The sequence below is a fragment of the Octopus bimaculoides genome, chromosome 18 (genome assembly GCF_046866305.1).
Source record: "Octopus bimaculoides isolate indiv1 chromosome 18, ASM4686630v1, whole genome shotgun sequence".
Classification (NCBI taxonomy): Eukaryota; Metazoa; Mollusca; class Cephalopoda; order Octopoda; family Octopodidae; genus Octopus; species Octopus bimaculoides.
In genome coordinates, this window is record NC_142945.1 from 19,486,643 (window position 1) to 19,558,731 (window position 72,089).

General features: G+C 34.4%; 2 protein-coding genes and 1 non-coding gene across 6 annotated transcripts in view; all 3 read right to left on the bottom strand.

The window, feature by feature from the left end:
• Positions 1 to 8,971, bottom strand: part of LOC106876679 (protein KTI12 homolog) — a 54,489-nt gene extending 45,518 nt beyond the window's left edge. Inside the window, exon 1 of the mRNA XM_089365903.1 lies at positions 8,733 to 8,971. Within this exon, the coding sequence (XP_089222029.1) occupies positions 8,733 to 8,880 (148 nt within the window). The 5' untranslated portion in view covers positions 8,881 to 8,971. The remainder of the gene's footprint in view (positions 1 to 8,732) is intronic.
• Positions 8,972 to 11,339: 2,368 nt separating this feature from the next.
• On the bottom strand, positions 11,340 to 49,759 carry LOC106882784 (acidic leucine-rich nuclear phosphoprotein 32 family member A). Of its 4 annotated transcripts, none has more exons than XM_052974198.2 (8): positions 49,404 to 49,759; positions 15,982 to 16,125; positions 15,750 to 15,869; positions 15,478 to 15,631; positions 14,589 to 14,690; positions 14,383 to 14,471; positions 14,017 to 14,083; positions 11,340 to 13,887 (listed from the first exon to the last, which is right to left on the bottom strand). In XM_052974198.2, the coding sequence occupies exons 1-8, from the start codon at positions 49,404 to 49,406 to the stop codon at positions 13,796 to 13,798; spliced, it is 771 nt and encodes a 256-aa protein (XP_052830158.1). In that variant the 5' UTR covers positions 49,407 to 49,759; the 3' UTR covers positions 11,340 to 13,795. The 4 variants fall into 4 exon arrangements, with proteins under 4 accessions (XP_052830158.1, XP_089222030.1, XP_014789055.1 ...); XM_089365904.1 differs by having other exon boundaries at positions 14,419 to 14,471; positions 49,404 to 49,730; XM_014933569.3 differs by lacking the exon at positions 49,404 to 49,759 and adding an exon at positions 20,060 to 20,514 and having other exon boundaries at positions 14,419 to 14,471.
• A 16,184-nt stretch (positions 49,760 to 65,943) lies between these two features.
• Positions 65,944 to 66,015, bottom strand: Trnae-uuc (transfer RNA glutamic acid (anticodon UUC)). The gene has a single exon. It is a non-coding gene; the product is annotated as a tRNA-Glu (tRNA).
• Positions 66,016 to 72,089: the final 6,074 nt, after the last annotated feature.

Genomic DNA, 72,089 nt, shown 5'->3' on the forward strand with positions numbered 1-72,089 from the left:
AGAGAGGGAGACATTTGATAAGGTAAATTGTAAGAGGAGGGGGTGGGGCAGATATAGTGAATGGGGGAAGGTGATCAATGTAAAAAGTGGGTAAAGACAGTATTATAAATGACAGATAACAGTGAAATGCTAAAATGTGCAGTTCTGATAATATTTAATTACAGTAGCAGAATAGTGCAATTAAAGCAATGATGGTAGTGGGAATATCTTGAAGAGGAATTCAAGAGTAGAAGGAGAAACTTCTCTTAGACATATGTAACAACACATTTTCAGCTGTGAATGGCATCATTGGATTGTACAATGCATGTGTTTCTGTGTCTTTTTGCTTCACCAGCTACAAATTTTCTCTTGTACTATTTCCATAGCAGCAGGTCTTCTCAAGTCCAAATGCACTTGAATATGTTAAATATGATTTTACATGAACATATTCTACTCAATGCTGCTTCGTGAAGCATAATTTAATTCTAGCTTAACCAAGCTTTATGCACATCAACAAACTTATAGTGTGCTGTTTTAATAAGACTATTTTCCTTCTTATGGAGCTGTAACAGATTTGGTTTTTGTAGCTGACAAAGCAAACAGAAGCAGAAAGGTATGCATCCTACAAATCAGATGTTTTTACATATTATACATACATACACACACACATACATAGTCCCACCCATGCTAGCATGAAAGATGGAAACGATGATGATGATACACACACACACACACACATATGCAAACACACAGACATTTCCTTAAGCCATGTTTGAACTCAGAATCATTATTTTGAAATGCAGAATTCCAGCATTCTTAACCACAAACTTTATAGCTCTTCAATTGATTCAATAATGAGAACCAGGTGGCTTCAATGAGTGTTTTCTTTTTCTTTTTTTTTACATAAAATATTCCACAAAATAATCAACTTCTTCAATAATGAGAGTTGAGAGTGTCTAAGTAAAGAATACGACCCTGTGAATACTAAACCACGAACAAAAATATTATTCAAAGTATAATAAACACTGTAGACCTCCTCTCCTATGTCAATCATTAACAGGTACTTCCTCTCAAGAAGTTTGGAGAGAACAGTATTAAGCAAACTCTACACTCATGTCTGGTATACTAAATTTTTAGCACAACTGACTGCCTATGAGGGTCAATTCTTTTATCTTTTGGTTCATAGGCAGTTAGGTAGGCAACTGAAATTATCATCATCATTTTCGCATCCACTTTTCCATGCTTGCATCACTCAGATGGAATTTATAGGGGCAGATTTTCTAAGACCAGATGCCCTTCCAGTTGCCAAGCCTCACCTGTTTCCATTCAAGCTAATATTTTCCCATGTTCTCACAGAATACTGGAAACAAGTGACACAGCTTGTCTAACAATGACAATTATTTTAAAACTATCATGCAATGTCAAGACAAAGTGTCATGATCATGCACACATACAAGTGTGATCACCATTTAACGTCCATTTTCCATGCTAGCACAGGCTGCATGGTTTGATAGGAGCTGGCATGGCCAGGAGACATACCAGGTTCCATTGTCTGTTTCGGCATGGTTTCTACATGCTGGATGTACTTCTTAATGCCAACCACTTTACAGAGTATACTAGGTGTTTATGTGACACCACCATCAGTGCTTTTTATATGGCACCAGCACTAGTACTGACAGGGTCATCAGGTACCTTGCAAGACAAAATGCCTTGACTAGGAATGAGGATTAGTATTTAGTGGGTGTGGGTTTGTGCCAGGTGAGTTAAGGTATAGAGGGGGCAAATATAAGTGTCTTTCTGTGGAGTAGAAAGGAGAGTAAGATGCAGAGAGTGATGGTGAGAGAGATGATGGTGGAGATGTGTTGGGATATGCTCACAAGGGACATTGAGGTGGTGAGAATAGGTGAAGTTATAGAGAGGCTTGGGCTGGGTGAGTGAGCAGGATGAGGTAGCAAACGTTGGAGAGGTTCAGGGGTGGGGATTGCAGTAGATATGTGATGGCACCGAGGGTGATAGCAGGTAAGCAGAGAGTTGATGATAGAGTGCAGCACAGGGTGGAGAGAAAAGATGCAAAAAGGAAGTGATTGGTGGAGACAGTAGGTGGGGGAAGAAAGGTAACTAAGAAAGCAAGGGGGTGTAGTATGTACCTATTCTGCTCTCAGGTAATAAAGGAAGGGATGGGTGTTAGGGGAGGAAATGTGGGTGGGGGAAAAGTTGACAGGGCAGAGCCCTTCATGGACATGCATTATCAAGTAGGTTTTAGGATATCAATTATGCTGTAGTGGGCAGGTCTCCATGAGTATAGAAAGTTGCTCGATATCTCAGTCTTTTGTCATCTCTTTTGCAAGTATCAGTGTTTCGAGATCAGCCTTGATCCTATGTCTTCTTGGGTCTCCCTCTTCCACAAGTTCCATCCACTTTAAGTGATCAGCACTTCTTTATGTGTGCATGTATATACATATATATGTATGTATGTATACACATATATATATATTTTTTTATATTTATACAGTCACCTTCCTTGGTTGCACTTCCTCTCTCAGCTTGTAAGCTACACTACTCGACAACTCCACTGAGCTGGTGACACATAAAAAGCACCCAGTACATTCTGTAAAGTGGTTGACGTTAGGAAGGGCATGAAAAACAACCAATCGGAGGCCGGTACAGCTCTCCAGCTTTCCAGCTCCTGACAAACTATCCAACCCATGCCATAATGGAAAACAAACGTTACCTTTTTTTCCACCTCTTTAATTTTCTCTGTCGTTCATACTTTGTGTAATAACATTACACAGAGTATAAAATTATATATAATTATACATGTAAATTCGTCATCTGAAAGTTTCCACCTCTTGCTTTCTTTCATTTTGTATGTATACATATGTACATATTTTGTATTTGATGTATTTAATATATTTAATGTCTAATTTGTTTATCCCCATAATTGCTTTTATATATGTATACACACTGGTTCAATATCACTTCATTAATGTTAGTGAATTGGTTACTTAATCATTTTTTTGTGTAGGTTAAACAATCAATCGTTTTTTTTAACCAACACATTAGACAAATAATCAATTAGTTAAATGGCTAGATATTTAACCAATTGACTAACAATAAAAAAGTGATATTGAACCAGTATGTGATTATTATTGTTGGCATGACCCTACCAAGACAAAATTTGTTTCAATACATAATTTCACAAGAATCTTGCACACCAAATACAAAAATGAAATATGTGTGTGTGTGTGTGTGTGTGTGTATGTATGTATGTATGCTTTCAGTTTCCATCTACCAAATCCAATCATAAAGCTTTGGTCAGCCCAGGACTATAATGGGAGACACTTGATGATGATGCTATGCAGTAGGACTGAACCCAAAACCATGTGATTGGGAAACAAACTTAGTTCTGGGATGAGACCCACTGCATGAACCCAGAACCATGTTTGTTTCCTAATCACATAATTCTGGTTTCAGTCCCACTACACAACACCTATCCCTCTCCATCCCATACACAACCAAAAGCTCATCGCTCTAAATCATCCAAGAAGTTCACTCACCGTAACCTTGCTGTGGCAGTTAAAAGAGCTTGGTCAACAACACTTAGGGAAAAAAGTAATTTAACCCACTGCTGCTAACCTGGACAGCTTTTTCCGAGTACAACTCCCGCAAAACTATTATGTACAATGCAAAGGACACCTCAGTAAATCCACTAATTTTCCAAACTCCCTAACTACAGTTGACTCTTTAGGTCCCTTGTCAAGAGAATGTACTAATTTCACAGAATGCTCCTTCCCTTCACTTCTCCACAACAAAGGAGCATTCCCAAAAAGAAAGCTTTCTCATTTACTGCTTCCTTTGTACCCAACTTCATCCTGTAGACACTAGGTAAGTTCCCTATCCATTCTACCAACCTCACCCCAAGTACCTCTAGTCAGTTCAAACCAAGATCATCTTTTCAATCAACAGCTTTCCTAAAAGATAACATCATCATGGCATGTACTAGTTGTGCTCTCTCTGACTCACATGATATCAACTCTGGTGTGCCTTAAAGTCCAGTTTTGTCCCTAGACTTTTATATATCAACAACCTACTTGCTTCTCCACCTAGCAATGCCCAGTCTTACTCAAATGAAACCACTCTTCATTCCTCCTTAATCTTCCAAACCCAAACATTATCCAGATGCAACAGAGAAGACTCATGCCAACCTTATCCCCTCCAAAAGCAGATACAATCACTACACATCAGGGAAAAAATATCACCCCTGCCTTCCCCTAAACATGAATAACACACAACTAGAACCCACAAAATCTCTCTTGAAGACCACACATCCTCAACACCACAAAGGCCAGCCTTCTTTTCAGGATCAGAAAATACTTCAGTCTTTAATTACTTATCCTTTATAAAACTTAGGAGTATTGCTCCAAAATTGGAGATAGTGCTGCTGCTACACATGCAGACATCTTAGACTGTGTCACCATCATAATTTGACATCCACTTTTCCATTGGTCAGACAGAATTTGCTGAGACATATTTTCTATGGTCAGATGAAATTCCTGATGCCAATCCTTACCTGTTTCCCAGCAAGATAATATTTCTCCTTGGCTAGACATAATTTTCATTTACAATCATCACATGATGTTAAGACAAGGATATACATACACACACACACATATATATCTACAGTAGGCTTCTTTCAGTTTCCATCTACCAAATCCAAAAGTCACTCGAGACCAATTGCATAGGGTCATTCTCCAACATACACACCAACCTCTGCCACACAGACATGCTGTCTCCTCTTTCTACCTTTTGTATGAAAACTGAAGTAGACTCTGCTCCATAGAAATGGCTGATCTTATATGACTTTCATTGGAACACTCTCAACTCATCCTTTCTCTTCACTTTCGTTGTGTCCACCACATCCAATCAGTAACCTCCAGAATGTCAACTCTCTTAAATTCTTTCCCTGCAGCTATTGACTTGCAACTATTCAAGAGAAGAATTACTCACATTGATCTGTGAAAGCCATAGTCAAACAAAAAAATATTTTTTTAAATCATAAGAAGCTACAAATTATTACTTAAATCAAAGGCAAGAAATACTCCTTCACTTTTGTAACATACTAATTAAAACTTTTAATGATCTACTTGTAGAGTCATAAAATATATATAATTTAATCCACTTTCTCAGAATAAATTCCCTGAAATTAATGTCTTTCTATCCATTAATCTCCACACTGCACCTAAGCCTCTATTCTCAACATATTAAAACTCACCCTCAACATACGTCAGCAACTCACACACACACACACAAATTTATTATTCTGACTGGATTCTGAGTGGTTGGATACAGTTAGGATGTCTGATATTACTGATAAGTTCACAGCAAGAATGGCAGCCTCTACTGTAATTTCTCTAAATGAATTAGGGTCCCAAAATTGCATTCATTTTCTGACTACAATCACATTTAACCATATTAAATGTTTTCTAAGTGTTTGTGTTGATGGAAAGCACACTCAAGTCACACTTGTCATGCAACTGTAGTCTTCCAATTAATCCATTTTACATTTCTAGTTCACCATGCCATATTTTCCAGTATACAAGTCAAATTTTTCAGTGCAAAATTTACAGCCAGAAAAAACAGAGGTCAACCAAGACATTGGCAGACCAAAACAAAACTTCCATGCAAAATGCAACAGGATTTGGAAAAACAGTAACAATGTTTGAATGTTTATAATATATGTTTACACTATATAGCACAGTGCTGGAAAATACAATACCTCTCACATAGATTCAGGAATTTTTCAGGAGACACAAAGAATAACACTGCATGACACAGTAAAAAGCTATATAACGCAGACATAGTCTACCAAGTTGTGAAATGGGTGTTAAGTTAACACCCTACCGTATAAAAACATTTCTTGCAACGAAATCATCATCAAAATGCAAAATAAACAAGCCTGTCTTGAGCAAGGTAGACTTAGCTTGCTGCCCAGTTAATACCTGGCCCTTGGATACCTTTAGATGAAGTCCACTCAATTGAAAGCTTTCATGTCAAGTTTCCAGTTTCTTGATAAATTACTTCCTTCTCACCAGTCTTGGACATCCACAAGTGTCTTCCGGAAAAAAATACAGGATAGGACTTGGAATGAGATATAGAAAGTTGTAATTATGGAGATACTAGTGTTTCGTTGACATACTGTTACATCATGTTTTTTGAGGTTGTGATTATGTAGCTAAGATATTTGCTTTCCAACATGGTTCCAGGTTCAGTCCCACTGCATGGTACCTTGGGCAAGTGTTTTCTACTCCAGCCCTAAGCCAACCAAAGCCTTGCAAGTAGATTTGGTAAGCAGGAAACTAAAAGAAGCCTATCGTATATATATATATATACACATGTGTGTGTGTGTGTTTCTGTCTCCTTGTTTTGACATTTCGTGCTAGCTGTAAATGACTGTGACTGTCATTCATTTCCAATACTCTGATAAGGACGACGATGATGTGAAAATATGTTTGACTATGAAGAAATATTACTTAGCTTGGAAACAGGTGAGTATTGGCTACAGGAAGGGCATCCAGTCATAGAAAATTTGCCTCAATAGACTCCAACCAACCAAGGAAAGAGTGGATATTAAAATGATGATAATGATGAGCACTAAGATGTTGCAGAACTTTCTAAATGAGATCAGAAATCACTGCAGATCTTCAGCTGAATGACTAATTGCTGCATTATCTGCAAGAAATAGATCCTCAAAACACTTTGTGTAGATATCTTCCTTTATCTTGAAATTCAAGACATTGTAAAATTTTCATTTAACTTTGGATAGGCATACAATCCTACTTTAAGCTCCAACTAATGTCACAGTTTTCATGCAAAGGAATAATACACAAGGGTTCTGTTTATTTTCATGAAACACTGGGGAATTATGTAACCCTGCTTCATTTTCCTTGACAAATGTCAAAGGGTTTTCTTCAAGATTTCATGAAACATCTTTACTATACAGATCAGCATCCAATTTTGGTCACAATCTCAAAATAACTATCTCAAGTAATAAAATTACAGAGAATGGTTTTTGTCTATTTTTTTTCTCAAGGGACACTCTTATGGAACTACTAAGATCTACTGAGATTTAGAAAGATGAGTTAGAGCTATAAGCCAATTACACCATGATTATTACAAAATTGTTGAAAACCTAGATGTATATCATTTAACATCCATTTCCATGCTAGCATGGGCTGGATGGTTTTACAGGATCCAATGGGTCCAAGGACTGCATCATGCTCCAGTGTTTGCTTTGGCATGGTTCCTACAGTTGGATGCCCTTCTAAATGCTAACCACTTTCCAGCATGTACAGGATGGTTTTTTTTTTAGTGTTGAGGGAGGTCAGCTTTATGTTAGGAGACAAGGGATTAAAAGTACGAGAAAGATGAGGATGAAGCAGTTTCTTGAAGAGGATCTACCAAAAGTGCACAATATAGGCTCTAAACCGTCTCCCAAGACTCATGAGCTTCCTTCTAGTCAATCTAAGATATTTTACCAAACAGTAACGAAAAAATTCACACAATCAATCAAGAAGATATTCATGAGGTTTGCATGTCCTACGTTTTAAAGAAAAATATAACATTCCTGAACTTAATGTCAGCATAAAGAATAACCCAGAGAAATATTTTTGCTTAGATAGCTGTCTTACGTTTTATACTGTCAATAATAAGAAAGATAAATTGGAAATTAATTTTAAGAATTTCTTATGACCACGACTTGTTAATAACATTAGAAATCTCAACACTACAAATTAATAGCCAATATCCATTCATGAAAGCTACAGAGTCGTCCCTTCCCGGGTTTTTGATTGGGTTAAGCCTTTCAGCCGTAAAAACAAAACTTGCGCGTGAATAATTTAATCAACTATGGAAGCACAGAAGTAACAAAATGAGACCACTAAAGATAGTTTTACTGCATTTTAGTTTTTTAAATTTTTTAAAGATATGACTTTTTCAAAACAAAAAAAAAAATATTTCCGATAGACAAGTACACTGATCCATAAAACTACATCTCCACCCTATTTTCTCAGTTTAAATACGGATGGAACAATTTTCATTTGCTAACTATTGAACTATAAACTAAAAGTTTAAAATAATCATCTCTGTATAGTTTAATTAAAAAACAATCAAGGAAAAAAAGTGTAAACCTTTTTTTTTTAATGATTTAAGTTTTATCAAGTACGGGACACCATAAATACTTCGCCCACTAATACACGTCAGGTCGTGTCGAAAAAAAATTTACACAATGCTCTATTTTCGAACTCGTTGGTAATCACTAACATTGAAAATTCTTATTAACATCTACAATGAAAACATTAACAGCAATCACCAACATTAATAAAATGAAAACACGTTTAGAAAATGTTCACAAAAACAGAAATGGTTCAATTTCCTCGTATATACATGTATAATATATATACATCAGTAAAACAGAATCCGAAGAAACCCATGACGTTCTGCGTAGTATGTTATCCAACAGAAAATAGTACAAAGAGAAAAGTAGTTTATTCTTAAAACTTTTCATTAATTATCAAATTTTCCTAAGATAAATTAGCTGTTATCATACCTATTTAAGGAAACTAACGTTCTTTTTCATTAAATAAAGTGACTTTATCTAAAACACATTAAATGTAGCACGTTACATCAGCCGCCATGGTGGATGAATAAATAAATAAATAAATAAATAAGTTATGATGAGTATGTATTTTACTGACCAGCAAATAATGAATTCCTATCCAACCCAATGGAATGGATACTGATAATGTCCACATTCTTAGACTGTTCACGGAAGTATGAAGCCAGTGACTGGGAAACGGTCGATTTGCCCGAACAAGGCAAACCACATAGAATAACCAGCGGCATTTCAGACACTAAAATGGCCACCACTGTCAGAACGAGGCGACAACCGGTCTCTGCAGGTTTGAAAGCCGTGTGTTGAGCTTTTAATAAGCTGACTTAGGTATTTTAACTTGGCAATTACAAAAGTTGCCGAAATGCTCTGGTCACTGATGTTAAAAACAAATTATTAGAAAATTTTAAATAATTTCCAATCTTATACATTGCCAAATCTTTCGTTGAGGATTTCGAAAATTCCTACGAAGAATATTTTCAATCATTTAGATGCTTATTTTTTTTATTAAATCTCGATTAATATTTGTTTTAGATATGAAAACATTGATTTTCAAAATGACTTCTTCGAAACTTGCATGAAAAATAAATGTGTTATGTTTTATATAGCATCACATTCTAAACTGTTGCGTCCAATACCATTTTTATATTTTTCTTTCGGAAATGATGAACATGTGCCAGATATATCAATAATAATACTGGTAATTCTTATTACAACAACCGTCATTCCTCCATCTTTATGATTATCAAAACAAACCTTCAGAGATTAATTCATTCGCCATGTTCTGACAGTTAAGTCATGTTACATGCTTTTAATAATTTTTTTTTAATCATAAAACAAATTGGTATTAGTAAATTGGTTATTAATCAATTTTGACAATTATTCATTTGCTAAAAAAAAAATCTTTGATCTATTTTCTGCTAGAGAAAATAACTGATTGGCAGAAAGCATGGAGTAGCGGGGATCGATTTCACATCTCTGTAACTAAAAATGTTGTAACCAGTTAAATGTATTATATTACATAAAGCTTATTTTCTAAGCTATGAAGAAAATTATTTCGATCAAATCAATCAATCGTTGTCGTCCAGTGCTTGCTATATCTGCGCATACCTTTGTATGTCCATGCATAGAGAGTGGGGAAAGAGAGAGAACGAGAGAAAGTACGATAGAGAAATTAAAAAGTTGTTTTCATTTATCTTTCCATCTTCCTTCGAAGGAACTAAATATGTTTAGTAATTTCACTTTGAAAACTTATGGAAGGTAATATGCATTAGTAGAATTGAAATAAATCGGAAGGTTTTTATAATCAAATTTTCGAGTATTAAAACTGTTTCCCACCAAACCTATGTATGCAGGTATAATTTGGTCAGCTGAGAAGATAGATATCGACATCAGTTGACCTGCTATTGAAAAGATAACGGTTTTCGTCTTAATCTCTTATTCGCCTTAACGTATCTTTTTCTCTCTTTCAACTCGATTAAATTTTGCAATTTTTTTTTTTCCAGATAGAGATTTCGTCAATTATCTCAGACCCAATAATTTTATTGATACTTGGATGAATAAAACGAACTTTGTGAAGCCTACCTCACTGTGGTATTTATAACTGCTAGAGATAACAGCCAAATTTCACCCTACTGCCCTACATGTTATTTTACATTATCGGTGGCATTTCATGCCAGAAAAAAATACGGGGTGGTCATTAGCTGGAATGCTATTGATCATAGGGTAATTTTTCAGATTAACACCCGCACGATTTTCACTAGGGTGTTAGGGAATTCGTCCTTAACCCTGACCCTAAAACCTTAGTGAAGATCGTGCGGGTGTTAATCTGAAAAATTACCGATCATAGACCTAAACTAAAACAAAAAATATTCAGATTACGTCTCAAAATAAATTTTGACATCTAGTTGATAATGTGTAAATGAGTCGAGTTCACTTTTCAGGACCAATATTACTACAGGATGATAGAAACCTCATACTACTTTACTACTTGCTCAGGTCCGAGGCAAAAACCAGCCCATTGCTAGGTTTGCCCAGTAAAGATTCTATTTAGTCACAACATTATTAACTTGACAAGCAGCTGTCACTCAAAGGAAAAAAATGCAGTTTTAATTTTTCAGATTATAATCCTTGTCTTCCGGTATGGAAAACTATCTGATTACACATTTCATTTTGAACACCGTTCATCCCAAAGAGTCTTATTTTCTAATATAAAGTAGTCCACATGAATGACATTAACACTCTTAGTATAAAAACAAGGATTCAAAGTTCAAATTCAGCCTGGCACTATGTAAGCATCCACAATAGGACACCTAACAATAAGAGATCAATATCAAAACATCTATCATCTCATGATGCAATCAATTATCTGAAAAACTAACAAGAAACACATTCAAAGGACTTATTAGCCTTCAATAACTTACATCACATCATTCTTGTTTGATTGCTGATTATAATCTTTATCACAGCAGCCATAATCCAAAAACGGTTAAAAATGTTTATTTATAAATATCTTGTATAGAATGATGGAAAAAGACCTAACATCCATCAGCAAAACTAAAGTGTACTACTTATGGGCCTCTATATTTCAAATCTAAATTTACAAACAAATAATACTGAAAAGATGTAAGTTTTAATCTAAGACAAACATTTATCAACAATTATGTACAGCAACAAACAGAGAAACAAGAAATTTATATATAAAAATCTTTTTATTTGCAACAGAGAAAGAGAGAGCACAATGATTGAAGGGTCAGTTGATAGGTGGAGAATGTGCCTAAACTCCTGAGTAGTCTTCATGATGCTGGTTCAGAATTCAGCCTGTTGGAGTGGTGTGTGGCTGCCATGTATGAAAATGTCAAGTTTACAATGAAAATTAAAGAACGGAGGGGGTTAAAAAAAAAAAAAAAAAGACGAGTATTTGGGGGAGAAAATAGAGAGGAAGTGTGAAGGGATAGGGGATAATGTAATTGGTGTTATAGCTACTTATGAGGTATTTAATCCCACAAATACCAGCAACACCAACCCACATGATACAAAAATGGATCTCTTTACTGTACAAATTAGGAAGGAACAACCCTGGCCGCAAGGGCTGACCTGTAAGGGTTTGAAATCTTAGGCCATTCAACTAACCACGTGGAAAAGAAAATATTTTAATCTACAGAAGTCATTTTAATTTTCCCAACTATTATTATTACCTTGCTGGAGGCACCCAGAATCACAATCAGGAACCATATCAGGCACTGCAACAATGCACATGTGTTTATACTGCTGAGACAATATAATGTCACCAACACTAACTAAGCACTATATTCATTTATAAACAAGGCTGAAATCTGAACCAATACCTAAAGTATAAAATTATACAGCAACAAACATCCCTGTATATGTAAGAATCACGTTTGTTGGTGCCAACTGAAAGGCAGCCCAAGTACTACTAACATGTTGTTAAAACAAATTGATTGCTCCATGTCCATGAACTATGAAAGGTGTAGCTGGATTATAATGATGAAACTTTATTATACAGGCTGAACAGTAGATTAAATGGTTAACTTTATACAATGGGATAGGGGATATTTTACAATAGTCCTGGTTGCTTTAACAGTCATCAAAGTAGTACTTGCAGAAAGGAAAAATTCTGAATGACTTGAGAATTTGTGACATGAAAAAAGAAAAAAGTCCCTATATGCAAAAAGAGCCCTATGAAATGCATGCACACAAGTAAGAATATTACTCAAAACTAAGTCCTTTAAATGTAAACGTACCTAACTTTAAAGACTTAAAATTTGTAACATTGAATTTCAATTGAGTAGATTAGCCCCTGGCTGGTCTCTAGAAATACTGACCTACAGAGTTGGAAGAGCAACAAGATACCTGAGTTGCAAGAGGACTGGGAACAAGCAGAGTTGGGAGACCAGAAATTAATGCTGCTTGTAATGGAATGCTTAACATTAAAAGGGCTGAATCCTAACACTGGCCATGATTCAAATAGAGAGCAGATCTTTACTAACATTTTTGAGCCCCCAAACAAATCTCCAGTTAAATTAGGCACACACGGTAAATACATCTCCAGACACACCCAATAGCAAAGTATCATATCTAAAGAGAAGAAAAATTGTCCAGCAACAGTTGTTTTAAGGATTTCAGCAGAAGTTTTTTAAAAAATTCACATGGCAATATAGTGCTGCACAAAGCAGGGGTTTTTTTTTTTACAAGAAGGCACTGATCCAATCAATCCCCTACAGGCTATAAATGATGTTTAATTTTCAACTGCATACCATGCTCCTTCGAGCTGCTAGAAATAAAATCACTAATGTAAAATAATTTTATTTCAACTGCAACTATTGTTTAAATCTCATTGAGCCAGAAAACAATTTAGCTAAAACCCACATGTTAAAATTAATCCAATAAATTCAACTAACAATATAAAGTTATACATCTCACCAGGCCTTCTAACATGACCCTAAAAATTAACTAGGTGAAAAATATTCCTTAAACGTTTTTAAGTAGGCTTCTTTAAATTTAGCATCGGCAAACAGAATATACGAATTGATCAAGTTATTGGGTGGAGATTTGGCCTTGTTAGTCAAATGTTTGATCATACAAATTGGAGAAAATTTTGCAAGACAGCCTTTCAGAACTTATTATGCATAAACAGAAAATATATGCTGTAAATATACTACATAATAGTACTGCATATGACATTGGCTGCAGGGAGAAACACTAAGGAGAAGACAGCAGCAATATTCAAACCAAAGACAGCAGTGTGAGAATATAACCCTCAAACTAAGGAGAGTGGGTGGGTCAATAAAGCAATGAGCAGCAGCATAAAAAAAAAAACTTAAGTAGAATGAAACCCTGAAAGATAAAACCTTAAATAGGAAGGGTGTACCCGTGGTACCAGGATAAATTGGCTGGACTCAGGAGAAATGGACAGGGGGCAAATCTTGAAGAAATGCTGGCCACCACTATGTGTAGTTAGAATGACCTAAGTTGAAAGTTTATTTTGTGGTAGTACTATGGTATGCATCATCACACACGATATGCTGGTGGCAGACCTTGCCACCCACCTGGGGAGGCGAGGGCTTCCATCAACAATACTGTACACAGTCTTTGCACTTCGACCCAGAAGGGCTACAAGGTCTCCAATTATTCATCTTCCTCTTCCTCTTCTTCATGCTTTCTTTTCTTCCCTCGCTGGTCACATGCATCAGGATCTTCTTCGCCTTCTGACTCCTCTTCTGAAAAGAGTAAATATCAAACTCATCAAATCTTCAAAGAATTATTAGCACACCAAGTCATGACTAAGTGGTGAAGAAGAAAGGAAAAAAAAGTGAAATTTCACTAAAATGAAAAATTATTATACAAACCTTCTTCCTCTTCTTCATCATCCTCATCAGCATCAGCAGGTTTAAAATCTGCACCATCACTATCCTCCTAAAATGAGAAAGGAAATATTTAAGTATAAACTCTTTTTGTGAAATTTTCCTAAAGCATTTAATAGTTACCAATTAAAAAATGCAGTCCACACAGGTTGGAGGAACTGCAGATATATTAAATTCATGTAAGATTAAAACCTAAGATTAAGCCCTATTCTAGAGCCAGGCTAGCATTCAACAGGTCTTGCTGTTGACTCTGATTATCTTCACAGCAATGCAAAAGCTTCATCAGGAAACACCATTGAAATTCCAAGTGTTATGCCTGACTGTATAATATATTAGGTTTATCATACTAACGTCTAAGTCATCTCTTTCCAAATAATCTAGACGTACATCTTCTTCGTTTTCCTCCTCTTCTCCGTCTTGTACTTCGTCATACACTTCGTCTATAAGAAAAAAAATAAAATAAGCAAATAAGTAAAAACAGCTAGAAATTATGCAAAACATTTATTACGAGTGACAAAAATTTAACTAAGTCCATAAACTGTTACTGATAAACTCACCTTCAACATCTACTTCATCGTCTTCTTCCTCTTCATCTTCTTCTTCATCCTCCTCATCATCTTCTTCATCCTCTTCATCATCCATATCGTAGTCCACTTCAACTGAAAACCAAGTACTTGCAAAATTAGATTCGCTAAAATCATTATTTGTTTAATTAGCAGCCAAATTAATAACTTCAAATAATCAATCTTCTAACAGTAAGCATTAAGATAAAATGAAGACAGCTTCAACTTCAACGAGATAATTTCTCTAGCATTTAATTTCTAACAAGGCTATAGAAACTTAAAAAGGATATAAGCACAGCAAGGCATTTACTACAATGCTCTATTGATTCTGCTATAATAAACTCTCCGTATATTTAATAAAGCCATACAAATAAGAACATAGGCGCAGGAGTGGCTGTGTGGTAAGTAGCTTGCTTACAAACCACATGGTTCCGGGTTCATTCCCACTGTGTGGCACCTTGGGCAAGTGTCTTCTACTGTAGCCTCGGACCGACCAAAGCCTTGTGAGTGGATTTGGTAGACGGAAACTGACATAAGCCCATCGTATATATGTATATATATATACATATGTGTGTGTATATGTTTGTATGTCTGTGTTTGTCCCCCCCAACATTGCTTGACAACCGATGCTGGTGTGTTTATGTCCCCGTAACTTAGCGATTCGGCAAAAGAGACCGACAGAATAAGTACTTGGGTCGATTTGCTCGACTAAAGGCGGTGCTCCAGCATGGCCGCAGTCAAATGACTGAAACAAGTAAAAGAGAAAGAGATTTGTTAATAAAAAAAATAAAAAATCTTATTCTCATGGAAGGAATCAACCAGCATTGCAGATCAGTGAAATCAATGTCTAAAGAATAAGGGATTTCAAGCAATATAATGGTACCTTCTTCTTCATCTTCCTGTTCCCTGTTGTTCCGATCATAACCATCAAGGAACTGTAATTGTGGAATAAGTTTAAATAAAGTGTCTCTGTAGTTTTCAGGCTGTGTTACTTCACAGTTAAACAAATCCAAACTCCACAATTCCTTCAAGTTGGCCTGTAAGAAGAAAAGCAGTTATGAAACACCAAACTATTCGCAACTACTACATTTATATAAAGAGATTTTTTTGAGTAAACAAGATTATGTAATGGAAACAAAATTTGAAACAACTTACAAGAGGTTTAAGAGTATCAACATCTTTGATTTTATTTCCACTTAGGTTAAGATGTCGAAGTTTTGTACACTCCTGCAATTTTTCTAAACCACCAGATATGCGATTGTCACTGAGTTCAAGCTACAAATACACAAAAATGAATTAGTTTAACAGAGTTGATGGTACATTTGATTACAACTTGTGGAGAGATGAAGAATGGTAATTTTCAATGGAAAAAAAATAATAAACTAACCTTTTTAAGACTTTCCAGTTTGGGGAGACCCTTTAAGCATGTTAAACCAACGTTAATTAAACTAAGGAATTCCAAGTTTTCATATTCATCTGTGAGACCCTCTATTTCGTGAGCCCTGCAATTGTCCAAGGTCAGCTCTCTAACCTGAAAATAATAGCATTGTTTTCAAATAACCATATAAAAATAAAAATTGCAACAACTTAACGACCAGTAGTCGTCTCATGAAGGAGTTCTTTTTAGACTAAACGCAAGGAGATGCAATGCATAATGGCATACTTCTTTAAATTCTACCACCTCAGAAAGAATTTGAACCCAGAACCTAGAGGGACTTAACTCAATACCGAAGCTAGTTTAGTCCTGAGTGCCAACTCCTCAGACCAGGACGGTTGCATTTTTTTGTTTTGCTACTTTAAAATAACTGACAAGGAAATGAAAACTAGAGTATAAAATAATGTTGCCATTAAAAAATGTATATTTCATTGCTCTTAAATGCAATGACATTAAGAAAAGAAAATGTATCACTAAGACAAACATTCAACACATTGAGATTCTTAATGATCCCAATAACACTCTAATGACTAAATGAAGTATAAGCAAAAATTTAATAATATGATTTCTTTGGCAATCCTGCAATGCCTTGAAACCAAACAAAATACTAGGCCACGTTAATGTACCACCAAAAAGATAACGTGGTAAGCGAGCAGGATCGAAGATGTGCACAGGCAGCACAACCTCATTAACATAATCTAGTCAGAGTAGAGTAAGTCACATGACTAGTACAACCAACAAGCCGGAGCCCCGTTCATATAGTTATACGACCTTGATGGCGAGAGGCAGACAATTACACAGCACTAAGCAACAAACCAAAAATTCCTTGTATGGAAGGCCATCTCTAACTTGTAAAAAAAATTAATGATACTAACTAGTATATAGCTGATGCTTTTTGGTCGGTCTCTCCATCAATTGAACACGTACTGCTACGATATTAATAATAAAACGAACGATTACTACAGAAGAAAAATGTCGAGCGAGACACGTCTCCCACATATAGGCGGCGGCGGCGGGAGGTAATCTGGCAGCCAACAATGGCGGAATGACACAGAAAAGGCAAAAAAGAATTGGTCTCGTTACATTTTACAACAGTTTTAGGGGCTCCACTAAATACAACATTAAAGCTTTCTGGTAAGTCTGATTCTAAATCAAAATAAATTGAAAATAAAAAAAAAAAATATATTTGTTCAAATTTTGTGGACTGAAAAAAAAAAAATTTATATAGCTATTGGCTGTTTTTCTTTTTTTCTTAATCCTTTATATTTTATAAAGTTTTCTCATATTTGAGAATAATCTTATAATGATTAAGAATAGCGTGGAAGACGATGCCAAAATGGCGCCCAACCCACATAATTTGCTCCAATATGTAATGATGCCTTTACACAATGTTGCTGAGGCGCAAAAGAAAAAAAAAAACCCCAAACAAATCGTATTTTTTTACGTTAGTTAATTTTAGTAGAAAAAAAATATTTATCACAAATTATAAAAATTCAGATCTTATCTAATCAGCCAGAGGAACTATTTAAATAGCAAAAGATTTGTCTTTAAAAAAACCTTTTTTTTTTAAAATCATTACAATTTTATTATTACATATATTCAGCTAAGTTCAACATAAACTGGAATTGTTTCATCTAGTGTTATTGACGCAATGTAGGTCATCATGTGTTGCTATTACTACCACATACGGTTACGACTCTACGCGAATGTTCGACCTGCTAGAAATAGCAGACGGATCTTTCCCCTCACAGAGGACAATGTTAGTCCCCGATATACATAAGATGGGATGGTCACAGCTGGAATGTTATTTAATTATAAGTGCTCGATCGGGACTGACCTGGAAACTAAACCACCAACAACCACCACCACAATACGGTTACTAATAATTGCATTAAGAAATGGGGGATCCTCTACGCGGTCGATCAACATGCTATGCTTAGCAACCAAAAACCTACCATCAAACCATGTTTTTTTTTCTCTCATACAGGGATTGCACAACACATTTCCTATGTATACATGATTACTTTGTCAGCCCCATCCCAACATTAACTTTGATCTATTAAAGGTAAAACGGGAGTAATCGACAACAAAATGTCAAAAGGTATTTCAGTCGGTAAAAGACACTGAATAAAATAAATAACAAAAAAGTTGCAGTTGCTGCCCTTTCAACATGGCGCCGGGTGAGTTGCAGAGCGACCTTACAAGTCAACATCATCCCTCTTCCTCATCTTGTACAGGTGGGAGATACATACCCAGGTGTAGACCTTCTCTTCAGCATTTTTATTCATATAGATTATTGAAATATTCCAAAGGTTTTTTTAATTTTTATTTTACTTAATGTGGAAATAGTAAAATGGTTAACAAAAGGAAACCAATCTCCCAAATTTTTAAGTTTCTCTGCATGACAATTGTGAAATGACCATCCTTGCTGCCGCCAGTCAAATGATGTCGGGGAGAAATGAAATAAAATATAACATATATATATATATATATATATACACACACACACAAATGAAAACGTTTTTTTTTCTTATGGAATGGGAGATTTACCACAGATTTAGTAAGTCAATAACAACGAAAACAAAAAGTTCTTGACAGTTGAGGCGAAAAATTCAAACACCATACATTAGGGCAGGGTGGCTCTTTGTGAGTTGGCTCTCTTTATCTTTGCTTACTTACTGTAAACATGGCTTTATTGATGACATGACACTTACGCCGTCAGAATACACACAGCAATGATGGCGGCAGTCCGTTAGCAACAACTCATCACTACACAATTCCATCACAAGAAAAAAATTTCAAATTGTCGAAGATCACATTTAGTGTTTAGATTATAACCATGTAGAGGGAAGAACATTTACTCAAAGATACAGCCTCAGAATCCATCAAAACACGTACGAAAATTGAGGGGGGAGGAAAAAATATCAATGTGATGATAATCGCATTTACTGCTGAATTTGTAAGATTAAAAACCAAGTGCACCGAGAAGAGGCTGTCTTAGTTTTACAGCAGAACAGGCAAGATGGACAGTTAGAACGTGGTGGAATTGACGAGAAAAACATCCGACCATTCCACTCGGCGCAAAAAAAAAAATAATAATAATGCAATCTAATTTACCTCCCTCCCCCACTTCCCTAAACGTACGTTATAATAACACTAACATTCTTGTCAAAAACCAAAATTCCATGTATGATGGTCGGGGGGAAGAAAAAGTAAGGAAGAAAACAGTTAAGTCGTCTTCAGAAGTGAGGAGGGGGAAAAGCTAGAACAAGGAGCAGATAGACACCTTATCTAGTCCGTTACACCATGTCGGTTCTTGTAGAATTAAAAATTCAAGTTTGGTGAACATGCCAAAGAAAATATTCAAAACATACTTTCAAATCTATAAAGGAGACAGGTACCATTTATTCTACCTGACTGGCGTGAATCTATAGCTTTAATAACCTTTTAAGAGAAAGTGTAAGCTTGTAAAAAGATTGCAAAGCAATAAGTAAATGTTAAGTTTTTCAAGGCGCCATATTTAACCTTTTTTTTTTATTATTATACAATGCCGGCGTGTGGCGCCGAGGAAGAAGGCTACAATACCCTTGTAGGGAGTCGTAATTTGGAAATATGAGTGGATAAATAGTTTTTACTAACTACGATCTAAATGGATGCACATTTTAAAGAATTGTGGAATATGAAAGCACATGGAGAGAAAGTAAGGGCGACCATAATGAACCAGAAGGTGACCAACAAGCATTGCATCGATACGCAGAAAATGCGTGTTTATATAAAACTTACAAAAGTAATTGAATAACATTAAGAAATGACAAAACTGATTGCTCTGAAAGACGAAGAAATTAACCAAAACAAGTCCAGATTATCGGCATCTTTAATGATAGGTAGGAAACATCCACGCGGAACAAACAAGATGAAAATATGTAGAGTCAACGCGTTATTTCAACTTTAGTTGAATAAATGGATGTCTGAATGAGCGTGGACACTAAACAATCAAGAACAAATCGGGACAAAACTAAATAAACTTTACCTCTTTCGGCGATTGATTCCGCTTCTCCAGCTCAATCCTTTTTCGCATGTTCATTGTGCAGCCGTTGTGTTGGCTTTGAGCTGTTGATTTATTATCTATTGTAGCCACTTTTCGTCACTAACCCCTTTCGGGTTCTGTTTGGTCTCAATATTTTTCTATCGGCTAGTTGCTAGTTATGTTGTTTTTTCTTTATGGCGGTGAACTGCACAGCCACGGCCTGTCTAAACGTTTGTCGTTGACTGATTGGATGCTACCAATATATATATGTGTATGTACGCTGTGTGCTAGTACTGATGAGTGAGCAGCGCTTTTTAAACTATGGCCTGGCTGACGGTAGTAGTAGTAGTGCTAAGGCCTGCAACGTTTAACTGGGTAAGATATATATGTATGTATACATATGTGTGTGTATGCCTTTCGCAAGCGGTCCTTGCTTACTGGTAGCTTAATAGGCAAGTGAGCGCGCGGGTTGATCAATCAATGGTATATACAAGCCAAGTCTTATTGGTTAATATTTGATATTTCCAGCCGGGCTTGTAGTGTCATTAATATTCATGGTAACTCAGCCAATCAGCGCATTCAGTCGCTCGACCAGAGAAGCTTATTAACCAACCAATGAGAAGAAGCACGGATGACGGCATTTTTTTGTTCACTTTTTTCTTTCCTCAAAATATTATTTAAAAGTACGAAAATGTACTAATAGGAAAAATATATACACGCGTGTGTAAATAGACGTATTTATATATAGTTTTAAATGTCCACTGAGCACCATCTACTTCTGATGTATCGTTTTATTTCACTTTTACAATGCCAAACGTATCCATCACATCAGGGAGAAATGTTTATTTCATTGACATTTCTATAATACAACCAACGAGAAAAATATTTTTAATGAAAATTTACGGGAAAATGATAGAATGTTATTCTCCAGTATAATTGGAAATCAACCGCTAATTTGAAAATAAAATGAATATTACATGTTGTGCATATGTGAACTGTCAAATATTTAGTGTTGGTGTTTCTTAAATTACAAAATAGATTTTCATCGAAGTATATGTAAAAGTATTTAAATTAATGTTTTTCTTATTTGTTGTCACAAATTTTTAACATCTAATTTTAATATTTAGTGAATTTCTTTTACTGTGTTATAAAATATTAAACATAATATAATTTATGATTTACATATCTATAATTGTAAATGTGCTTCCTCTTGAAGTAGCAATCTAAAAGAAATAGTTCGAGATAACAGAAAAACGCTTTTTGTTTTCTTCTCCGGGGAAACTTTCAAATTTTCCTATTCTAGTTATAAACAGTTTTCAGTTATCCTTCATATGTTGAAAGCTACAAATTTTATGGAAGTCACTAATTGTATTTTTCATCATATGAAATTTGTAAGGTGTTAAATATTCTTATATTCATTTATTGATTTAAGATTCTAGTTCTCTTCAAAAGTTTTCTGGAAATAAAATGTGTATTTACATTGTATCTACAATGAAAAACATTGATATAACATTTGTTACAACCCACAAATGTTGAATTAAAATTTGCTTCTCAAAATTAAGGGATTAAGATCTTATTTCATTACATGGATTTTTTTTTTAAATTAACATCCAGAATAAGTTAGTTGATATTTTGGGTCATTATGTCCTAAATACTTCATGTCAGTTTATAGATGAATTATCATTTTAAATATATAAGACAAATATTTTGTATCTATAATTTTTCTTAGTGTGCCAGACTAACCATTGATCTTTTCTGTATATTTTGAAGATTAATGATGTAAACTTTTCCTAATGGAACTTAAAGGAATAAGAATAATTGCTTAACATGGCTGTTAAAATGATTACAAGTATCCTAAGCAAATTTTTATGATCTTTTATTATTGGCTTCACTTACCTGGTATTTGTTTTTTTTTTGGGGGGGGGTCTCATTTCACAAATAACATTGTACAAAGTCTAAACTTGATGTTTAACATATAAACATGTTGAAAGTTTGACTTCAGAAATTCTTTAAATCAAAACAAAGTTACAAATAAAAAGATATTGAAAAAAGGAAGGTTACCCTATTTGTTGCATTTCCAACTCAACAGCACCAATACCTTAACATTCATGCTAAACAGAAGATAATGAAAGGGCGCAAAGCATCATCAGCATGATGATTGATATTTTCCAAAACTGTCTCCTTTTCTTCTTTTACATCATTAGGTTGTAATGAAACTATATGATTTTGTCTCACTAAATCTAAAATCTATTACTGCCTGTTTTTCATTTTCTTCATGGACCTATAATATCTTGTATTTCTCCAAAGCAATAGCGAAAGTTCAATAGGAAAAACAATAAACTTTTGTTTTAATATTCATTGCTCATAGGTGGTGTATGTGAATTAGTTGCATTCCTTTTGTGATACTGACCCCTAAAAGATGAATTTGCAAATAATAGTTTCAAATTTGGCACAAGGCCAGTAATTTCGATTACAGTATTCAACTGGTATTTATTTTATCGATTCCGAAAGGATGAAAGGCAAGGTCGACCAATATGCTAATAATGAAAATTGTTTTAAGGGCAAAGTTTCAAAATAATAAAGGGGGAAAAACTCCTTACTGCTCCCCAATTCTCAGTAATCTATTATTTTACGGTTATGATGATAGTGATGTATTGCCATTTATGTATGTACAAATTGGAGCTTTTTATGGTATCATATTAAAGAATTTGAAAATATTTTAAAGTAACATTGTTGACGAAAGGATGAAAAAAATACAATAGATTTATGGAGCAGTAATTAGGTGCATTTTGCCAATAAAAATATTTTAGCATGCAGAATGCATTTTAAAACTTACAATACCATATCTTCGATAGAAATGTATTGCATTATTTCATTCAGAAGTTTAGAAGAAAGGTCAAACATCTGGTTTTTTTCCCCTTTCTTCAATAGATATGAATATTTATTTTCCTATGTTCTATTCTTTATTCAAAAGATATGATAACCGTTCTAATTTCTACTTATGCCTTTCGTGACAAAATTACAGGAATTATTTTTTAAAAAATACAACCTAAAACAACCAATTGAAAAATAAGAATAAAATATTTCTTAAAATAAAAAGAAAAGTTAATTTTCTATCAAATGTCTTCAGAATTTTTCATCATCAGTTCAAAAATTTCACAAAAGTACATTTCTCAACTTGGTAAAATATGACACCTGGGCCAGATAGCCCAAGGGATGAAAGTTATACAGGTTCAAGAAAGCTGGCCCTCAAGGCAGAAATCAAAATGAAGATTGATAGGGAAAAAATCTGTTTTCCAGATATGACACAAATACATCAGTGTGCAAAGAAATACATCCGAAACTGCTGAAGAATATAATGATTTACAAAGAGAATTTGAGATGCATTGGGTGCAGCATTAGATTCTTTTATTATGCAACAGATATTGCTGAATAAGAGTAGTTAACTCTGAAAAACTAATAATTATGAAACTATTTAAAAGTAAAACATATACATAAATGTATGTAAACAGATCTATATTAACATATAATTTTAAATATCCACTAAACAACAGTAGGTTGTTACAGAAATACTCAAAAAGTGAAAAGAATTGTTGAATGATAAATAATAAGTAAGCTGTGTGACAATTTGACCAACATTGACTACTGAAAACCTAGGTACTAACTGCTGATTAGATTGTGTCACTATATATGTAAACACAGAGTTGTGTACTTAAAATATGAGACGTCAATCATGCGTTGTTTAAAAAAAATCTGGAAGAGAAAAAGTGAGATACTGCTCCTTAAAGATTGTGTGTTTTTTTTTATCATGGACGATACTGAAGTGCTTGAAAATTTATGCAAATATCCAGATTTGCTAAACCAACAAACATGGAGTATTGAAAGATTTGAAGCAGAGAGACTTTTCATTTGTCTTTGTGGTGTTTTTTTTAAGCTTATATAATTTGGCTATGTGGTAAGAAGCTTGCTTCCCAACCACATGGTTCCGGGTTCAGTCCCACTGCATAGCACCTTGGGCAAGTGTCTTCTATAGCCTTGGGCCAACCAAAGTCTTGTGAGTGGATTTGGCTGATGGAAACTAAAAGAAGCCCGTCATATGTATGTATTTGTGTGTCTGTGTTTGTCCCCTCCACCATCACTTGACAACCGATGTTGATGTGTTTACATCCCTACAACATAACAGTTTGGCAAAAGAAACCAATAGAATAAGAACTAGGCTTACAAAGAATGAGTCCTGGGAGTCAACTTGTTCGAGTAAAGGCAGTGCTCCAGCATGGCTACAGTCAAAATGACTGAAACAAGTAAAAGAATAAAAGAACTATATACAACTTACTACTTCTGTATTATATCTATTTTCCAGCTAGTTAACCTAAAACAGATAGAGTTATGTGCCTTGCCTTGAGGCACAATAGTATCTAAATGTGAAAATTAAAGACTACACTATCAGTAACCAAAGACTTTCACCTCGTTTATTGTGTCTGTTTCAAATTATGAACATACATTGTGTTATATGACTGAGGTGAAGCCAGAGTGTTGGACTGTTGATTATGCACAGTTAATTCAAAATTTACAATTGGAACCCCTAACAAAATTACTTGCCTTTATAGGTTTTCTAGTCTCACTTCACAAATGTGTCTTGCAGTAGGAACAGTATCTAACTATGAAAATAATTACTTCAGTAATTAAGCAATTCTACCCATACCAGCAGGAAAAGATGATGTAAAAGTGCATACATTATGAGAAAGTGGAAAAGATGCTAACGAGTATCATGGGTTCATATATATTGTGGGTGTGTTGATGTGACTTTAGATAGTATGTACATACTTTGCCGCCTAGCTGATTCCAAATAAATTACAACGCTTTTACATACCTACATTACAATAGTAAAGCCTCAAAATGTATTCTAGCATCTGGATATCTGAAGAATTCCTTATGAAAATGATTACATTACTATTGTAAGGGGTTCCTACCATCTTCACACGTTTATATCAACAATTGATCAATCTGAAGTGACACAAACACTCTTCAAATATAAAGGTAAGTATATTAATGATTTCAGAGAAATGAAAGTTTGAGATAATTTTGTCTTAGCCTGATTCAAGTATTCATCAAAGTCAAATATTTTGGTACTCATCAGCTGTTAAAATTTCACATGAAATTCAAAGATCCTGTTAGTTAATTTTTTTGTTTTTGAAGAATTCAATAATTAATTTGAATGTAACATTTAATTGTCCTGGTTTCAAAAAAAAAAACAATTCCTTGTGTTACTGTCCTTGAAGTAATTGGTCACATTTCTTGCTGCTGTGGAATTTGGTATTGATTGAAACAGAAGTGAGAAAAGTTGAATGGTGAGCAACTGATATTTGCATGAAGTTGTCTTGCCTATTTCTTTTAGCCTGTGCATAAAATAACGAATGCCAAACCATGAGAAGAATATGAAGACAATTGAACAGAAGAATAAGCTAGATAAATATATTGAAAAACAAATATAATTATCATAGTCCTGATTTCTTTCCCTTTTATTTTATTGATTGACAGATAAGAACCATCTCATTTTTCAGTATCAGTAATTTATACACTGTATAAAGAAGTATTAGTGACCTCCCTTTAAACCCTCCGTTTCGTTATCTGTGTTATTATTATTAACCTATTTCTAATTGCTTTTCAAAATATATCCACATCTCATTTTCTCTACATATACCTTATATTATGTTGCTGCAGCACGGCTTCTCTATGTTCTCATTCTTTCTGTTTTTACCCTTCCATTTTATCTATATTATCATATCTTTTACTTAATAAATTTTAAAAGATTTTGAATAAAATTATATTCAATCATTTCTAAAATGTTACGAAACATATTTCACAACAGACTTCTTTTATACTAATAAAATTGTTATAGAAAGTACTTCTACATTTAACTGTATTGTTATAGTACTTACGATAAGGGATAAACCAGTGGTCTTCAGTCACATGTCACAAGGGGTATCTAGTTGCACCATGGATTTTTGGAAATATTTTACTTTAGAAAATGCATAGTAAATTGTTCAGCAAGTTGAAAAACAAGTTATTGATAATTTTGTTAACACAAGTGTAATAAATAAATAAAACAAGCATTACTTTTTTTATATATAAATTTCTAACTAAACGTTTTATTAAACATTTTTTTTGCAACTTTCCATGCAAAGTGCACCAAGTAATTTCTATTTAATCTCCAGTGCATTACAAGGTATTAAAAAAAAAAAGAAACTAGTGAGTGAAATTATACACCTTAATTATTAATTACTTTAAAATAATTCTTTAATTTGAAACTTAATGATGAAAATCTTTTTTCATTTAGTATTAATTTCATTCATAGGCACAACACTGCATATTTATATCTTCATTAAGAAAATTAGCAACATAAATTAAACTGCTACAGTGAGGAATTTAAATCAAATTACAAGATTCAGCTCACTAGGGGCTTGCCTCTACATTATAGCACATATAACTCAAGGATTCATTATCAAACAATTTATTTTTCTCTCATCGAGCAGTAATACATTTCCACCCCATACTATAGATAGTGGATAGAAACCTGTGAAAGCAAAAAAAAGAAAATAGTCTAGTTGGAGTAAACTTTTAAATTCAAATTTTAGTTAACAAGTCCACTAGAATATTGACTAAACATATTCATTTTTTATGATCCCATGTTTTGACCAATATCTTGACTTTCCTAATTTGACACTGCATTTCCAAACTATAAGCAAAGCTTATATTAATACCATCATATGCTGTTCTATGCATTCAGTGTAGGTATCAATTTGAAGATACATCTTTCAGTGTGCTATTTTCAACCACTCCTGCATAAATACTAGTTACATAGTGCCACTGTTTGTCAGAAAGTACAGGTGAAAAAGATTTCCCATGCTTCCAGATTCACTAGGGGCTCAAAACTCTCGGATAATCTCATACTATTGTAATCCCACATCCTCTTCTTACCCAGCTAATACAGGATTTTGAGAGGCCTACTTATAGTCACTATCCACAACTGGGTCTCTTATATGAATCAACATATTGATTACTGGCAATTCATGATATATATTATCTTCTTCAGCTTCATAAACAAACAATAAAAACTTATAAAGTGTCAATTTGAGAAAATTCTACACTTCTCTACAAAAAAAAAAAAAAAAAATCTCTACTAACCTGCAAGCAAGATTTTTTTATTTTCTGAGGAAATACAATTCTCTTATGTATGTATAATCTATTTCTTCAATGCAAAGTAAATCTATATTTCAGCTTTACTCAAAATAATATCTGTACATATATAGAAGCAACTCCATCACCAATCACTTGTCTTACCTGAATATAAGCAATAAAGATTTTCAGTTACTCTGACTCAAAGTTACTCTTCTTTGCATCTCTAATTTCAACCACTCTCTTAATTTTTCTAATCACCATCTACTTTCTGACTGTCTCACATACTATGGCCTTTGCTTTCAGAAGTAACAAGCTGCCAAGCCTTTTATCCTGGCTACCAAAAACAATCCTTTCTCCTCCTCTCATTACCTTTACAGCCTGACGTATCCTGAACTAAATAGTTTGCCCATTTATTCCTAACTAATAAATTGCAGCTTTTTTAAACTCGTTCTCTATCTATGTTTTTCCCTCAGACATCAATCAGCAATTTTTCCAAATGAATATCAACTGCATCAATTCTATCAGTCGAAGAGGGTTTACAATGTTAATGGGCACTATCTGACTTCCACTAACTAACTAATAGAAAAGCAAAGTTAATCTACCTACAGTTTATTTATGATTCCTTTGATATTTATCATTTAAGGCCAAGATATCATAGTATGAAGATCAGTTTTCACAGAGGTAAATCTGAAACTTCATTTCTTTTATGCCTCACCATTAGGAAAGACATATTTGTCAGAAAGACTATTAAGACCATGGATCATGATTAAACATTACACCTGTTAGAGAGAGGAGACAGCTTGTTTGTGAACTAGAGGATGGAGAGTGTCTGTGAGTGATTAATGCCAATCAGTCAGGTACACTTTTCTGGATGCAAAGTATGCTTGCTTCATTTCTTTTGTAATGTTTGTAAATTCTATGCATAAAAGGTTCGTTGTCTCACTACCAAGCACAAGTTCTATACAATCTACTCTTCACTCTGAAAGAGAAAGAAACCTTTTGCTACCAACATAGATAATATCTTTCTGAAATTTATCCATGCTATTCTTTTACTATTACACTTTTGAAGCACTCACTTTCACTGCTATTTAGATTACCTAAGTAAAGAAAACTATCAACTATTTATAATGAGCTTTCTGAGTATTCAAAGGAATTTATTTTGCTTGTATTCTTACTACTAATTACTCCTGTGAATCTTCCACATACACAATCTAACTTCATTATCACCAACCTGTGATCATACAACACCTCTTGCACATCATATGGAATTTCTACCTGTTCTTTTGCTACTTATTGAGCACAATGATTACTCTGATGGTAGTTAGAGCCTGATTTCTTCCTGATTTACTAAAACTTAGTCATTGCTAAGTTTATTTTGAGGCATCTTAATTCTAGTTTTTGCTTCTCTGTACGGAATTTCTTCTCTCAATCTTCAGATTCAGTTATAAGAATCAGGTCTTATGTGGAGTTCCCACGAAAAACTAATCTTAAACTCCTCTGTTATGGCCAAGTCCTCTCAAGGATACTGAGACATGAACCCTGATGAAACCCTATCACATCCTTAATCCTTGTTGACTCACCTTGCTGACTGCATTTCTGTACATGACTTGTACAACCCTCACAAGCCATTCATCTGTCTTAGTTTCCTTAATGACCACTAAATAACAGAGTGTGTAACTTTGTAGAAGCCCTTCATGTCACTAGATATAGTGGCTTGTATCTAAATACTTCTTCAATTGTATCTTGAAGAAGATGACATTAGTTACTCCTACCTCAAAGCTGAACTACATTGTCATGAAGGTGAATTCTCTTCCAAATTAATTGTGTTCCAATTCTTTCCATAACTTTCATAACCTGGTCCAACAATCTGATATCTATGTAATTACCTCTCTCTGGAGCACTTCTTTTGCCCTTGTAACATTTGACAATGATACTAATACACCAATCACTGGATATGACATTCTCCTGATTAGTTATATGAGTTACTACCAGATTGGCAATGTGAATAACTAGCATGAACCCTAAGCATCTAAGTTACTATTCATCCTGGACCAACTGCCTTCCTTGTATTTGTGTCCTTGTCTATACTTGCTATGGAACTTTCCTTCACCAATATATAGCCATTATGTATGCAATTAATTTAAGTCAGTGAATAGTTAGATTAAATCATGGAAAATTAAACATTGAAGAACTGATGAGCATCACCTAAAGCATATTCTGACCTGAAGACAATATGTGAAATATCAATTCAGTAATTCATTGTTATCTTCTGCTTTATTTCATTAATAGAGACTATGTATAGAGTAAAATACTGTCACAACATATTATCAGTAAGTTTTATTGATACATACTAAAATGACTGACTAACAACTCACAACTAACTTATAACCAAAAATTATCCAAAAGCTCTCAAGATTAGTTTTGCTCCTGTTCTGAAGTATAAGCAAAAGTCTTAAAATAATCACTAATATTTTCTGTAACATTTTTGTTTAAATTATTTCTGACATCTGAGAAAATTTTTTCAGAGCTTTTAACATGATTAAAGCACTCTATTTTCAGTCATTTTAATTTGTGTTATCCAGTAACTACTTTAATCAATGGTCTTGGCTTATACATTACAGTTTATGGATTTTATGAATTTCTGCTAAAACTAGAAAAATGCCAATGAGATGGACAATGTTAAGTAATATTTTCTAACACAAAATAACTGAAGTATCATATTGACACAATGTCACAAACTTACAGAGAAATAAAAGACAAAATTAACTCTTGCAGGATTTGAACCCATAACCTGATGCATTGAAACTACAGAAAGCAGTTTTGTTTGAGATACAACCATTTTTACTACTCTATGAATTTTTTTGATAGTTTTTTTTTTTTTTTATCATTCCAAGTTACAATAAGCAAGATTTTAATTTTAATTAAAAATTGTCATCAAACTGGATACCATAAAATATTTTCTCCAGTTTTACATTTTGGTCCTGATTTCATGAATTTCTGGAAATTTATTATACAGAAACACAGAGGTTTGGGAATGTATGAAGAGTTAACTAATTCCAAGCTCATTATAGAATTCAGTTACATGAAAAGCCTTCAACTTGGAATCAAAATCAAATTAGAAACTTGATTATTTTCAACTTACCTTTAAGGTTTTTGCTATCCACATAAAAGGACCCTAAAAATTAATGACCTTCCACAATGTTATTTGTTGTTGTTTTTTAACAAAATAAGTCCTTAAGATGAAAAAATATATTACACTCTTGAAATGTTAACAAGCTAAATCTCATTAAATCAATACATTTTTTTGCTGCCATTTAGCTGGAAAAAGAAGTATCATTAAAATACCTTTAAACATAAGTGTCATGGCAACGTAACTAAAGAGCTTTAATGAGATGTAACTTTGAATTAACCATTTTGAAACCAACCTGCCTGAGACCACCTTCTTGTTTTAAATTAAGTGATCTAAATTAAAGCCATCCATTACAATTTCCTGTTAATTTATGTTCCAAAGTGCAGATAAATAACAACAAAATTACTTGAAATGAAAGTGGTGCATTTCAACAGAAATATAGTAACAAAAGGGTTAATTTTACAACCATACATTTCTTAAGTTATCTTTTTCCTTATGTGGAATGAATGAATCTTACAACAAAACTTGTTTGCAATAAAGCTAATTAAAACTTGAGGATATATATACTTTTGAATTTCTCATTCAAATTTTGATGAGTAAATCTTATTCTGAACAACATTAAACCTGTTTAGTTTCATTTGCCTAGATTATATAGTTACTTAGATATTTACATCTTAAATGATATCAAAAGATCAAGATTTGAAGATTTTCTACAAGAGAAAGTTTAATCTTGAGAGCTTTTAGATAACTTTTGGTTCTAAGTTAATTTTGAGTTGTAAGATAACCATGTTATGAGTCAATAGGGCTTAATGATGATATGCTGTGACAGTAGTTGTCTCAATCCTTGTTTGAATCCAATATTTTACTATATGCATATTTCACATGCTGCTTTCAGGTCAGAATATGTTTTAGGTGATGCTCATCAGCTCTTCAATGTTTAATTTTCCATGATTTAATTTAACTATTCACTAGCTTAAATTAATTGCATACATCATCGTTGTTTAATGTCCGCTTTCCATGCTAGCATGGGTTGGACGATTTGACTGAAGACTAGTGAAACCAGATGGCTACACCAGGCTCCAATTTGATTTGGCAGAGTTTCTACAGCTGGATGCCTTCCTAACGCCAACCACTCCGAGAGTGTATATAATCCTTAAAATTTCTAGAATACTAATAAACTAAATTCTAAAATATGCTTTTAACACGTATACTTTTTTTTTTAAGATTCTAGTTCTATCATAAAAGTTGATATAAATTATATTAAGCTGAACCTAATCATAACATCTGAAACCTAAAATATTGTGTAATCACTAAAGAAAGGCTCCTCAAATGATATCAAACTTTTTGAAACACACCCTATTTACCTGAAAGGAAACATTTTATTCATAATCTGTTATATAAAGATCAGTGATCTCTAAAACTATAATCCAATAATATCAGTAGTAGCAACAATTAACAATTCAAAATATTAGTTACAATGATTAATAATTAATAAAGCATAAAAATAAATCACTAAATATTCTAAACTCAAAAATGTCTTTAAAAATCTTATTTTATGTGTAATTATTATCTTTTATCTTTTGCCTGTTTCAGTTTGTGGCCATGCTAGAGCACCACCTTGAAAAAGTTTTAGTTGAATGAATTGACTCCAGTACTTTTTTTTTTTTAAAGCCTGGTACTTATTCTATTGGTTCTTTTTACTGAACCACTAAGATACAGGGATGTAAACACACCAACTGTTAAGCAGTAGTTGGGGGACAAAGACACACACATATATATTTGACGAGCTTCTTTCAGTTTCCATCTACCAAATCCACTCACAAGACTTTGGTCAGCTCGAGTGAGGCTGAACCTAGAACCATGTGATTGGGAAGTAAGCTTCTTACCACACAGTCACACCTGTGCCTAAAAGTCAAGTTATCTTTGATAGGATTTGAACTCATTTTGCAGAGTACCAGAATGAATATTACATGGCATTCTATCTGATGCACTAATGACTCTGCCAACTTATTCAAATTTGTCATTATCAACTCCAGTTATCAATTATCAATTGCTTATATATTGTTAATTACAATACATGAATGAAGATGCTGAGACCTTGTAAATCTAAAGAGCCTTTTCCTTTAGTTACTGCATAATATTTTAGGTTTCAGATGTTAGATTAGGTTTAGCTTAATACAATTTATATCAACTTTTATGATAGAACAAGGATCCTAAAAAAATTATAAGTGTTAAATCGGTATTTTAGAATTTAGTTTATTAGTATTCTAGAAATTTTAAGAACAGGTATTTTTTCCTTTCAAATTGATAAAATTTCTCTTCCAGAAAATCTTTAAATCTTGGTCTGTTGTATGCAATACCTCAATTTTTCCACTTCTATTGTTACTGCATTGGCTTACAAATGTCAACTGCATCTCATTTCCATTCATACTAGAACAGGGTTGATATGGAGACTAAACAACTTCGTACAACACACATAAAATTCATAATTTTAACATTTAGGTCAAACCAAAGTCATTATAAGATGATATTATTGATGTATTTTTTGTTTAGAAATAAATACCATCTTCACCTAAAACAAGGATATCAGCCACCATTCCTATTAATAAATCATTGAACTTAATCTTTCAAATGGGCTGTTCTTATTTATTTATTAGCAGAGTACCCATCAAAAATGACTGAGCTTATTATTTCTGATTCCTTTAAATAACTTTTTTTGCAATTCTTGTTGCATTTTCTTCTGTTTTGTTTTGTCTTTCATCAGTTGTTCTCATTCTCTTTACTTCAAATCTTCACATACTGCCTTTTCTTCTCTTCTATATACTACTTTCTTCTTTCATTCAAATTTTCCTCCATCTCTTCTTTCCATTCTCAATGCTTTCTTCCATAAAGAGACACATTTTGATAGTATACACAAATTCCTCTCTCTCTCGCTCTGGTCTAAAAGAACAACACTAACCCCCGATACCATCATTTTATGCAAGAAAATGCTCCTCAGTGTCATTTTTGTCAAAAGATGTGTATATCCTCTGGAGACTTCTAAACATGCACAAAAAGTACAATGAAATAACAGATTCAGAACTGAGACACATTTGCAATATTTGTGGAAAGTTTTTTTTAAGAGAGTTTCCGGGCTCAAAAGTCATATCTGTTCTCACTTGAGAAGTTAATGCTATATTTGTGCTTGAAGTGGTCAAGCTTTGTTTCAGAGCAGACTGCCTTCATATATATATATATATATATATATATATATATATATATATATGTATATGTATATATATATATATATATATATATATATATATATATATATATTATACAGACAAGAAGGTAATATTTCAAATGCAGTATAGCTGTGAAAAGAAAAAGTTGTCAGTAGACAGCCATGGTACTCAAATCCACACCCCTCAGATACCGCCTTATAAGGGTAAAATACCCAATCTTTCTGCTGTTTTCATGGTTATACTGCATTCAAAATATTACCTCCTTGTCTGTATAATACAATACACATTCAACACTTCTAAAAACAAAAAAAGTTTGTTTACATATGTTGTTGCATATATATATGTACGAAAAAAAACAATAACAGACGAGGACAGGTGGTGTAAACAACAAAAGGATGTATTAGTATGACGCTCAGGAATACGGAAAATCTTTAACGTTTCGAGCTACGCTCTTCAACAGAAAGAATACGGAGAAAACAAGGAGAAAAAAAATTGAATGGTGTTTGGTCAACAGTCTATAGATAGATAGATACATACATACACACGAACACACACACACATATATATATATATATATATATATATATATATCAAATAAAGATGTGAAGTGTGACAGGTAACCAAAGATCAGACTCAGTAGTGAGTTTCACACTCCACTCTATTATCTAGTGGAGTACACCTCAGGAGAGGTTAGTGTGCAGAATATGAGCCAAGTAACAGAAATAATAACATACAGTAAATAGTAATAGTATCCAGTGCTTTATAGAACATGTTCCATAAAGCATTTAATACCACACATCATCATCATCGTTTAATATCCATTTTCCATGCTAACATGGGTTGGACGGTTCGACTGGGGTCTGGGAAGCCAGGAGGCTGCACCAGGCTCCAGTCTGATCTGGCAGTGTTTCTACAGCTGAATGCCCTTCCTAACACCAACCACTCCGAGAATGTAGTGAGTGCTTTTTACGTGCCACCGGCACAGGGACCAGAGGGGGCTGGCAAAGACCACGTTTGGATGGCAATTTTTACATGCCACCGGCACAGGGGTCACAACTACAATTTCCATTTGATTTGGGTTTTGATGTTCTTGACTCAATAGGTCTCAAGCATGGCATGACGCCCTACGAGCCAAATTACTTTTGAGTGGGCTGGTTATGCGACACTGGTGTAGGTTACAGCTGTGAACTCACTTTATTTGCTAGGTCTTCTCAGTCACAGCATATCTCCAGAGGTCTCAGTCTTTTGTCATTGCTTCTGTGAGGCCCAATGTTCGAAGGTCATGCTTCACCACCTCATCCCATGTCTTCCTGGGTCTCCCTCTAACCCAGATTCCTTCCACTGTTTGGGAGGGAGTGGCACTTCTTCACACAGCCCTCTTCATCCATCTGTAGTACATGACCATACCTGTTTACTATTTGTCATTATATATATATATATATATATATATATATATATACGTATATATATATATATATATATATATACGTATATATATATATATATATATATATATATATATACGTATATATATATATATACATATATATATATATATATATATATATATACATATATACTCTCTGAGTGGTTGGCGTTAGGAAGGGCATCCAGCTGTAGAAACTCTGCCAAATTTAGATTGGAGCCTGGTGTTGCCATCCAGTTTCACCAGTCCTCAGTCAAATCGTCCAACCCATGCTAGCATGGAAAGCGGACGTTAAACGATAATGATGATGATGATGATATATATATATATATATACATATATATCCTTCTCTTTATCAGTTACACATTCTCTATATCTGTTATCTTATCATGTTACAGCTCTAATTACCCTTCTAGTGAAGAGTGCTGTCTTTCTTCTTTCAATCTGTCTTCTGGTGAGCAAAAAAGCATATAAATCACTACAAATAATGTTACACGTTTCTTAGTCCGGAAGCAGAATAACACTGGTTTCAAATTTTGGCACAAGGCGAGGGAGGGGTAAGTCGATTCATCAACCCCCAGTACTCAACTGGTACTTATTTTATTGACTCCAAAAGGATGAAAGACAGAGTCAACATCGGTGAAATATGAAGTCAGAATGTGAAGACAGATGAATTGCTGCTAAGCATTTCACCCAGCATGCTAACATTTATTACCAGCTCACTGCTTTCAGGAAGCTGGATAATATTGAAGACTTATGTCATTTGCGATAACAATATCATAATCAACTAAACAAATAAAGAATAGAGATGAAAATAATTGAAATGCATTTCAGGACTTTTCCAGGATATGTGTATTGCTGCTGAGGTGATTTGCATGTTCTAATTATCCTCATAATGAATGACTAAAGAATAAGAATAAATTAAAAAGATATATTTTTGCATTGTATGTAATAAAAATCTGTTTGCTTTATTTCATTTCTAATCAAGTTTCTATTTAGTAATCACACTTCACACAGATAAATTACATAAGTAGTTCTAGTTATTATTTGGTAACAACAGATTGAAACAACAAAAATAAAAGTTCTTAAACGGAGTCAATTAATGAGAAAGTGGACATATATTAATTAGTGCAGCACCTACAAAGTTAGTGAAACAGCAGATGGCAAGACATATGCATCATCACCATCATCATTTTAACATTCACTTTTTCAATCCCACATGAGTGAAACAGAATTTGTTGATGTAGATTTTCTATGATCAGCTACCCTTCTTGTCACAAGTCCTTGCTTGCTTCCAAGTAATGTAATATTTCTCCATGGCCAAACATGTTTTCATGGAAAATTGGAAATGAAGAACACTGCATGCATGACAGTGACATTCATTTACAACAATCACATGATGTCAACACAAGGAAGCAGCAACACACACGCACACACAACAAGCTTCTTTCAGTTTCCATTTACCAATCCACTTGCAAGGCTTTGGTAAGGCTAGAAGACACTTGCCCAATGTGCCACGCTGTGGGACAACCCGAAGCCATATGGTTGGGGTGCAAAACTCTTAACTACACAGCCATGCATGCACCTGTTAATAAATCAATTACAAAACAATAATCTACATTATACATTAGTGCTATTTAACAGGTCAACATCATTATATCCTATTATTACACTTGCATATTAAATTAACTGACAACAATGTACTGATCAAATTCATGTATCACCAATCCAACTCAAACTTTTAATCTTCATCAGCATATTGTTGTACATCAAATCCAAAAGCGGTTTTCTTATGTTACAAAACAAGTTAACACAAATTCATTGCTTTTTCAATTCATGTTGTCATTATGATGTAAAACTGGTATGGTTGATTTGGCTAAAACATATATCACCACATTGTACAGTGAAAATGAATATTATAAAACCAACAACAAACAATACTCTAAAAATATCATTGAAAAAGGTTGTCATATGGTGTTGATGCATACACAAATATAAAGCTATCCAAAGTAAGACCATTCCAACTAACTAGCAGAAATGTATTTGCCCACCAACACACAACTACAAATTCAGATATGATGGTTCTCCTCTCAGCTTCCTCACTCAATTACCACAATGACTTCAGCTCTCTGACCTAGCTAGCAAAAGTAACCACTCTACTCAGACTTAACAAACACACCAATCTGTCCTACTCTCATCTCACTTCCCAGATCCCTTACTAAACAGTTTTTTTCCCTAATAATTCCTTTCAAAAAATGCATCACTCTGGAATTTATTCCTGGACCATATTTTTCTTGCAGAAGTCAACTTACAGGCATCCAAACTGAACATCAACAGCATCAATTTCTTCAATTGGGTAGCTTATGCAGAGTTCATAGTCATTCTTCAAGCTTTATATGAACTTATGTCCTACTTTTAGTGCAATACTTCTGTATTTCCATTTAGATACCACATACAACTAAACTTTTGTTAAATAACTTATCCTTGTGCCTAACAATCTTTTTTAATTATAAATATATGTTGTAACTATGAAGAACAAGATTAGTGGTAATTCCACATATTCCTACAGCAACACTTCATGAATAACACTTACAGTGTGATGTAAACAAAGTAAAGGAACAGTAAAAGTGATATCAGATGTGTGCATTCATCCATGTAGCTAACCAGTTATTGTATCGTTAATATCTCATTTCAGCTTTATATAAGTAAGTTGAATATTGGCACAATGACAAGTAGAGCAATGGAACAGGCTGATATCTGGAAACAAAAATACATGGCTGTATAGTGAATACAAGATATTTGATACATGTGTATATCCTCTGAGAATGTCAGGAAAAAAAAAACACTTTTGGGGAAGAAGTATTGTAGTATACATTATTAGCAAGTTATTGTAGTACAGATGAGAATGATAACAACTAAGTATGAAAATATGCCTACCTTATACAACAAATACTTGTATCTATATAAACACCCACACCTATGTTACATTTCATCATACCTACAACTGATTAACAGAGTATGGTAACTAAATCTTACACTGAAGGAAGATATAGGAGCAAGCACGACTGTGTGGTTTAGAATAGATGCAAGAATGGCTCTGGCTGAGAAGTTCTCTTTACAGCCACACAGTTTCAAGCCAACCAGTGACTTAAAAGTAAGTTTGGTAAATAGAAACTAAGCTCAGCATATATCATCATCATCGTCCTTTAACGTCCATTTTCCATGCTGGCATGGGTTGGACAGTTTGATCAGAGCTGGCAAGCTGGGGAACTGCACTAGGTTCCAGTCTGATTTGACTTGGTTTCTACAGCTGGATGCCCTTCTTGATGGTAATCACTTTACAGTGTGTGCTAGGTGCTTTTAACATGGCACTGACATATATATACATGTGTGTATATATATATATATATATATATATATATATATATATATATATATGATATGAACTATAACATTCTGTCATTAATTTCTTTTTACAATAGTAAAATAGTAGATAAAAATATAGATATATTTTGTATTGTATTGAGTACAAATATACAGCGTAGTGTCGAATGACATTGATGGATGGATGCTGTCTTTACTTAATATAAAACAACGCATCTTAAATGTTCGGCAGCCATGATTGACAGATTAGACGGCAAGCAAAACAAAGTGTGAATAAAAGCCTTCTTTTGAATTGGTTTACATTTACAACAATATATATCGTCATCATCATCATCTTTTAACAATTGCTAGATTGGCCTGCTTGCCTGGCCGATGAGGTGGCATCATTTGAAAGCTAAAATGATGCAAAGCGCATTGTGACCAGTGATGTATAACAACATCTAACAGTTAAATGATGATGATGATAGTGCACTGTTCTGTTATTGGTAGGATCAACAAAAAAGTACTCAATCCAGCATTCAAGCATGATCGATGCCAGTGGTGTGATTGACTGGCATGTAAAAAGCACCCACTACATTCTCGGAGTGGTTGGCGTTAGGAAGGGCATCCAGCTGTAGAAACCTTGTCAGATCAGATTGGAGCCTGGTGCAGCCTCCTGGCTCACTAGTCCTCAGTCAAACCATCCAACCTATGCCAGCATGGAAAGCGGACGTTAAACGAAGATGATGGTGTGTATATATATATATATATATATATATATATATATGTACATGATGTATCTAATTTTCTGAATTAAAATTTGGATGATTAATTTTAACAGTAGTGAATAGATTATCAAAACCTTATTTCTTGCCGAAATGAATTTTACTATCTTAGACATTTTTACAGTGAATGCATTGCTTCTTTTTCATGTTAAATATAAATATTTAGTAAATTTCAAATTTCCAGTTTGATTCCCTTTTCTTTCTATGTTTTTCTTTTAAATGATATAATCAACAAACTGGTTTATTGAACAAAATTTGGATTCACACACACATACACCACTAATGTCCCACATGAATTATCCAGCTTCAGAATTATGTTTGAAATAACAGACAAGTAGAATTAGCATGAATGCCATTCGTGTCTTCTAGAATAAACTCTGTATGCATGCTCCACCACCACTACCACCATTGGCCACACTCAAATGGTGCTATTTACACACACCACTCTGTATGCATGCTCCACCACCATCATCATAATTATTATTTTACATCAGTTTTCTAATGCTGGTATGGATAGGATGGTTTGACAGGATCAAGCAAGCTGCAGGGTTACATCAGGCTCCAGTGTCAGCTTTGGCATGGTTTCTACAGCTTGATTCCCTTCCTAACACCACCAATCTTACATGTGTTTGTGTGTATATAACTGTTGATTCACTAAGAAGCAATGAACCACAAAATGACTCCTAATCCTAGTACTCCAAGTTACATGTTTCCAATCATTTGGCTGGTAATCCAAGCATGCTTTTCCTTTGAAATAGTTGTTTGAATATATTTTACAATATAAAAAGAAAGTTATGAAGAAAATGGTTATCTTTGTTCTTTTTAAAATCTTTGCAAACACATGCAAAAATGGCTGTCTCAAGCTCATGTTTTTCATTTTATTTCTGGCTCTTGTGAGAATACTCCAAACATGTTAAACTGCGTACAAGCCAGGTAACTTTTATAACCTCCCACATGAAATTGCATAGCTTTAGAAATATTTTTATGAACATTTTAAAACAATGTGTCTGCATGCATCTGCATAGATATATATATATATATATATATATATATATATATATTGTCCAACCCATGCTAGCATGGAAAGCAGACGTTAAACGATGATGATGATGATGATGATATACATACACACACACACACACACATTCTTTTACTTGTTTTAGTCATTAGACTGCAGCCATGCTAGGGCACTGCCTTAAAGGACTTTAGTTGAATGAATTAACCTCAGTACATTCTTTTAAACCTGGTACTTATTCTAGTGGTCTCTTTTGGTGAACCACTAAGTTATGGGGATTTAAACACACCAACAGCAGTTGTCAAGCAGTGGTGGGGAACAAACACAGACACACATGAATATAAATATAAATATATATATATATATATATATATATATATATATATATATACACACACACACATCAGGTTTCTTTCAGGTTCCATCCATCAAATCCACTCACAAAGCTATGGTCAGTCTGAGGTTATAGTAGAAGATATTTACTCAAGGTGCCATACAGTGGGACTGAACCCAGAACCATGTAGTTGGGAAGCAAGCTCTTTTACCACACACCCACTCCTATGCATACATGCATACACTGTACATGGTTGTATGTGTGTATATACATATACACACGTTTCAAAAGCATTTTTTTCTCTCTATAAATTGGGATGAAAGTCAAGGAAGCCGATATTTACATAAGATATTTAGTCCTGTGCATACAAGGTGTTAGTAACTCCATTTTGTTCAAACCATTATTGCCTTCAACCAAAATTTTTAACTGTGAGTGTCAAGTCACTTTTAGTGCTACTAGTAACATGTAACCCAGAACAACTTGTCATATGGTCAGGCCATCAGTGACTAAACTAGCACCCCTGCCAATGATGAACAGATCTTCTCAAACATTGTATATCACCAGTCATTTTGATCTTTTGTCATCTCTGTGAGGCTCAAAAATCTGATTCAGCCTTCACTTTTCATTGTCATATTTTCCTGGGTTTCCCTCTGCCATTAGCTTCATCCACATTTAGAGATCAACACTTCCTTATACAGCTGTCCTGATCCATGTTCATATGTTCACATCAGTGTGATTTTCTCTTGCACACTCCATATGATTCCTTCAATATATTTGTACTTCATCTTCCATACACAGTTTAACATTCAGCAGAGTATGCTAGCTTAATTTTTTTAAATTCTTTACCTGTCCTCTACATTCGGAGCCCATGTTTTTCTACTTTGTAGCATTGCAATCAATACACAAACATCATAGAATCTGCCTTTCTTTTGTTACCAACAGATGTTAACCCTTTAGCATTTAAACTGGCCAGATCCATCCTCTCAGACCTACCCTACAATGTCATTCTAGAAATTAACAATCATATCAAAATCTCAAAGCTATGAGTTAAATGCATGATTAATTCAAAATAAGCATTTCATTTGACAAAATAATCTGAATGATAAAGGGTTAAATTTCTTTGAACTTTCTGTATCTTTTTCTTACCCTAGCTATGATACTTTTAATATCCTCCTCCACTGCTGATTTGGTTAAATTGGTAACAAAAGCTATCTACTACTCCTAAGGATCTTCCTGAACATTTGAAAAAAGAAAATGTTTTCCATCTCCTTCTCAATGTTTATTACTCCTGCACATTGGCCACAAAGTCTACTTGCACTGTTAACCTGCTTATGTATCCATTGTTTGTACAAGGTTCACTATGGAATTTCTCTCCGATGGAAGTAGAGCCTTGTCTGTTTTTCTACTTATTGAAACTATGGTCTTTGCTAAGTTAGCTTTGATTCCAGGTTTTGCTTCCACACCTAGAATTTCTTTTCTAATTCTACTCAAGAATCAGCTTTAAAAACAAGGTCATCAGCATATAGCAGTTACAATGGGTTTTGGTCTGAAAACTCTTGTTAGGGCCAGGAGAACTGTGATGAATTGGGGGAATTTAGAATGCAGGTAGGATTTTACCAGGGTGATTCCCTATTTGTAAACTAAATTCATTGATAAACTCTGGGCAAACTCTCACCTCACAGATAGCACTTCTTATATGGCTCTCACAAGCCATTTTATCTGTTTCTAACTTCCTCAACGACCACCAGAACATAGAGCAAAGAACCCTGTCAAAGGTGCGCTCCATGTCAACAAATACTAAGTACTGTGGTTTACTTTTAGCTAAGTACTACTGCTGCAGTAACCTCAACAGGAAGAGAGAATCAGTAGTACTTCTCTCTGGCACAATACCAAACTACATCTCATCTAAGCATGAAACAGAATTGTATCTCATTTACAATAATTCTCTTCCCAACTAATTAAGCTATAAAGCTTTCTGTAATTTTCATGACCTAGTCCAGTAATTTTATACCACTATAATTACTCTCCACCCCCCAACCCTCTCTCTCTTTCTCTAAGGCATGTCTTTACCTTTGCAGCAATTGACTATGGTGATGCTTCGCCAAGCATTGAGTATGATACCATCCTGTATAGGGGTGGGCTAAAATGTTCATAGGCTGACTATGAAGGAGTGATGCTAGAGCTGTGAAATCTTGCATGCATTCATTTCAACTCTTCTTGATAACTGCATGGTTTCTTTCCAGGTAAACTGACATCTGACTCTTCAAAGAAGACTTCAAATGTCACTGGTAGTGACGTCTCTTGAAAATGGACAAAATTTGACATCATGAAGTTATCAAGTACCAGCAGAAAAAAGGTTTAACCTCCAAGGACATTCATACTGACATGGTTGCTACATAACAGGATGATATTCCAGCTTTATTAACAGTGCAAAAGTGTGCAGATGAATATTTGGAGGGAAACAGAGTCTTGAAGTTGACCTAGGTTCTGAATGTCCAACAACTGCCACCAGAGGAAAACACTGATTGTATTCATCACATGTTGATAGATGATAGGTAATTGATTGTAATTCAAACAGTCAATGTTACCAGCATATCTCATGAGAGTTGAGAATATTCTGCACAATGAACTTGGCATGATGAAGGTTTCTGCTTGGTGGGTGCTACACCTTCTGACACCTGATTAAAAATGCCCCAGACTGGTAACATCATGGCAAAATCTGACATTGTTTAAAGCAAATCCAGCTGGTTTCCATGAACATTTTCTAACTCAGGATGAGTGTTGACTTCATCGCTTTGAGCCAAAGACAAAGGGCTAATTGATGTAATGCGTGTGCATGTTTGTCTATGTGAATGGTCACAAAACTATGCACCAGTTGGAGCCCGACCAGTATTGGGCTCCAACTGGTGATATTTGTTGATATTTCCTAACAATAAATTATCTACTAGCTCTGTGTTTTTGATTTCCTATGGGATAAATAATCCTTACCTTACAAAATAGCTAATGGTTGGCAACAGATGTTAAATGAATAAACAATATATAATACTGGTAAAGGAAATATAAGCAAGAACTTTTAAGAAAGGTTTGTCTTCAAATATTTGCTATTTATACACTAAAATGGCTTTAATCAATTTCATTCATTTGTAATGAGAACTTGTTATGTCAATATTTTATTACTCTGATTTAAAGTTTGCGGTGAATTGTTCTGCAATGAAACAGCTGTACCATTAGCAGAATATATTTCACAAGGGGAACCTGCAACCAAATTCCAAAGCTTTCTTAGTTTATGGGCTAGGCCCTCCTAGGGAGAAAAGAATGGAAAATATTAATATATATATATATATATATATATATATATATATATATATATATATATATATATATATATATATATATATTAATTTTAAAGTTGCGTTAAGGCAGTGAACTGGCAGAATTGTTAGCACACCTCACAGCATTTTGTCTGTCTTTACATTCTGAGTTCAAATACCAATGAGGTTGACTTTGCCTTTCCTCCTTTTGAGGTTGATAAAATAAGTATCAGTTGAGCACTAGGGTCAATAAAATAATTATCAGTTGAACACTGGATTGATGTAATTGACTTATCCCCTCCCCAGAATTGCTAGCCTTCTGCCATTTGAAACCAATTTTAGAGTTGAGTTGCTATTAAAATTTTGTTAGTATTGTTAGTTTTTTTTTGTTTTTTCTTTTGCTCCATAATTTCGAGAAACCTGAATCAACAATAATTTGAAATAAGGCTCTACATCCATCGGAGAGAAATTCCATAGTGTACCTAGTACAAACAATGGATACGTAAGCAGGGCAGTGCTATCATAGGCAGGTTAACAGTGCAAGTAGGCTTTGCTTGTGGCCAATGTGCAGGAGCAATAAACATTGAGAAGGAGATGGAAAACAGGTTGTTTTTTTTTTCAAATGCTCAGGAAGATCCCTAGGGGTAGTAGATAACTTTTGTTAGCAATTTAACAATAATTTGAAATTTTAATAGCATCAATATTATTGGTTTAAAATTATGACACAAAGCCAACAGTTTCAAGGAAGGGGCTAAGTTGATTACATTGACCCCAGTGCTCAACTGGTACTTATTTTATCAACCCCAAAAGAATGAAAGGCAAAATATTTTTGACAGAATAATCTGAATGCTAAAGGGAACAACACTAGACAAGAAACTACATCAGATGTACATTCCCAACCCCTATTTACAAACTTGCAATAAAATCCATTTCACTGAAATTTATGGGCTGTTTGTAACATTCATAGATATCACAACTTTATCATTTGCTTTTGGTCTTCTTGCTTGTGGTTTATCAGTAAGAGAACTAATTCTAAAGGAATACATCACTTTAAAGTGAGACTGATGATTTCAAAATGAGTACATTTCACTTTTCAAAACTTCTTCCACTGAATTGACAAAGTATCATCTTGCAGTCATCAATCTCACTTTAAAGTGACAATATTTCGCTTTGAAGAAAAATTTGCTCATTTATAAGTGGTAGTCTTCTTAAATTTTTCCATCCAATTTTGAATTGAATTTCCTTTTCAAATTGGGAGTCCAATTTTCATACAACAACCCATAAAATATAACAATTTTCATTAAGTGGTGCAATTAGTATTGTAAAGGATTTTATTATTTGGAAAAGACCCCCTAAAACTATTGAATGAAGATTTCACTCAACTTTTAGAAGCTATTAGAAATCATAGTGAATACCTCACAAAGGTATATTTGTAGCACACACTGATATGATGTATATCCAGATTTAGTTTGATTTTTGTCACCAATTAAGTCTACTTTCAGAACAACTAGAGTCAGTATCAAATTACCTCACTATTTTCTAGTTCAGTCACTAATATGCCTACTGTATAAAGACCATCAGCAGCTTGCATGACAACAGAAAGCAGCAAGTTTCTTATATCAATCACTTTTCAGAACAATCAACTGGTATGCTATTTCTTTCACTTATACAAACTGGTATCGAATGAGCCTATATCAACTTTTAAGTATCAACAAATACCAAAATTGATTTCTGAAATCTGGCATATAGAACAGTGACCAGGTCAACAGTTATACTACTCTAACAGGGAGTGCCATCAGCTCACATTTAGAACACTTGTGAACTTCAAATCATTACCAAGTTCATCACCTTTTGTAACTAGTTTTATCACTGCAGAACTCAACAACAGACAATTTCACTTCCCAACTTAGTTACTCAGTGGGAATGCATAGTAGCAACCAGGATTGTAAAACCATGTACAAGTGTACTTTGAATACACAGAACATTTTACAGACTCACTTGCACAAAAAAAAAAAAAACATCCTGTAGATTTACTTGGAGCTCATGCACACATCTTTTACAGATGCATACATATATGGCATGTTCTGTTAGTTACTTTGCCAACTTACTAAGTACATGTTTATACATATATATACATATATATATATACACACACACACAGTAGTACCTCGGTTTTTGAACAACTCTGATCACGAATAAATCACACTTTATGTCCTGTCTTTCTCATATTCATTTAATACAGCAGTACCTCAGTTTACAAACGCCTCTGATCACAAATAAATCGTGCTTTATACATATATATATATATATATATATATATATATATATATAAAGCATGATTTATTCATGTTTGAAAACCAAGGTACTACTGTATATATATGTATATAAGCCATTCCACAACCTTTGTAGAAGACTGTTTTCACCTCTGTGTCTGTAACATTCATCCAATTATTTTTGCTGTCAAAGATGAAGCCTCACATCATATGTACAATTTATTCTGGTTGATCATAGCTTGTAGCTAAGCTAATTTATGAACCAGTAGAGAATGTTAATAAAATCATTTTAACTGTTACACTTCTACCATACATTTTTGCTTATTTTGGTCAAATTTCCAATTCTTTACATGATAACCATAGCACAATCAGTTTTTCAACAGCACGTACAAAATATTTATACTTCTTACATTTGCATTAAATACATTAACATAATTTGTAATGTTTCATGTAGCATGAGTCCCTGGCTCTTCCCCACGAGTTTATTCTTTTAAGTAAATTATACCACTAAATTCTCATAAGCCAAAATATCGTACATTGTACTCCTAAAATTCGGGAGTAATAGACTGATTTGCTGATGAGGTCTAATAACGAAACATGTACAGAGTTGTCATCATATGTTCAAACTCACTGAATTCTTTAAAATTAAATTCCTAGATTGTCCTTCGTCTTTCATGAACAGAAATAGTAATTAAAACCATGATTTATTTCCACCTCATCATTGTGTAATTTTAATTAATTATATTTTCTTAGCTCACTGCATTAAAGTATGTTAGCGCCTACTTTACTATTAATTATCCATGAAGTAGGTATCCTTGGGTATTTTTTTCTAGTCATTCTTCAATAGAACGTTAGAACATGGCCTATTCGTCATTTATCACGAAAGGTTCATGTACTCAGTAGCAACTATCTTAGCAGATTTTAATAAGGCAAATGTAATAAAAATCAAGTTTTTCTTTATGTGATTGTTTCGAATTTATATAAATTCCATTTGAAGTAAATTTACAAAACTGAATAATAAAGTAAAATTGTTAATACTAGTTGATGGCAACCAGTTACGGAATTATTGGCGATCTTCTTGTCAGATATGCACAATTACAGTAAGAAAGAATGACGACTGCTATTGATAATAATAAAATGTGTTTAAAGCATAGTTTTAAAACTTGATTCGCCCATCCATAAATTTACAGTGTTCGTTCTATTTACGTTATAACAGTAATCAGAATTCGGTAGAGAGATAATTATGTTATTAATTAATATTAAGAATCAGTGATATGTCCCAAAGCTCCCATGTAAGCAAAACACGTGGATGAAAATACAAAAAAAAAATTTTTTTTTAATTAAACAAATAAGCAATGTACTTTTCCCGTCCTAAGGAGTAAGGAAAAGTAAAAACTAAAATAAAAAGCAAATATCTTTCAATAATTTATTATTGGTAACCATCAGTGAAATAATAGTGTCCAATAAATTTTATCTTCAGCGTTACAATAGTTGTGTAAACGAACTATTACTATAGCACCGTATATGGGTTGAATATCGCGAATTTAGGATAGTGATGGAATTGAGAAGGGGAGGAATCAAATTGAGTTCCATCTATAGCAAATGTTTTTCAATAACCTTAAAGCTGCAGTTAACACACTTATATCACATATTTTATATAATTGCGTACCTTGTGATTTCACACCATTTTTTCCCGCCAGTACTACATTAGTAATCAACATTATAGTTTTACCACACATTAACCTTTCTTATAACTTATAAGCTATATTATATAGTTATTGACTTAATTTTTTACTGGAAATAACAGATGCCTACTCAAATAAAATTAAGCATTTGTAATAATAATTGATTCTGACTGAAAATTGAATTTTTTCCCACCTCACATTAAAGCGTAAAATCATTTTATTTCCAAATAAATGTTTTCTAATTACGCAGGTTTGTGTTCTCTATTATATTACATAAACAACGGTTGCCTTTGTTATTGTTATTATTCAAAACTGTTACTTTATAATACTCATAATTAGATATTTTATAAAGCGGAATCAGCTCAAGAATACATTTGATAAATATTATGCTAGAACAATATATTTCAAAAATTTCCTAACTGCTCATTAGACAATGAGTGAGAAGATGAAGGATGTTTAATCCTCACTAAAAAAAAAATGAATAAAATCAAGTAAATAATTTTTGAAAAAATGTTATTCATTTCATTTTAGAAGGAAAAATATTTTTCCCCTCATGAAGAAAAATGCATAGTATCTTTTTATTGTTATTTTAAATAAGATACTTGCATAGAAAGGGGTGAAAGATGGTTAGTCACTAAAAAAAAAACATGAAATAAAGTAAATAATCAAGATAGTTATTCATTTTCAAAAGAAAAATGTTTATTTTTTTTTCTTTCTCTAATGAAGAAAAATACATAGTATCTTTTTATTATTATTATTATTATTTTAAATAAGATACTTGGATAGAGAGAGAAAAAAAGCAATAGTAACGGATAAAAACATGTCGACTGCGCAACACAGTGGTTAAATATTGCAACAATTGTAAAGAAAGTAAGGGAGATTAATTTTCATTTTGGCGCTACATACACTCACGTGATATCTTTCTAGACAGGTGAGGACGGCCCTTTTCTAGCAGAGCAGACGTTATGATCAAAGACATTCAAGCCATGACCCTCCCTTGTCACGTTCAAGAATAGCACACTAAACTGCATTATCTAATATATCCTTTTTTTAAGACTGTGGAAGGGACGTGGTTGAAATTTCGCTGCTATTTCTAGCGAGTTGAACGACTAGGTATAGCATCCACGTTGGCTTGAATCGATCAATTGTTGTTATTTAAAAATAACCAAACTTATTGCAGTTTCTTCTGTTGGTAATTAAATATAAAATACCAACACCATTAGGTTAAATTTCCAACCCCAAAATTTATATAACATCTCTCATTCAGTGTATATAAAATTACAAAATTTTCTTTCGATATTTAGAATTAAAATTGATATTATAGATATGCTACTAGTATATTGTATACATTATATATATATAATATACATATCATATCATATATACATATCATGTTTGTATATATATATATATATATATTATATATATATATATATATATATATATATATATGTGTGTGTAATAGATATAAATAGGTTTATAAATGTATCTGTGTACAAATATATACGTATTTGTTTATATAATAGATTATATATATATATACATATATACACGTCTATACATGTCTGTACATGTGTATATACATATATAATTTTAAGGTGTGTAAATTTCGAAAGCATTACCATTTTCGTCAGCAAATATTGTCCAAGTTGTCTTCAGATTGGATACCACGTATCTTGGCATGCCAACATGGAGTCAGCCAGACCAGCTTCCCACGAAAAAGAAATCTACGCATTTAGTCGACAAGACAATAAGCTATTACTATTGTGTACAAACGAAAGTTTCAATAAATAATGATGATATTCTACAAGTGAAGAAAATGGCACGGAGAGTTTTAAAAGTCGTTACAAAACTCTCATGATAAATGTAGTGATTGATATGGATAAGGGTCGATTTCCCTCGAAGGAGAATGACCGCCATCACGAGATTTTTGCGCTTAACTAGTTGAGCGAAGCTGAGTGACTGACAACAAAAGGCCAGCAGAAACAGCAGTTGGTGTTGAGGGTTGGGGTGGGTTCAGATTGCATTCAACATGCTGTCAAAACAGTTTTAAAATAAACAAAAACTTATCTTTATTTTGAAAGCCAAAAAGAAAATAATTTTGAAATTTTTTCAAGCAAAAAAAAAAAAAAAAAGAAAGTTTATTCTTTGTAAGCATGAGAATGGTGATTCTGTTTTCGGAAGCATCATTTATGAGTATCAAACATTTTTAACATGGCTGGAGAATAAACGAAAATATCGAATATTTATTAATATATTTATTCGAAATATATTTCCATTATTTATAATAAACTATTCAAATATTAAATAAATATATATATAATGTTCAGTTTATTTCATGGAATAATGTTCTACAAGTCGCATGTTTGTGAGCGCCGTCAAACCATTGTTATGTCATGGCGTCGTCTTCATGACGCCCACATACAAGCCAGCTTTATAATATGATTAGAATTATTAATAGACCATACAAGTTAAAGCGAGGAATACAATTAAGTCTTCCTATGCAGCTTGTTAGGTTGTTTCTTTTTTTTTTTCAGTTATCTCAAATCCCTATAATTATTATTCCAAGAATGATGATTATATTACTACTTTTAAATTCTGACAGAAAGTTGATTAATTCTTTTAAGTTTACTGTAATTAAAATATAGAATTATGATTCTTCAAAAAATAAATTTTTAATCAGATATTAAATGGAAATTCCATGTCTTCAATTTTTTTTAAAATAGAAATAATATATACTGTACAAAAAATTTCAGAAAAAAAAAGCATTGAATCTTTTTTTTTTTTTTCAAAGACTGCTAAAATAGACCAAACTTTCTTATGTTTGGTAATGTCTTGGGTGAGATAAACTAGGTTTCGACATTTCCCAGATATTTAAGACAAGGTAGCAGCCATTTAAACATAAATGTTAAGACACATCACAGGAGGGGGATATGGAGACATGTAAGCTGACAGGAATTATCTAATACAATATATTTTCATTGCACATACATACACACACACATATGTGTGTTTATATGTGTTGTTTGTATCAAGTATGTGTGTGTATGTGTATATATATATAGTGTGTGTGTACGTATGTATGTGTTAGCAATCATATTCTAAGTATCAGAGGTTAGAATCATTATTTAAACAAATGTTTATATATCGTATTACTGTTGAATAAATTACTAATCTTTATAAGAGGTAGATACGTAAAAATACATTATATAGTAATTTTAAAGGATTTGATTAAATGGAAATACAAATTAAAGTAGAAATTGCTTCTATGCTTTGTTGTAATATGAAAAAACATTTTTATTGTTAGGGCCAAACTAAACTAAACACTATAAAATAAAAATGATTACATTTAGTAATTCAATCATTCAATGAGCAAAGGACAGTGTTACCGGAAAATATTGTTTCTTCTTTAAGCAAATATTTACTTTGATTCAAAAACCACTTTTTACTCCAAGAGTAAAAACTTTTACAAGAAGCATGTTCCTAAACTTAGACATGCAATTAGTGAATTTTTCATACATAAAAGAACAATTTATATTTTAACAACAAATCTCCTGTTATATTATTTTCTCATAATTTTAGACACCAAAAGAATATATAATTTTAATACTCTAATGAGATAAAATGTACTTTTAGGGATAAGCAATGGAATTTAAGAAGACAAATAACAATTGGTTTGCATTAACAATAAATTCCTTTTGTCACACGTATTTTAATAAATTTTTGAACATAAGACTTCACACCTGGGTACCTGTTCTTGTGTATGCATTAAATGTTTGAACACACATACACACACACATACATTATATACATACATATGATCATTTTGATGGTGATGAACAATTGGAGAGGGTGTGTTATCACTGATTCGCAAGCTTCCTGCCTCAGAAATGGAACTTCCCTTCACCAGCTTGTCCTTGGATAGCTGTGTCAGATGAATCATTATTCTATTTGTTCATTTTTTTTGAAACACCTCTACCAATTATCAGGAACAACCTACAGAGAACTGAAACAAACAAACCAAAGAAAACATTGAACCAAGACCAACATACCTATGACATCTAAATAGATACCATGCATCTTATCTATTACCTGAGTTGTAATTTTTTCCATAACTTTCATAACCTGGCCCAATAATTTGACGCTTCTGCAGTTGCTTCTCTCTGGTGCATCTATCTTCTTTGCTTTGTAGTATTTGATAATGAGGATGCTGACTACATAAGTGAATAGCTTCTGCCCTACTATCTCTGACATATCAATTATCTCAGTAACTATCAACGATAGACCAGATGCTTTACTTGCTTCCATAACCTTAATTATGCTTACTATGATACTGCTATCATCTTGAAATGCTGTTGGGCCTATCTAGAAAAGACCCTCATTCTCTTATGCATTTTCCATATGCAATGACTTCTTGTATAATAGCACTTCTATACCTCTTACTTTTTAGCATCAGTAAAGGTATGTGTACCTTAATAATTTCACACTTCTCTCTAATGGTGTCTTGATGCTCGTCCATACAATGTTTTGCAATCTGAAACACTTTGAGCTTCTGATCTTCATGCTACACAACACTGGAAAACCTCTTTCTGCTGCTCCTCTTGCAAAGTATACCTAACATCTAATTTTTCATCTAGCTGCTCTATACCTCTTTCTTTCTTCCAGTCCTTTCAGGGTCTTCTCTTAGTTTTCATTATTCCATCACCATGCTACATTCCATCTGGTTGGAATCTCACTCACAAACCTGATCTGTTGTCCTCTGCAGGTTTTCACATAGGAACTTCCAGTTGTCTTTTATGTTATAAGTCTCCACCTTCACTTCCTGTTTGTAAAATGCTTCAACTAGTACTTCTCTGACCCAATAATTGTTTGATGGCTCCTTATACTTTCATTTCCATTTCCAAACTGCTTTGAGGCATAGAGTTTCTTTAGCTCTTACTCTGAAGTCACAAATCACTAGTTTATTCTTCACTCAGCATTCAAAACTGATTTTCTATCATGTTTCTTTGTGATAATTTATCAGAAATTAGTGTTACAAATTGTTAAGCTATTAGCATCACAGAACTCCAGGAGCATTGTTCCTTCCTCATTCTGTGTACTGTATTCACAAGGTATATTTGTAATTTTTGTAGAGGACAATTGTACATCTAAGGACCTTCAAATACCAAACTGCTACTGTTAGATAATTGATTCTGAGTAAAGGAGAATTGGGATGGTTTTCTCTCTCTTGTATTCTGAAGTTCCAAACAAGAGTTTCTATATAAATATATATATGATATATCTTCCCCTCCAGATGTTCCAGAGAGTTGAGATATAATGTGAAAAGATATTCCCAGTAGTTAAGATTTATGACTTTGTTTATATTTTTGACAGGTAAGGCCATAGTTATGAACAGTAGTCCAGCCTGCTCCAAACAGGGATTTCCAAGATGTCAACATCAATGCCAGCTCTCTTATAGTAAATGTTCTCAGTACCTAGCTACTGAACTCTAGACAGAATATAAATATGTTTAGAGAAGCATGTATTGTCATCATCTCTGACACTGCTATTTAACTGTCATTTAACATCCACTTTCCATGCTGGCATGGCTTCTATGGTTAGATACCCTTCGTAATGCCAACCACTTTACAGAGTGTATTTGATGCTTTTTTCATGCCACCAGCACTAGTGAGATTGCCATGTAACTTGTAAGGAAAGGGAAAAGCTCCAATTACTAAGAAAAAATACTGAGGTGGGAGTGAAGAGTAGACAGGTGGCTGTGTGCCAAGAGTTGAAAAGTTTTGTCAATATTTGATAACATTCAGATAGTGAGCTGGCAGAATCTTGTGCTAAAATTTGAAACCATTATTATTAGTACTAGCAAAAGGGGTTGACTTACTTCCCTTAATTTTTATTTACTTTTTTACACCCATAAATTGAACAATTACCCTCAACATCCACCAAATAATCATACTTTTTCATATTTTTTGCGCTAAAAAACCTTCCTCATTACCTCCTTCATAATCTCGAAAAACATTGTGACCATTGGTTCAGCTGTTTGACCGTGAAGAGGGAACACACTGACATAACACCCATTATAGTAAAATTAAGGCAGCAAATTGACAATCATTAGCAACCCAAGCAAATGCTTAGTGGCATTATGTCCGTCTTCATGTACTGAGTTCAAATTTCATTGTGGTTGATTTTGCCTTTCATTCTTTTGGGGTTGATAAAATAAGTACCAAATGAGTACTGGGGTCAATGTAATCAACTTACTCTTCCCCCAGAATTGCTTGCCTCGTACTAAAATTTGAAATCAATATTTGATAACATTATGAGAAATAAAAGGGAACCCTGAACGGTATCTTGCTGAACTCTACTAATTACCACAGATATTTGGACAGGTCTTGGCTTTCTGCCATCATCTGGCTTTGACTTTTCAGAGAATTAGAAATCCAAATACCTAAAATTCCAATTATGTCACACACATACAGAATGCGATGAATAAACTGTCATCTAAATCACGCAAAAATGAAAATAACACTGACATCTCATTTTAACAAATATATTTAACAAAATTACATTATAATATCTTGAAATACTAAAGAGTAAATTTATTCAATAAAATTGCCATTGGCTTCAACCATGGCCTCCAGACGACTTTAGAATCTTCTGCAACTCTTTTGGACGGTCTCCTTGGTTAAGTTGGTAAATGCTGCCATACTCCTTGCCTTCAGTTCATCTTTGGTGTTACAAGGAGTTTTGTTGTTCTGTCGCTCAACTGCACCCCACACATAATAATCAAGGGGGTTGCAGTCTGGGGAGTTAGGTTGCCAGATGTTAGGGGTGATGTGGTTGCAGAAATTGTCTGACAGCCACGACTGGGTTCTCCTGCTTGTGTGGCATGGTGCAGAGTCCTGTTGCCAGACATAGGGTCTTCCAGCAGCCACCCTCTTGACCCAGGGCAACACTACCTCCTCCAGGCATTTGATGTAGGCCTCCATGTTGAGTTTGAGGCCATGTGGAAAAATGATTGGAGGCATAATATCACCATCACTAATGATCACTCCAAATAACATGATGTTGACTGGATGTTTGATTTTTATCACTCTTGGTACATGTCCTCAGATTGACATCCAAACACTCTGAAATGTTTGTATTGGAGCTTCCAGCACAAATGCCAAGTAGCACAGCATGTCGTTTCCACATTTCTGACAGAGTGAATTGCATCATGGTGCTGTTTTCTCACAAATGGTGCCCAACTGACCCTTCTAAACTGTGGAGCCAACAAAATCAAAAACAAGCAATGTGCATGTCCAAAACTAACAATATAAAATGGCAAAAATTTACCCATTGCACCCTGTATATATATATATATATATATATATATATATATATATATATATATATATATATATATTGAAATCGAACTAAATTCGACGACTGGCACCCATGCCAATGTCGTCTCCTTCATTGGACACGAAACTCAGCTTGCGAAGACTTATTGGGGCAAGCGAAAGCGAAATCAGGATGGTACCTGTGCCCAGCGTCGCCTTTCTGGCTCTTGTGCCCGCAGCATGTGTAAGGACTTTCAAGCGAGATCATTGCCAGTGCCCTTGGACTGGCTCTTGTGCGGGTGGCACATAAAATACACCATTTTGAGCTTGGGCGTTGCCAATATTGCCTGACTGGCCTTCGTGCGGGTGACACGTAAAAGCACCTACTACACTCTCGGAGTGGTTGGCGTTAGGAAGGGCATCCAGCTGTAGAAACTCTGCCAAATCAGATCAGAGCCTGGTGTAGCCTTCGGGTTCCACCAGTCCTCAGTCAAATCGTCCAACCCATGCTAGCATGGAAAGTGGACGTTAAACGATGATGATGATGATGATGATGATTATATATATATATATATATATATATATATATATATATATATATATATATATATATATATAAATATGTATATATATCGTGCCAAATGGAAAACAGACATTAAATGATGATGTATGTATGTATGTATGGTACATAAAAAAACCAACTACACTCTTGGAGTAGTTAGTGTTAGGAAGGGCATCCAGCAGCAGAAACCATGCCAAATCAAATTGGAACCAGGTGCAGCTCCCCAGCTTACCAGTTTTCAGTCAAACCATCCAACCCATGCCAGCATGGAAAACAGACGTTAAATGATGATGAGATATATATATATATATATATATATATATATATACATATATATATACAAGGTACTTTCCAGAAGAATTGAGACTGTTTTAGGAGCGGTAATTATAACTGTCCTAGAGCATTGTAATTTTGATATCATTACTACACATCTAATAAGCTGACCTGCCAACTTTTATTATTCCAGATTGAAGGAAACAACCGTAACAACACTTTGAACAAATCCTACTAAACACTGCTTATCACAGCTGGCTAGTTTGGAGAATACAATCAGGATGTGAAGAGAATTTGGAAGTTCACTATGCTACATGGTTTTGTGTTAAACTGGTAAAACAATGCTACAGAAACTTGTGAAATACTCCAGACGGCTTAGGGATCAACTTGAATGAGTTGAACATCTGTTTTTTACTGGCACAAAAGGCCAGGCAAAGCAGCCCACTGGAAAGCTCATGATGATTTCTTTTTTGACAGCAAGGGCATCATCTACATTCACTGGGTTCCCTTTGACTAGAGGGGTTTTCAAACTTTTTGACTTGTGGATCCCTTTATATTTCAGGCTTTACCTTAGGGACCCCCTTATAAACACTTATGAAATTTATACATAAATATTTGCTTAAAATAACATATATTTTTACATTTATTTATTTAACAGTATTTAACAAATAGGTTTATTGTCAATTAAAAGATTTCGATTAAAAAACATATATAAAATCAAATTGCCCATAAAAAGTATTTGCTGTCCATGGACCCCCTGTCTTGTCCATGCGGACCCCCTCTGGTCTGCGGACCACAGTTTGAAAACCCCTGGACTAGACAGTCAACAAAGAGTACTTTGTGGAGTTTTGAGGGAGTTCAAGAGGAGATTTCATCACAAAAAGTCAGAGCTCTTCCACTCAGATTGGTGACACCTGCACCAGGACAATGCGCCAGTCCACAATTCTATCCTAGTAGCCAACTACTTGACAGAGATGGACATCAAAACTGACCCTCATTCTCCCTACAGTCTAGACCTTGCTTTTTGTGACTTTTAGTTGTTCCTCAAGCTGAAGGAGAAAATGAAGGAGGCTCCTGGACACCTTCATTTTGGAGGACATCAATGGGGCCTTCATGAAGTAGCTGGAATGCCACAAGTGCACTGAAGTCAGAGGATTCTACTTTGAAGGAGATTAGAGTTTTGTACTTCTCTAAGTAATGCTGCATGGTAGTGAGACGTAAACAAGAATGAAGATAGTATGCTCTACTGGATATGTAATGTCAGTGCACATGTGTGACAGAGTGCTAGTGTATTGAGAAAAAATTTAGATAAATTCGAAGCAGTGTGCAAAATAGAAGACTGTGCTGATTTGGCCATGTGTGAGGACAGTTGCATAAAGAGGTGCTGATCATTTAAAGTGGATGGAACATGTGGAAGAGGGAAACCCAAGAAGACATGGGAAAAGTATTGAAGGCTGATCTGAAGATGCTGAACCTTACAAATGAGATGACAAAGGACCAGGATATCTGGCACCTTGCTGTATTCAAGGAGGCCTGCTTACTACAGCAGAACTGATATCCTAAAACCACTTTGGTAGTGCTTGTCTGTGAAGGGCTAATATTTTAGCAGTTCCTTTTTTGCATTTCAGCCATGGGTGTGAACACTGTAGGAAAATTATCAAAAATATGTAATGTTATGGGAGTACCATGTCTCAACTTTATATCCATTGAAATAAGCTGTATGATTATTTTGGTCAGTGTGCAAATGGCTATGCTGCATGGCAGTGAAACATGGGCTGTGACAGTTGAAGACATGCATAGGCTTGAAAGAAATGAAGCCAGTATGCTTCGCTGGATGTACAATGTCAGTGTGCATGTTCAATGGAGTGTAAGCATCTTGAGAGAAAAGTTAGGCATAAGAGGTGGTGTGCAAGAGAGATGACTGTGCTGGTATGGTCATGTGATGCATACGGAAGAGGACAGCTGTGTAAAGAAGTGCTGATCTCTAACTGTGAAGGGGACCTGGGGTAGAGGTAGACCCAGGAAGACACGGAACGAGGTGGTGAAGCATGATCTTCAAACTTTGAGCCTCACAGAGGTAATAACTAGTGACCGAGACCTTTGGCAATGTGCTGTGCTTGAGAGGACCCACCAAGCCAAGAGCACCTGTTCTGGTGGCACATAAAGAACACCTTTTGAGTGTTGGGCCTCACGGAGGCAAAATGGCTGAGTTCCTTTTGAGTGTTGGGCCTCAGGGAGGCAAAGTGGTTGAGTTCCATTTGAGTGTTGGGTCTCACGGAGGCAATGACCGAGACCTTTGGCATTATGTCGTGCTTGAGAAGAAAACCCATCAAGCTGAGCAAAACCGCAGTTGTAGCAGACACCGGTGTCACACAAATTGACACTTGTGCTAGTGGCACATAAAATCCCCCATGTCATGCTGGTGGCACATAAAAGCACCCATTACACTCTTGGAATGGTTGGTATTAGAAAGGGCATCCAGCTGTAGGAAACCATGCCAAATCAGACTGGAGTCTGGTGCAGCCTTCCAGCATGGCAGCCTGGTCAAACTGTTCAAACCATGCCAGCATAGACAATGGATGTTAAATGATGATGATGATGATGATGAAAATTGCCATACAGGATGTGAAACTTGTATTTGCGTGAACTTATGCTTGTCCATCTCCTAAGACAATGACACTTGATTTTCCATGCATAGTACTGTTACATTAGACGCAGGGCAATTTTTGGACACATCTAAAAATAGAAAATGTGCGTTTTATGTCTTATACGACAGCATGTATGATATACATACATATGTATAAAATATACTGCTCCATTATTAGTGGTATCAACACAAAAGTACTGCATCCAGTGAGAGATAAATATCTTTTTGATATACATAGGATTTGAATTTGAGTTACTATTAGTTTCATGCCTCTGTATATACAATGACCGGACAGACTTGCATAGCTTCTTGTGTATTTCCAACTCTGAATGATTGCTTAGAAATAAATACACAGCATGCTATGCAAGCAAAAACAATATCCGACCATTGTATTTTCAGAGGCATGAAACTAAATGTAGCTCGATTTTAAATCCACTGTGTGTGTGTGCGCGCGCGGTAATTTTGTCGCATTTATACGTAAACAATGACCTTCAGTCAAAACAGAAGGGATGCTACAGAAACAACAAGCTGGACTGCAAAAATTCTAACCTATGGTGTTTTATTGTTAATGAATTATACTTCGAAACGGTAATTAAGTCAGTTTAATTAGTCTTCGAAATTAGTAGCTTCCTCATTGGCCCAGAAAGTATTATTTGCACTACACGTGTGGAATCACCCAAACGTCTGTATAAGTGTGTTTTTTTTTTATGTCTATAAAATATATACCATAAATCGGTAATCAACTCAGTTAATTTTAGTAGTCACACTATATGTGTGCGCGTGTACGTGCGTGCTTGGAATCACTAGAACTTTGAGGACGGATAAGACGGTAGTCTACCTCGGTTAGAGTAGTAAAATTAATGTTTGGTCGCTTGCGGAGAAGGAAAAGAAACATCGAAACATCAGCTCCCTCTGACAAAGGCTTTTTAATTCTAAAGGTTAAGACATTCCTTCTCAGCATACACTAACTCAACGTTATTCTTATCTCCACTGCTATCACAATTAATGTTGGGATCACCGAAGTTCAAAGTATTTGTAGAATAATATATTTGCGATTTGCATCTGCCATGATAGTCTAGGTTTGCTCTTGCGGAATTGGTTTGAATCATTCAACAACGATAATTGGTTCCATTTACAACAGCATCATCCACAGCTACCTCCACTACCATCACCTCTAAACAAATATTCTCGGTTAGACCGACTACCTACGTGCTCTAAGTCTGCACGATAAGAGCTGCCACGGGACTTCTTAACAATTACTACCAGCACTACCACCACCGCCACCATTGTAATTGTTACAAATATCACCATTATGTGATTCCACCTTAACCTTCCCCCACTTCCATTATCACCACAAATATGGACATAGTAACCATGACAATGTCAACTACAATCACCTCAGCCTTTTCCCTTTTCATTTACTGCTATTATCATCACAGTCATTCTCGTGATAACGACGGCGGATTCCACCATTACTTTATCGATGTTCTTTCCTCATCAGCATAAATCAGTGGTAAATTTCTACTGTCTTCACTCTCCAAACCATCTTTACATAAAAATGTCGAATCCCGGTCATGCCCTTGCAAAAGACATCAATGTTGCAACATACCGTATCCACCCACTCCCCATTCTATCAACAAAACAAAAAAAAGACCTATTTGTGTGAGTTATATTAACATCGAATAGTGTTATCTTGTTACTTTTCACACGACGAATACTTATACATCAGTTGAATAAAGGGTAGTTATGAGCTTGATCATTTTATTAATCATTTTTATTATTTTCTGTAATTCTCGAACATGTCAACACATGTTATACATACCTTCAAACATACAAATTAATTCAGCACCCAAGCAAGTACTCGTCTCCACGTGCATATATATTCGTAATGTTATTGTATAAAGTGAGATAACTCTTACTAACATTTACTCATTCTTTTCACTGATTATGACAAACGGTCCAGATGGACTATATGTAATCTGAACCTTTCCCCACTTATTATTTTTTTTTACGGAACCCCACGTTTTAGGCTATGGAAATTCCGATTCTGAAAAATTTTTTTCCAAAATCTCAATTTCAAAATTTCGACCCCCTCCCCCCGGTTTTTATATAGATCCACAGGGTAAACCTAACCCTAACCCTGACCATAACCCTAACACTAGTTTTGTGAGATTTGGCTGTTATTTCTAGCATGTAAATAGCCTGCTTGGTGGGTGGGGGGAATTGAAATTTTTCAAACAATTTTTTTTCAGAATCGGAATCTCCATAGCCTAAAACGTGGGATTCCGTAAAAAAAAAATTAATAAATAAGGGGGGAAAGGTTCAGATTACATATAGTCCGTCTCTACCTGACAAACAATAGAAAATTCTGTTGAAACTTAGATTATGGTATTGCTTTCTTTTGGCTAGGCACAACGGTAAATTTTCAACGTCGTTAATATTTATAGTGTTAGGTGGGTGGTGGGAATTCGATTTTATATTGCTTCTCTTCACTCAGCAAAAACAGATTTCTTCCGAAAGACTGAATTTCTTTTCGGGGCAAAAAATAGTTCACCACCCCCACTATTGTTAACTCTATTATCTTTTACATGTTTCTGTCGTTGGACCGCGGCCGTGCTGGGGCACAACCTTGATGGGTTCAGTCGAACAAATCAGTCTGACACTTATTCTGTTGATCTCTTCTACCGACTCGCTAGATGAGGAGAACGTAAACAAACAATACGATTGTCAAGAGGTGGGGGAACAGGCTCACCCCCCCCCCCCCCCACATATATATATATATATATACGCACACACATATACAACAAGTTTCTATACAGTTTCCGTTTACCAAATTCACTCACAAGACATTAATGGCCCGGAGTTATAGTAGAAGATACTTGCCCTAGGTGCCTGAAACCACGTGGTCGCAAAGTGTGCTTCTTAACCACTCAGCTTGCTCTGTCATTTACTAGTCAATTCAATACATTTAGTCAATTACGTCTTTACTCCCACGCAAAAACAAAAACAAAATTGCATACCTGGCATAGAAAAAAGGACATGGTTTCTTCAAAACAGACTGACCAGTTATAGTGTATTTCAGAATTAATACTTAATTTTCTGGTTTATTTATTTCTTGCCATGTAATTTTTTACTTTGAGAATCACTGCCTTGATCATGCTCAAGTGAGACCCATAATGGAATTCTTTCCCCACATCAAGACAGTGCAGCTATTCCACAAATTACTCACCTACACATGCCAACCTTTGACCTAGAGATGTTGGGGTGTTGTTTCTGCTCCCTGCCTTTTCTACTTCAATTATGGTGACCTCTGTTCTATCAAACTAACTGGTTTCATGTCACTCCACTCATTCCCTAAGGTTGTGATTTCACTCATCTCTCTTCCTGTCATCGACCATATTGTGTCCACATACAGCATTGTACTAACACCCCTCTACCTTTTCATAGTATCATCCGTCTTCAATTCTCTCCATGCCAATATTGTTCATGCAGTTGTCAGTTTACAAGCTATTCAAGTGAACCCTCAACAGTGTTGATTGCCCTGATGTCAGGTTCTGCAAAAGCCCTTTTCTCAAGACCTAATCACAATAAAATAAATTAATAAATTAATTAGAAGCTGCTGAAAGTAGTTACCAAAATTTTATGGGCAAAATAAATGTGATAGTATCCTGTTTAGAGGATATTTGTTTCTCATCTGCTTCACAAAATCATCATCATTGTTCAATGTCCGCTTTCGATGCTGGCATGGGTTGGCTGGTTTGACTGAGGATTGGCAAGCGGGGAGGCTGCACCAGGTTCCAATCTGATTTCGCAAGGTTTCTACAACTGGATGCCCTTCCTAACACCAACCACTCTGAGAGTGTGGTGGGCGCTTTTTACGTGCCACTGGCATGAGGGCCAGTCAGGCAGCACTGGCATTCACCATGCTCAAATGGTACTTTTTGCATGCCAGTCAGGCAGTACTGGCGTTGACCACGCTCAAATTTTGTTTTTTACATGCTACTGGCATGGGAGCCAGACAGGTGGCACTGGCATTGACCATGTTCGAATGGTGCTTTATACGTGCCAGTCAGGTGGCACTGGCATCGGTCATGCTTGAATGATGCTTAATATGTGTCACTGGCACAGCTGCCAGTCAAGCGGCACCGGCATCAGCCATGACTATGATTTCACTTGGTTCAACAGGTCTTCACAAGCTCAGCATGTTGCCTGATGATTGAAGGGTACTTTCAAATGGGCCAGTTATGTGACACTGGCATCAGCCATGGCTACGAGCTCACTTGGCTCGTGGATATGATACAAGAAATTAGTTGGGGATAAAGGCTTCTAGGGTTCTGCAATGCAGATGACCTAACCTAACCATTTACTACGATAACCACAGGAAACCAACCAGACACCTAATCACCTACAAAGCAAACACACAAACTACTTAGAATTTATATTCACCAGGAAACAGGCCAAATAAATGGTTACAAACAAATCTTTCCATGGAAGAATGTACCACTCACAATGGACTTGTCATTTGTTACTTCAAACTAAGAACTTAGAGGAAGTTACAACTTGGAGAAGGGAAATATAGAAACTGAAAGAGACCCAACAATTTGTAGGTTCAGAGAAGCACTAGCTGATACATCTGACAGTAGGAAAGATCATCATGATCATGATCATTGTTTTAATGTTCCCTTTTCCACGTTTGCATGGGTTGGACAGCTTTTATTGAGGTAGATTTTCTATGACTGGATTCCTTTCCTGTCACCAACCCTCACCTGTTTCCATGCAAGGTAATATTTCAACATGGCCAAACATGTTCCCACATAATATTAGAAATGAACGACGCTGCTTTTATGATAGTAACAATCATTTTACAACTCTCATGCAATGTTTAGACAAAGAGACAAACATACACACACTCACACACACAATCCATATATACATACATAACATACATACATATTTGTGTATATGTATATCATGGGCTTTCAGTTTCTGTCTATTAAAACTGTTCACAAGGCTTTCGCTAGCCTGGGGCTACAGTAGAAGACACTTGCTCAAGGTGCCACATAGTGGAACTGAACCCAAGATCATGCGGTTGGGAAGCGAGCTTCTTCCTATAAAGCCATTCCTAAACTGAGGGCTACAGATCAGATATCTAACTGGGGCAAGATTTCATCCAGATGGAAGATGATATGGTGTTGAAATAGTACTACAGTTAGAGACATGAAAACTGAAAGACAGACCTGGAAAGACTGTAAGAAATGAGGTGGTAGAAAACAGTATGAAGTAGCTGAAAGGGAAGCAAGACATTAGAAATACATGCTAAAAGTCATGCACCAAAACAGTTGACATTTTATTTATATTACATTATTATTATTATTCATTTTATTTAGGTGGAAAGCTGGCAGAATTGTTAGTATGCTGGGCAAAATGCTTAGTGGCATATCATCTGTCATTAGATCCTGAGTTCAAATTCCACTGAGGTCAACTTTGCCTTTCATCCCTTCGGAGTTGATAAAATAAGTGCCTGTTGAATATTGGGGGTCGATGCAATTGATTTACACCTCCCCCAAACCTGCTGGCTTTGTACCAAAATTTGAAACCATTATTATTCATTTTGTTCAGCATGTACAAGTACGTGTGTATTCAACATTATTTTATTTATTTTACTCAATTTTAGAAAAATTGAAGCATGCCTTTGACAATTCCAGAGCATATAGAACTTGTTTTGTGCATGACTTTTGGCCCACCCTGTTCATTGAGAAGAGGCTGAAAGTAAGAGGCTTATACATGTTCGGTAATATAAGGATTATAGGTGTGAAGTGTGTTGAATTGCAATGCAGTGTACTGGAGAGTATTGTGATATTGTTGTGGAGAAATATGGACAAAATGATAGGTTCACACATTCTTACTTGGGCTGAGCAGAAAAAAGGCATGACGAGCTATTATGAGAGCACACACACACACCATCATCTCCATTTAACGTTCATCTTCAATACTGGCATGGGTTAGGGAATAATTCCCTTAGCAGAAGAAGTAAATTTTCATCCAGATAAATATAATATACAGAGGCTGGACAAAATAATGGAAACATCTAGCATCATAATTTTGAAATATCTATACAACTGTCAAAAGCTTGTCTATTTTTATGTTTTTTTGATTTATTATTAGTGTTGCTTAACATGTTTTGCTAAAATTGCTATTTCTTTTCAGATACCATCCGAAAAAAGTAATTAAGATTCATTAAAATGACAGATCTATCAAACTTTGAAAGAGGTCAAATTGTTGGTGCTCGTATTACTACTTTGGTTCAGTTTTTCCCCACCCATTTCCCAAGACAATAGTGAGGGTGTAGGGACAGACGAAAAACAAATATACATATATATAGTTAAAAAAAACAACAAAGTGAGGACGTGATATGGATAGTATTATTGGACGCTCAGGAAAGGAAAGAGAGAGTGTATGACATTTCGGGCGTAGCCCTTCGTCGGAAAGATGGAAAGTTCGGAGAATGGAAGAACGGAGAAAGAGGAAAATGGTACAGATGCCCACGAGGTTATATATATATATATATATATATATATATATACATACACATACATACATGGAAAGCCTTCCTTTTGTACCTCACTATAAATTTTTAAAAAAATATTACACATGGTGGAAAATTGATTTCCTATCATGTCTTACAATAATAATGATGAAAAAGTCATAAATATTATGAATTTCTATTAAAAAAAAAAACTTCGTTTCTGAAGTATGTATATTCATGTCCAAAGGTTAGGCAAATTTCATAGAGTTAGGCAATTTAGACCTTAAGGTTAGGCAGATTGCGACATGAATATACATAATACAGAAACGAAGTCTTTTTTAAATAGAAATTCTTAATTTTTATGACTTTCTCATCTTTACTATTATTAGGCATGGTACGAAATCAATTTTTCAAAAAAAAATTATGGGTGGGGTGTACAAAAGGAAGTCTTTCCTGGCATATATCGGGGATAACGTTATTTTTCTTTAAAAAAATTCTCTTAGTTGATAAAATCTCATCCAACCAATCCATCAAAAAACAAGCATCGTGAGAGCGCCTTTTCCTTTGTTTCAGAGAAATAGTAGTTGATAATGAATAAAGCTTTTCTTTCCTCTTTCTATAATTCAATCAGCTGTTACTCTCCAGTGACAAAATCAAAGATCATTTTGTAAAATTATCTTTTCGATTCTGAGTAGATTTAAAAACTACTCCTTACATGATTCGATGAAAACAGAAATATGACATTTGTTTCTAAAATGATAGCCTATTTTAAATCAATTGCGAGCAGTAGAAATAAAAAATTTTCGTTCAAAGAAAAAAAAAAAAAAAAAAAAACAAGTTCCCATGCCGGGAATCGAACCCGGGCCGCCTGGGTGAAAGCCAGGAATCCTAACCACTAGACCACATGGGATACTTGATGAAATATTGCAAAATATAAATTTATAAAAGGAAAATAATTTCTCAGCTAAGACAGTCGTTTAATGCTAAATAGACATGAAATTGATCAAAATAAATATTATATATTAATTAATAGACCGTATTTTAATGCTCAACTGTTCTATTGAATTATTTCTCAATATATAGAGCCAATATATAATTTTTCTCTTAACAGGGTGTGGAACTGAGCGTTTTCATGCAGTCATGTGCAATCATTATCCTTACAGGTTATTCGCAGGTATTTCCCTTCAGCCATATTGCATATCGTTAGAATTGCCTGTAATTTAGCTGAGGCTGTTAAACCTCAGGCCAGTCTTGACTGAATAGACTTATGATCAAGGTTGTGACCATCCTCTCTTTATGTATATCAGGAAATAGACTTTTACTTCAAGACAGTAGCATGTAATTTGAGGGAATTTGGCCGCTATTTGTTGCATGTCGTCAATCGTGTACTTAGTGTTTTTCAACGTTTCCACTATTATTTAAGCCCTTTCATTGCCAGGCAGAAATATAGCATTACAAAAAGGCCATTTTAACAGCGTTATAGACCCGCGGGCAATTCAATAAATTGGGCCCTATAGTATTTATTTATTGTCAGCAAGTCACAGCCTACATAGATTACAATTGCTCCCCCTCCCCATATGCCCGCGATAACTGTTCAATGTGCCCATACTTTTAGACGGCACTGATCAAAATCAGTTCACGTGCAAGCAATTACATCGTGGTAAAATACATCATCTGTAATTTTATCACAAGGTAATTATCACGAGCTACACAACATCGATGTACATTTCAAGTACATCGTTTGTCAAGTCACCCCCGGGCTTTGTTTTATCTTTTGTCCGCAGAGTAAATTACGTTGCTTGATATGATTTAGTTTTTATTCGCAGAATAAATACGACGCATTTTATTAACAACGAAAAAGATATTTTTTTTATAAAATCGGCATGTCTACAGCAGCGTGCCCCCTCCACAATTTGTTTCCTAATAACTTTCAGAAAAATGGATATTTTTTAATGACATTTTCTACAAATGCCTTTCAGATGGTTAAATTATGATTACATTGGAATTTGTTGTCACCCCCCCCCCAAAAAAAAAACCCCGCAGGTGTGGGAGAGAGAGAGAAGTTTCGAATAATTAACATAAGTCAACTTTGTTTCTTCATAACTTTCAGAAAAGTGGGTATATTTCAATGAATTCATTCCATCATATAATATGAAAACTTTTAGAAATCGTAGGGAAAAAAATCAATCAAGAAACGAAGTAAAAATCGAACAATATATCACTGGTGCAGAAATTTCACACAAGAGAATATAAAGGTAGTCCAGCGAAAATTCCGCGTATCGTCAATGGATATCCAAAGTTGTGAATTATTGGATCTTTTAAACGTGTCATTGTTCATATTTTGTCTTTTATAAATATTTCTTCCTTCCAATATATAAAAAAGAAAGAAGCATTATCCATTCTCTAAATTGCAATAATTTGTGATTCTATTTTCAGAATTAAACATGAATTTTTTTTTTCACGAATATTTATAGTAAATTTAATATCAAAAATTATTTTTTTTGTGTCTTTGAATTTCTTTTTTCATTATTAGTAAAATTTGATATATTTACTCTGCAAATAAAAATCAAAACAAAACAACCGTGAATAATGTTTCGCAATTTATTATTATTTACTGCAAGACAAGAAAAAACAAAAACAACATAACATTTACCGACGTATCAGCTCGTGATGTAAATTACCGGGAGATTTATTTTACCGGACACCATCACAATTTGTCACGCTTTCGTGCCTCCCCCGCCTGTCGTTATGTGACCAATGTGCATGACCTCTGTCATCAAAAAGGATGCGTAATCTTAAAAAATATTTTATTTTTAATAACTATAAATTTCTATAATATCGTATGATCAGGTATTATACGAACTATTCTTTGTAGTTCTATCCCCAGCGGATAAATTTACCCACGGGTTGAGACCGACGGGCGCTGATGGTCCCTTAATTTCTTGATTAATTTATCTTTACTAAACATGCATCAGCACTCGTGTTACTTACCCGGATTTTCAAAATTTCTTTCTTTAAAATTTAAAAAAATAAGTAGAAAATATTTATGAAAAAAAACCCAATCATTATAATCTATCTATCTATCTATATAAACATCTTATATCCTGTTTCAACGTTATTGCGCTAATATTTGTAAAGTGAATTTCACGGGAAGAAAATTCCCGCCCTATGTTAATTAAGTTAGAGCAAGCTGTTGTTTAAGGCTCTTTTGGAGTTTTAAATCGAATATTCGGATAAAGAAAGCCACAACAAAAGTTTTGTTTGCTTTTCTTAAGTAAACCACTATTTATTTAAATATGACAAAAAAAAAAAGACAAAATACAATCTGAATAAATAAGCATACAAATTATTTATTTGCTGAATATCAGTACCAGAGGGGGGAAAAATCAAATAATGAAATTAAGTTTATAAGTGATTTGGTTAGTTGTGGAGAAATTTATATAATATTGCGCCTAATTAGTCTTGAAAGACTAATAGAAAAGGTTAAAAAGAAAAAGGCAAAAGTCAATAATCCTATCAGTGATGGAAAGGTTTTTGGTGCCAAGTTCCATAAAGACAGAATTACATTATTTTGTTACTGAAGCTTTTAGTTTTATTAAAAAGAAAAGCTATTCATGTATGACAGAGATAGAATGTAAACAATTTTAATTGTTACTTTCGTAAGGTTTGACGACTTTGTTTTTAATTCTATAGGTATTATAGTTATGTTAATTCTCGCTCAGTCCTGATCAAAGGCTTGTAGCTGTAAACATCCCTTTTATTTTCATTTCTCTTTTCTCTTAATATTTTTTTGGGGACGTGAAGCGTACTTCATGATCCAATGTGTCCTTCCTTTTTCTTAAGACGATAAAATGTAATTGTGTAATTTGAGTAAGAATTAGGTGCTTTTGGTTGCATTACGGTTGTTGTTTAGCCCCTAATCGAGCAGACTCTCAATCAAAGGTGTTCTGGCCGTCACCTTCCCTTTTGTTTATATTAAGGATTACATTTTTCTGTGTCTCCCAGATTGGAAGGAGATTTGGTTGCTATTTTTACCAGGTCGATCGATCGTTTAGAGATTCTCTTGTTTGGTTCATGATACTAATTGTGTTTTATCACCACACATTAATTATCTCTTCTTTTCTTGTGAGTGGATTTGGTAGACGGAAACTGAAAGAAGCCCGTCGTGTATATGTGTATATGTTTGTGTCTGTGTTTGTCCCCCCAACATCGCTTGACAACCGATGCTGGTGTGGTTACGTCCCCGTAACTTAGCGGTTCGGCAAAACAGATCGATAGAATAAGTACTAGGCTTCCAAAGAATAAGTCCTGGGGTCGATTTACTCCAGCAGATCGCGAAGAAGCTATAGAAAATATTTTATGCTGAGTGTTTAGATTTAGTCAAGTTTCGTTAATTTCATAACATGTACCATTTTTCTAAGACCCTCTTTTCAACTTGACTAAGATATTTTAGATATTTGTTGCATTTCTGATATCTAAAGATGGATATTGATGTGTATGAAATTTTTCTCAAACGTATTTCTGGAGAGGTAAATTTTATCTTGTCTTACTCATTTTGCTCTAGCTAAATTTGTCTTTTATACTCTCAAAGAGAACGGAGATAATTTTCTGAAATAGCGTTCTGACTATGTTCAAGTGTTTTTAACGCATTTAGAGACGGTCATTAGCTGAGATAGTTTCTGTAAAGCAGTGAACATTTGTAAATAAAAAAAAAATTCTTGAAGTAAAAAATACAGTAAATCTTACTTGTATCTCGCTGTTTTGTTTTGAGATATACTGGAATACTTTCAGCGATGCTAGGGGTGATGAAATTGAAAAAAATTATCTCTATTTTAATTGGTTTTCGAAATAATATCTGTGCTATTATTATCAAGCTGATGTTTGGAAAAGAAATTACTATGAAATTTTGATCACTTTTTATTGGTACCCACTACCTTCCACCCTAAAAATAATTACTACAAATTTACAAATTGTTTCATTGGTCTTTTTCTTTGGAAGATTCGATTTTGGTTTGAGCCATTCCTCGATGTACTTATTTCGCGACTCATTTGAGAAAGAATTATCTCTTTTAATTCTAACCTGCATGCGACCGTCGCTCGTTCTATGATACAAACTGCCTGCTTTAAAGTGATCTAAATTTACCAAGTTCGTTCCCTTAGGTAAGGCATTAACGTAGCAACACAGTATTTGCTCATTTCTAAAAGTTGAGTTTCTTCTACCTAACCGAAAGTAATTAATGGTATTTGAATAAATTCCACGTTCATTTGGGTATATATTTCCATTTGTTACTTTCCTACGAATTTAGACAGCCAGACTTGAACAGTATTTCTATAGAATAGAGTGAAAAATTATCTGGTATGCCCAAAACCGTGATTTCTTCGGATCTCTATGCTTTAAACATCGTAGAATACGAATTTGCAATAAAATGAAATAAACAATGCTGGTGGTTACCTTAATTTTACAACGTAACAGATCCAAAAAATTTTGGAAAAAAAGTTAAAGGAAAGGGTGGGGAGGGGCAAAAACGAAGCAGGTGACAGGTAAAATTTTTGACAGACGATGTTTTGTGTATTTTCAACAGCAATAATTTCAGGTGCTTAAATTGAAACAACAAAGATTATCCAAGTGGTTTCTTAATATAATGTAATGAACTAAATTTTTTTTAGATAATTAAAAGTTATACCTAAAGAGAAGAAAACAAACCCATTAGCTTAATGATTAATTCTGGTTAACAAAGGCAGGTGAGGTAACTCCGAAAATAAAATTAAAAATTGAATACTCCTTCAGTAAGTACAGTGACTGCACCAACAAAATTTGGTGTTATTAGATCTCTTCAGCTAAATATTTATGAGTATTTATAATTGATTGTGAGATATATATACACAACAGGCTTCTTTCAGTTTCCATCTATCAAATCTGCTCACAAGACTTTGGTCAGCTTGGAACTATAGAAGATGCTTGCCCAAGGTGCTATGCAGTGGAACTGAACCTGGAACCATTGTACGTGTATGTGTGCATGCATGCATATTAGTGTCTTCTAGCTAAGTCTTCATGTGATGGTTGTAAACAAATGTCACAGTTGTACAAGTGGTTTATTTTTTGTTTCTAGCTTTCTGTGAAATCATGTCTGGCCATGGGGGAAATATTATTTTACTTGGAAGCAGGTGAGGGTTGGTGACAGGAAGGGCAACTGTCCATAGAAAATCTGCCTCAACAAAATTCCATTTGATTCTTGCAAGCAAGGGAAAATGGACATTAAACGATGAAGAATAGTAACTTAAGTAGAATCTGTAGTAACGCCGTGCGCATGCGTGGTCTCACGCATGCGTGGAATTAAACAAGCAAGCGTTCCCGCTTAATTCTATCTCTTTTACGGTCGGCTGACCATGATCATGGACGTGTTAAGCTGTCTCTCTACATCTTTCGGACTTACACTCGACAGCTCGCTTGCAACTACATACCCACGTCCCAACAACTATGTTCACACACAACAGAAGCTGTAACAACAAGAGCTAAAGATGTATATATTTACCACCTAAATAAAGTGTTGTTTAAGTTGATAGTCTGGAGTTCAGCGTTCCGTTATATTCTTTAATTTTATTTAGGAAAGTCAGGTATACATCTAATGATGTATAACCAACTTTCCTATAAATCAATATGGCAAACAATTGAACAAGATTAAATACAACTTTTTGATTTGTTCACCTTCATGATATATAATGCTTATATATGCACATTGTTTTGAATTAATCATGCATTACCTTGTGGCTTCGAGATTTTGATGATGTGGTTGTTTTATTCTTAGAATGACATTGTAGTGAGTAGAGGTCAAAAACTGAATCTGGTCAGTTTGAAATTAAACAGGTAGAATATTTAGGCCTGATATACCTGGTTTAAATGTTAAAGGGTTAATTAAAAATATTTCTTGGATATAAGTTATCATTTAATTCACTCCTCAATCCTTGAGGACTGAATCAAACCTTG

Coding starts and splice junctions, on each gene's coding strand:
- LOC106882784 (XM_014933568.3), bottom strand. CDS start 20,113: ATGAACATGCGAAAAAGGATTGAGCTGGAGAAGCGGAATCAATCGCCG. Junction 16,126..20,059: donor GGAATCAATCGCCGAAAGAG/GTAAAGTTTATT, acceptor TATTATTTTCAG/GTTAGAGAGCTGACCTTGGA. Junction 15,870..15,981: donor AACTGGAAAGTCTTAAAAAG/GTTAGTTTATTA, acceptor GTGTATTTGTAG/CTTGAACTCAGTGACAATCG.